We start from the raw sequence: 72,089 nt of genomic DNA, 5'->3' as shown, positions 1-72,089 counted from the left end.
CTTCCAAGTTACAATAACATTTTCTTCCTATTACGTTGATTTGAAAATCTGTAAATGGAAATTTTTTTCTCATGAACACGAAATAACTCAAGTTTTTTAGACTTGATTTTGTGTTAGACATTAACTTTTCAAAATATAGAAAATTTTTATTTACCCTCTAACAGGACTAAATTTCAAATTCTTACAAGACAGGAAATACCAATATAACTAAATACAAGAATATTACATTTTAGAAAAGGGAATTAAAGTAAATACAAACTGTATTTAGTAAAATGCTAAAGGCAGTAGTTAAAAAGATAATTACCCTACAAGATGACTGGAGACTGTTACAAAAATAAATGAATGAAAACAGCTTTTAATAGGAACCAATGGGTGTTGAGCACTGTACTAAAGAGTTGGGAGTCAATTATTCAGTGGTATTTACCAAATGCCTACTGTGTGTCATGTACTGTACATTTCGAAGAGTTCAATTCAACAGAGTTTGTAGATACATCCCCTGCCCACAAAGAAGGGAAAATACAATAAAGGAAAAGACAAGGTCCTTGCCTTTAAGGAGCTGCAAATTAAAGGCAAGCTGTGAGACCCAAATTATTTAGAGTTACTGAAAGTAATCTAAAGATACAATGTGAAAGCAAAATTTAAAAAAAGATTAAAAGGAAAAAAACTAGTGAATTAATGAGTGTAGTACATATATATATGTATATATATATACACATAAATATAAGCGTTCTAAGAATACCTTTATATTTGTGATAAAGTGCTAATGTATATGTTGGTACAAAGAGACAAGAACAAAAACAACTGAATAAAGATGGCCATTACAGTCCTCTGGGAGACTGTCAAACAATGTGATGGCACTTTGGTATCTGACTCGAGATAAAACTAAAAGTCTACAGATCTGTAGTTTTGTCCAACAATTTCTACAGCTGTAAAGCCTGGACTCCATGCCAACACCACCTTCAGCTCCTTGAGCAGTTCAATTAATGATATTTACTAACTACATTCAAATTCAAATGGCAATACAAAATCACAAAGAATGAACTTTTCTGAAATGTAGACAGAATCGTATCATCAAAGCTATGCTCACCTCAACACAACTAAGACTGGGTGAGACACTTGAGGAGACTAAAGGGCAGCAGGATATCCAAACAACTGCTACATGGAGATCTATAACTGGAAATCTGAAAGCAAGTTGAGTAGAGGAAATGTTTTAATGGCACAGTAAATTAAAGCATCGGGAAATGCTACACCTGAGCTGAAATCACTCAATCAATCCACGGAATTTATTGACTGCTTACTATTTGCAGAACCCTGTTGAAAGTGTTTAGGAAAGTACAATACCATAGAATTAGCAGACATGTTACCTGCCCATAACAAGTTTACAGTCTGGAGACGGATACAGACATTAATACAATTCCTTCTGCCTTCAAACAGGCCCACGTCTCCCCTATCCTAAAAAAACCCTCTCTTGACCTCACCTCACCTTCTAGTTTTTGCCCCATCTCCCTCTTACCATTCCTTTCCAAACTCCTTGAATGAGTCGTCTACACCCGCTGCCTCGAATTCCTCAACGCCAACTCTCTCCTCGACCCCCTCCAGTCTGGCTTCCGTCCCCTACATTCCACCGAAACTGCCCTCTCAAAGGTCACCAATGACCTCCTGCTTGCCAAATCCAACGGCTCCTACTCTATCCTAATCCTCCTCGATCTCTCAGCTGCCTTTCAACACTGTGGACTACCACCTTCTCCTCATCATGCTATCCAACCTTGGCTTCACAGACTCTGTCCTCTCCTGGTTCTCCTCTTATCTGTCCAGCCATTCATTCTCAGTCTCTTTTGCGGGCTCCTCCTCCTCCTCCCATCCCCTTACTGTAGGGGTTCTTCAAGGGTCAGTTCTTGGTCCCCTTCTGTTCCCTATCTACACTCACTGCCTTGGTGAACTCATTCACACCCATGGCTTCAACTATCATCTCTACGCTGATGACACCCAAATCTACATCTCTGCCCCTGCTCTCTCTCCCTCCCTTCAGGCTCGTGTCTCCTCCTGCCTTCAAGACATCTCCATCTGGATGCCTGCCCACCATCTAAAACTCAATATGTCCAAGACTGAACTACTTATCTTCCCTCCCAAACCCTACCCTCTCCCTGACTTTCCCATCGCTGTTGACGGCACTGCCATCCTTCCCGTCTCACGAGCCTGCAACCTTGGTGTCATCCTCGACTGTGCTCTCTCGTTCATCCCTCACATCCAATCCATCACCAAAACCTGCCAGTCTCACTTCCACAACATTGCCAAGATCTGCCCTTTCCTCTCCATCCAAACTGCTACCCTGCTGGTTCAATCTCTCATCCTATCCTGACTGGATTACTACATCAGCCTCCTCTCTGATCTCCCATCTTCCTGTCTCTCCCCACTTCAATCTTCACACTGCTGCCCGGATCATCTTTGTGCAGAAATGCTTTGGGCATGTTACTCCCGTCCTCAAAAATCTCCAGTGGCTACCAATCAACCTACATATCAAGCAAAAACTCCTCACTCTCAGCTTCAAGGCCATGGAGACATCACCTCGCCCCCTCCTACCTCACCTCCCTTCTTTCCTTCTACAGCCCAGCCCGCACCCTCCACTCCTCTGCTGCTAACCTCCTCACTGTGCCTCATTCTCACCTGTCCCACCATCGACCCCTGGCCCATGTCCTCTCCCTGGCCTGGAATGTCATCCCTCCGCACATCTGCCAATCTAGCTCTCTTCCTCCCTTCAAAGCCCTATTGAGAGCTCACCTCCTCCTGGAGGCCTTCCCAGACTGAGCCCCCTCCTTCCTCTCCCCTTCCTCCCCGTCCCCATCCCCCCGCCCTACCTCCTTCCCCTCCTCACAGCACCTGCATATATGTTTGTACATATTTATTACTCTATTTATTTTACTTGTTTATTTGCTATTCTATTTATTTTATTTTGTGAATATGTTTTGTTTTGTTGTCTGTCTCCCCCTTCTAGACTGTGTGCCTGCTGTTGGGTAGGGACCATCTGTATATGTTGCCAACTTGTACTTCCCAAGCGCTTAGTACAGTGCTCTGCACACAGTAAGCACTCAATAAATATGATTGAATGAATAAATGAATATATACTTTAAAAACATGTGCAGAGGTGCTGTGGGGTTGAGGGTGGGGTGAATATCATATGACCAAAGGTCACAGATCCAAGTGTGTAGATGATGCAGAAGAGAAAGCCGGGGAAGAGAGGGCTTAATCAGGGGATTACCTCTTGGAGGAGATGAGACCTCAGTAATGCTTTGTAAGTGATGCATTTGGAGGGTGAGAGAGTTAATGACCAGGGGTAGGATGTGGGAAAATGGTTGGTGATGAGATAGATTTGAGGCTTAGTGAGTAAGCTGGCACTAGAGAAGCAGAGTGTGTGGGCTGGGATGTAGCAGGAGATCAGTGAGGTGAGGTAGGACAGAGAGAACTGAAAACTGGCATTCTACTGCTGAGGACTGACCAGCACAGCATATTAATATTAAGAAAGGAGAGGCTGCTGGTGAGCAAAAGCTTCGTAAGGAACTAGACAAGGGATGAAAGATAAAAAACATTAAACAAAGCAATACAACAAGGAATAGCTTTTTTTGAATGTACAACGTGACCACTGTTATGGGTCCCACATTGACCTTTTAAACACAAAGGAAATTACCACCAGTGAGAGCAGAAACCAAATTTTCCAGTTTTGAACTATTGAAGATTGGAGTTGTCAATCAATCAATGGTATGTATTGAGCACTTACTGTGTGCAGAGCACTGTTCTATGTACTTGGGAGAGCTTTCAGGTTAAAGGGAGACAAATTTATAGAATATATTTGTGGAACCTGTTGCTAACTTGGCTGTATTGAATTCTCCCAAGTGCTTAGTCCAGTGCTCTGCACATAGTAAACGTTCAATAAATGCCATTGATTGATCGAGTACTGCTTTTGGTCATATACCTTTTTGATGTGATTTTCTACATCTTCATACGTCTGTTCATTACTACATACTACATTGCCTATGTAGCAGAATGCAGATGCCAATGAAATATTTGATTTTCATAAAATTTTCCTGTTGCAAGACTTCAGACTTCTTCAAAATTATCAATTTTTGGAGCTGTGCTGACTCTATTAGCAGTTCATAGTCAATGGAGTATACTTTTGTGGATGCACCTTAGAGCATAGTTCCAGGGGTATATGATAGTTTTGAATATCAGCTTTAAGGATCTAATGGTAGGGAACTGTAGCTTCCCTGTGCTAGTTTAGTTGTTTTAATTGTACCATCCAAATACACCATACACAAATTAAATTTATCACTAGCATAACAATACAAATTTTCACTTGCATTACATACTGTAGTCTTTTAAAAGGTCATAGGTTGATTTATATTTTAGCTTGATGTGATTATTAAACATCTAATTAGAAAAATTTCCCAGGATAAAATAAAATAAAATCTTGCATATTAGGTTAAAGATATACTGAGTCCTTGTGTCCATGTCTTCAAGTAATGTATTTCTCAAAATAACTCATTTTTATTTATAGGGCATTCCATGCCTGAAGGCCTCTAGACCACTTAAAATACAGTACTTAAATGAAACAAAACCAAAGGAAACATGATAATGCACAAGGATGACAATACCTTCGCATTATGTGCTAGGAGTTTTTGTGTGATTTTGTTGCAGAAACAGCATGTTGGAACATTAAAAATTTATTTAAAAAGATAAGATCTCTTGAAATATTCTAGTAAATGCTGTTTAAAATGTCAACATAATAACATTTATATAATATAAAAAGTTAAAAAAATTAAAAATGCAAAACATTTAATTCCTGCAAAACTTTGAATTACATTTGGAATTCTGTCAAGAATCAGTTTTGTTTTAACCTTCTTTATGATCCAACTTACATAAACAACTCTCCTAAATAGAATGGAGAACTCATGAAAGCTATTTCATGGTTAGAGACCCAATTTACATGACTATGAGTTAAGGAAGGTTACAGAAAGAAGTTTTCCTGGAAAACCATTGCATCCTTTTCCCTGGATTGGAAACACTACAAGTTGTGGCTTGCTAAACTATGACCCCCTCTATATTATAAAAGGATTCTGGGAAAACTTTTTTGTTCATATTCCTCCCGTTAAAAACTTTGCTTTACCAGCTGCCTCTTTCTCCCTTTCTCTTTTCATCTGATTGGATCATCCAAGATGGTTCTGATTGGTCTGATTAATATGCCCATTAAGTAGCCTCCTCATTCTGACTGGTGAGATAATTTGCTTGTTGAATGATCATCATCCTCTTCACTTTTTTTTTAATTGGATTTGGTAAGTACTTTCTATGTGCTAGACCCTATACTAAGCACTAGGGAAAATGCAAGCCAGTCAGATTGGACACAGTCCATGTCCCATGTGGAGCTCACAGTCTTATTTTCCATTTGACAGATCAGGTAAAGGAGGCGGTTCAGTGACTTGGCCAGGAAACACAGCACACAAGTGGCGGAGCAGGGATTAGACCCCAAGTCCTTTGACTCATTCATTCATTCATTCATTCATTCATTCATTCAATTGTATTTATTGAGCACTTACTGTGTGCAGAGCACTGTACTGAATACTTGGGAAGTACAAGTTGGCAACATATAGAGACGGTCCCTACTCAACAGTGGGCTCACAGTCTAGACCCCCACACTCATGCTCTTTCCACTCAGCTACATTGTTTCTTTCTCTGATCCACTACATCTGCAATTTCCCTCATTCCTCCTCCTATTGGATGCAACAGCTGATTGCAAGGCTAAATGCATCTATTAAGTGCTCACCAAATTTGATTGGCCAGTGATGTAGCACCCTTAGCAACAAGGGATGAGGCAAGGGAATGATGAAGACTGGATTGAGAGGACCATGTTGAGCAATGCTGCAATTCCTCCAGCCCAGATACACTGAAAAATGTGAAGTCTTTCTGCTCTGGAGGTGGTGGCAGAGCAGATGTAATGCAGGCAACATTGGTGGGAGGACAAACATTGGGATCAGGACTGATAAGAGGAAGTGCGTGGAGGACAGATGGGGTGTGGTACCTAATCACCCCTGCCACAACCTAGAATGGGTCCACTGTAATTGGGAACACTCTTATTAGACCCAATAAAGGAAGGAGGAAGATCCAGGAAAATGCTTTGTGCTGGAGATGACATCCCTTTTGGGAAAGACTGTATATATGTTTGTACATATTTGTTATTCTAGTTATTTTACTTGTACATATCTATTCTATTTATTTTATTCTGTTAGTATGTTTGGTTTTGTTCTCTGTCTCCCCCTTTTAGACTGTGAGCCCACTGTTGGGTAGGGACTGTCTCTATATGTTGCCAACTTGTACTTCCCAAGTGCTTAGTACAGTGCTCTGCACACAGTAAGCGCTCAATAAATACGATTGATTGATTGAAAGACTGTTAAATTGCAGCCAGCTTGCTTTGTTGTTTCTTTCTTTCTCATAATGGGCCAACTTGTTTCCCTCCCACCCCAACTCTTCCACTTCCATTTTCGTGCATAGATTCTACGGGGGACTAATGAAGACAATTCACAACAGGCTTCTATGATAGGCTGCTTCATGGGATTATAATGAATAATGGACAAAGCATTCTGAGTTCCACTCAGAACTGAGTTTAGTTCCTTATTAAAAATATTAAATAAGAATATTTTGGTACAATCAATCCATCAGTGGTATTTACTGATGGTATTAATGGTATTTGTGCAAAGCACTGTTCAAAGTGCTTGAGAGGGTACAGTACAACAGAGTTATAAAACACAACACAATAAACTCCCAGAAGGAGTTTAAAGTCTAGTCATTGCACTTGGGTTAGAATCGGAGTCATGGCCTCTGTAACTATTCATCTTAGCTATGAAAAATTGGCTCAGAACTTATCCTTGTGTTTATCTTTTATATTTTTGTTAAATCTTTCTTTATGTGTCTGTAATATCCTAACCCCCTTATATTATAGGGCCTTTAGGTGTCAGAGACTGTGTCTATATCTCCTCTATTTCTGTGCTTATTTCAGTGTTATGCACACAGTGGGCACTTAATAAACAACCCTTTCTATAATTTAAGAACAAAAACATAAGACAGGTATCTCCTATAGTTGGGATTGCATTCTTGATTAACCCCTACATAAGGTACATTAAGGAAAATGCAAATTTTACTATTCAGCCTGTGCAAAACTGTATGTAGACTCATTCAATAATACTTCTAAACTAAGTCATGTTCTACTGCAGCAGTCTGTTTCAAGAATAGTTCTATTTCTGCCATCATTTTCTGTCCAAGAAGCATAGTAAAAATATGTATAAAGGCAGAAGATGCTGTATGTATTTGATCATTTTCTAGCAGTAAGTGCATTCTGTACATTAACTGGCCAACTCTAAAATACTTCTCCTATTTTTCATTTAATGATATTTGCTTTTCCTGAACTATAAGAGTTGGTCTGTAATAAATAATATCAGTGCCAATTAACTTAGAAATGAGTTAAATAACACATCCCCAGTGATTCAAATGGCTGCTAATATTTTGGTAATTGCGCTAGCTAACACTTCAATCAATCAATCGATGGCATTTATTAGTCACTTACTGTGTGCAGAATAGTGTACTAATCACTTGGAGAATACAATAGAACTGATAGACATGATCCCTGCTGACAAACAGTTTCCAGTCTTAAGGGTGAGGTAGATATTAAAATAAATTACTGATAGGAAATGCCAGGGAAAAATGCTATAAGTTCTTTAGGGATGGGGATAGGGTGAATATCAAGTGCACGAATGACACAAAAATGAGGGTGAGAAGAGGAAATGACAACATAGCTGGTGAAGGCCTCTTACAGGAGTGGTGATTTTAGGATGGCTTTGAAGACTGGGACATGGATGGACTATTGCGTATGAAGTTAGGGAGCTTCAGGCCAGAGTGTGGATGTGGCCATTGGGTTGACAACCAGATGAGATCAAAGTACAGTAGGTTTGCATTGGAAGAATGAAGTGAGTGAGCTGGGTGGTAATTATAGGAAATCAATGGGGAAAAGTAGGAGCAGATGAAGCGATTGTTGCCGGCAGAGGAGAAGGCAGAGTTAAATCAGGACATGATCAGTTTATGATAGATGTGGTAGACCTGGTTTCTACCATCTGCACTCCTCACCGTGAGCACAAGAGCAGAGGAGGCACATGATGTGAGTGATCCTGGACTGCCAGTAGTTAATTTGAAACTTTGATCCCCACTCTCAAGTTTATAATCTAATAACCTCAAAGTATCAATATTAACCATGTGCTCTTAGGATTGTAATAAGGATTCAGACTCTTTGCACAGTCAATATAATATTTAAGGGACATCAGATATAGAGAGATAAATTCAAATACAGATTTATCAATCATACAGCAGTATGATTACAGTATTGTAATCTATGGAAAATTTCAAAGGGAGTAGTAACCATTGTTCCCTTCTGAAGGATTTTGCAATCTAATGTGTAGACAAAGTCTGTTAAACAATCCATACATAATAAACATACATGGTAAAATATAAAACTTGCACAAATAGCTTATTAAATTTCTGTAATTGATAAGGTGAGTTTTTTGTCATAGGCAGGCATCACTCCATGTGAAAAACCTATAGCTATACTGGCTATACATTTTACTCCATACTAGTGGATATGGGGCTCATTACCAGCTGCCTTTTCTTGTTCATTGATTCTCTCTTCCCAGTACACCCATTTATTCATTTAATAGTATTTCTTGAATGGCTACTGTTTTTCAAGTACTGTAGTAAGCACTAAAAAAGAAAAAAAATGGAACAATGGGAATTAGGCATGGTCCCTAACCTCTAGGCCTTCATTATATAAGAATAAGGAGAGATTTCCAAAGGAAACAGAACACAGGAAAAAAATAAAATGAACATATAAAATTAAGAACAATGCTGATGAATAAAAGAGGTACATAATATTGTTACTAAATAGAAGAGTTTCAGGCTCTTTACTGGCTGAGACAGGGCTGTTGAGCCTCCTTCTCCTCCCCTCTCCATCGCCGTCCCCCCTGCCCTATCCCCTTCCCCTCTCCCCAGCACTTGTGTATGTTTGTACATATTTATTACTCTATTTATTTTATTAATGTGTGTATAGCTATAATTCTATTTATTCTGATCAATCAATCAATTGTATTTATTGAGCACTTACTGTGTTCAGACCACTGTACTAAGCGCTTGGGAAGTCCAAGTTGGTAACATATAGAGATGGTCCCTACCCAACAGTGGGCTCACAGTCTAGAAGGGGGAGACAGAGAACAAAACAAAACGTATTAACAAAATAAAATAAATAGAATAGATATGTACAAGTAAAATAAATAGAGTAATAAATATGTACAATCATATATACAGGAGCTGCGGGGAAGGGAAGGAGGCAAAACGGGGGATGGAGAGGGGGAGGAGGGGAGAGGAAGGAGGGGGCTCTGTCTGGGAAGGCCTCCTGGAGGAGGTGAGCTCTCAGTAGGGCCTTGATGGTATTCTGATGGTATTGACACCTGTCTACTCGTTATGTTTTGCTGTCTGTCTTCCCCTTCTAGACTGTGAGCCCGTTGTTGGGTAGGGACCATCTCTATATGTTGCCAATATGTACTTCCCAAGCACTTAGTACAGTGCTCTGCACACAGCAAGCGCTCAATAAATACTCGATCAATAATGAATGAATGAGTGAACAGTCCTAACAGCCACTGCCACTCCAATATTCTAGAAATAGAGATTGCACACTTTACCACCACAGAGGCAAGGCAAGATGGGAAGCCTAGATGTTGTGTGGGTCGGGTTGCAGAGACATGTCTTCAGTGGGGTAGGGCAGCTTCTCACTGAAAGTCACTAAACCATACACTTTCCCACCTCTAAAGCCCTCCTACCAATTTACCATCTTCAAGAAGAATTTCCACACTGATTTTCCTCCTTCTGGTTAGGTCTTCCTAATAACCACCTTTCCATACATGAATATTTATTATTCATTCATTTGTAAATCCATTCATGTATTTATTTTAAAATATGTCTGCCTACTTTTGCTTTATTTTCTCTATTCACGCTCTTATATGTTTGCAGTTAGGGTAATCTTATCATCCCTCATATTGATAGCCTAGAACAGTGCTTTGCACATAGTAAGTGCTTAAAAAATGCCATTATTATTATTATTATTATTATTATTATTATTATTATTATTATTATTATTATAGCTGGTACTGGAGAAACAGCATGGCCTAGTGTCAAGAGCACGGTCTTGGGAGTCAGAGGTCATGGGTTCTAATTCCAGCTCCACCTCCTGTCTGGCCTGTGACCTTGGGCAAGTCACTTAACTTCTCTGTACCTCAGTTACCTCATCTGTAAAATGGAGATTGAGACTGTGAGCCTCATCTGGACTCACAGTCCTTGGATTGTGTCCAACCTGATTGCCTTGTATCTACCCCAGCCTTTAGAACATGCTTTGCACATAGTAAGCACCTAACAAATATCATTATTATTTTTGTTATTATTATTATTCAACAACTATTATATGGTTCTAAGAGATGCAGAGTTTTTAAGAAGAGTCTTAAAGAGAGAAGACTATGACTTAGTGGATAGAGCACTGGCTTGGGGATAAAATGCTTCTCCTTCCTACTTAGACTGTGAACCCCATTTGCAGGGGATAGGGTTCTGTCTCATCTAGCTATCTTTCATCTATTCCAGGGCTTAGTAGGAACCCAATTTGGGACTGGGACTGTGCCCAGTCTGATAATAATAATAATGACAATTAATATTATTATTATCGTACTTGTTAAGCACTTACTATGTGCAAAGCACTGTTCTAAGTACTGGGATAGATACAAATTAATCAGGCTGGACACAGTCCCTGTCCCACATGGGGCTCACAGTCTTATCCCCATTTTACAGATGAAGTAACAGGCACAGAGAAGATAAATCACTTACCCTGGTCACACAGCAATCATGTGACAGAGTTGGGATTAGAACCCAGGTCCTTCTTACTCTGAGGTTTATGCTTTAACTACTAAACTATGTTGCTGATTGTTTTGTGTCTATCCCAGAGCTTAGTACAACGACCTGTAACCTAGTAATTGTTCAACAGTGATTATTATGAAGTCTAAAAATCTTTAATCACCATTCAAAATTCCGGAAATATTTTTCAAAGTACAAGCTCAATCCAATAGGAAAAAATGATTTGTTTTGAAAAATGCAAAGACTGTAAGGCATATTCATGATATATTTTAATTGCCTCAGAGGTCAAGGCTAGAGTTCAGTTATTCAGGGTGCTTTACAGTAGAATAAACTTGTAGTAGGAATAAAATGACAAGGGATTGATCACCCTGGGGAGTAGTTTCTAATGTTATACCCACACTCTGCAGTTTTCTCCTGTTTCACTGGAGTAAGAGAGCAAATAAAATACAGAAGGGAAGGGACTAGTTACAATTACTCATACAAAAGCAAAAAAAGAGTAAATATAAGACAACTTTGGTGTGTCTGTAAATCATTCAAATTATTTCTAACAATTCACAAAAGTTCTCATTTTTTATCAGATTGTCTTAATTTCCTTTTTCCTGGTCTCAGAAATCAATCATGTTTTCAGGGTTCAAGGAATGTTTTACAAGTAAACATCCTCCTTATTTCAAATAGGCACAAGTTCTGCATGGTCATGCGTTGATTTTAATGCCTTTTAGAATGAATGCCTTAAAAGTAAAGACCAAGATTACTTACTGATCAGCTCTTTTCATTTGGGATCTGTCTTCTCTTAAAGAAAAGTGAAATCCTTTACTGCATATTGTAGAACCCCAGAAATAGATTGTAAAGATGAAATGAGGATTTTAAATTATAGTTGTAAGTGTGTATTTAGTAGAAATACATCTTGTAACTATTTTGTGTAATAAAGTTAATATATGTACATGCCACACATATATCCAAAATTAATGTTTGCAAATAAATTAAGAAAAATAAATTTCAAGCCTCTACCTGGAAAGTAGTTGAGAAAATAAATAACCTACAAGGGCCAGCTAAAGAGCTGGTAATGAAACCTACAACATTATTTCTTCAAAAGGAATCAAGGGACTGAGTCCTAACTACTTGGAATTATTTTTTTCTGCTCCCAAAGAGAATATGACTTTCCTATGCAAAACATTCAAGTTTGTAGCTTGTGTCCTGTGCTCTCAGCCCTTCAAATTGTTTAAGACTTTAAAATTTAATCAAGGGATTTCTTAATGGAAGCTAGAAAGAGCAACATCAGAAATACATTTGACAAAAGGGTAACAAATTTCTACTTAATTATTTACAATGGCCCTCTACTGCTACTTAGAGACAGAAATGTAGACAGACTCCTGAGCATCATATCCCGCAGTCTGGAAAGACAAGGGCATCAATTCGTCCTCACACCGTGCAAACAGTTTTAAGATTACATCTTGTTGATCTTGATGAAATAACGAATCTAGGATCTGATGCTTCCTGCCAGGAATTTCTGGCCATTGGTCAGTCTGAACTGAAGGTTTTCAGGTCATATCTTGCCTCCTTGTCATTTGCATGTAACTCAATTTATCACATAAAAGATGTTTTCCCTCATGCCTTTGGGAAAGCATTTGACAGTACTAGAGTTTGTAACAAGACAAATGCAAAATGCTTTTGAAAGTAATTAGCCTAATAGACTCAGATCATCTTTGTGCTTTTTTGCCATGTACCATCATAATCTTTCATTTGGTCACCATAGAATCAATTCAATTTTATGAAATGGTTCTTTTGGTGTATACAATAATAGTAAATGATCTTTTTTCTGCACTAAGGATTACACTTTTGTCTATATATATATAGACATATATATCAATGTATAGACATGTATATGTATAGACATATATATCAATTTTATCATAGTTCATTACTGTTTAGGAGATAGTGGTAAACTTTCAGACTTTTTATGCCAGCCAAAAATATGACTTGTCTTCTGTTCACCCAAATTTAAAGTCACAGAAGTCTTAAATCTAACAAATGTTATCAGAGTACTTAAAAAGTAAATTTATATACTCAAATGTCAACCTAATCGAGACAGAATTTCCAGGATTTTTCTCACATGCTGCCTGAGAATTCCCTATAATAGGCTATAGAATATACTGTATTGTTGATTCTTGCCTACTATGTATGGAGGAGATGCTATAACATGGAAAAAGTATTGTAATAGTTTAGTATTCAGATTACTGATTATGAAATAAAGGTTTGAATTAAGGGAGAAACAAATCAACTGATTGTAGTTCAACATATCCAAAGTAATACAAATAACCCAGAGAACCTAACCAGAGCCTTGATAAACAAATTATACACATGCAATTCTATGTAGTTTTAACCTTTAATTAGGTATGCTTCTTTCTAAGAGCTGGTGATTACAGCTGTATTAGTAGATGGTATCTTTTAGCCAGAGGATATACAGATTAAAATTTCTGAGTCAAGAAAATAACACAACCTAGACTTATATTTAATCTTGAACTTAGACCCCTTTGAATACCATAGAGAAGACTGAGCCAAAGCAATGGATGCCCAAAGCTACTTAAAGGGCCCTTCATTTCTTGGCTAGCTAGATACCAAGAATCTCAATGGTCATAACCCATGCCACTTATAACTCACTGCCTTATGTCTAAGGTAGAAACAAGAGAGCAGCAAGAGAGAAAGAGAGCTTTACCAACTTGAACTTAGATGCCTCTGAAAGTGTCAATACTACTTTACTAGGTCCTACTACCTCTGCAGACTCATCTCAAGCAATAGTAATAGTAGTAGTAGCATTTATTGAACACCCATTTGGGTGGTGTTTCGGGAGTGCCCACATTAAAAGTACAGTCAATTATCCTAATATAGAGGATTTGTTGCAGGCAGGGAATGTGATTGATTGGATTCTTGAAAAATCTCCCATAAAGGACAAATTGCTTTTCAGTATATGTGGCTTGGTCTAATGTCATGGGGGTGTTTGCATGTTCTCTTCAGACTTACACGTACTGTCAGAAAATGTTCCTTATATCTTATCAGTGTTCTATCCAGAACACATAATGAAAATATGCATACAACAGCACTGATTTTAATAGCTTATACAATTTTAAAAGAAATCAGTCATTAGCTTGTGGAAGGGTTTAATCTTCTCTTTTTTTCCCTACTCTCTTTCCTTTGTTTCTCCTTATTTCTTCCCTTCCTCCTTTCTTTCTTGTTAATCATCGCTTTGATAATGAACAGGACAGCAGTATTGGAAGGAGATATTCCATATAGGCGGCACTTTTTAATTATTCATAACTATGGACAAAAAGGACACTAAAAATCCTTGGAGTCTCAACTGCATCATCTGACAATCTAAAGACTATTCTAGACTGTAGATCTTTGTGGGCAGAGAACTTGTCTTCAAACTCTGTTTTACTGTACTCTAACACTTAGTACAGTTCTTTACACCTGGTGAATACTCAGTAAATATTATTGATTGATTAATTAATTTAAAAATATTCTCAGACATTAAAAGTAATTTTGAAAAGATTTAGTTTTTTTCTTACCTTGGACTCAATGACTACAAGTTATAATAAGGTGTCAGGAACTACTCCTTCTCTAGTAAACTGCCTTTGCGAGTCTACTGCTCTTGACCATGATTTTAGTAATTGAGTTCCTTCTATCTTGTTTTATGTCTCCATTTCACAAATGCCTCTAAAGCTGTGTGATTTCAAACCTTCCAACCAGATGTCTGGTTGAAAATTGGCAGGGAATTAAATGACGGAAGGGAGAAAATCTCATGATCCAGAAAGCAAAGGGACTGATTTTACTTACATTTCTCACTAGCCATTAGGGTTTCTTGGTTAAGTGTAACTTTGGTATCAAGGTTTGAAGGGTACCTTCACCTCTAGGGCAGAGTTAAAACATTATAAGAAGTTAAAAAATTCCAAAACCTTTCTCTGCTGCTGACTGCTTTGCACCCTCTGAATTTACAGGCAAAGATTCACCTTGCTTTGCCCACAGTCTGACCTAAAGACATTTAGTAAGTTTTTCCCTTTTTAATCCTATTTTAAAACACAATCCTCAGAGTTACTTACTTGCTCTTGTATTCTTTCTCTATGCTCAGTACAGTAATCTATCCATAGTAAGCACTTAATATATTCTATTTCTACGACTACTACTTACCCTCAGGGCCCTATCTTGCTCTTGCTTTTGTTCTGAGATCTGGCCCCAAGGCTACGTAGTAGTAGTAATAGAATATACTAAGTGTTTACTATGGTGGATTACTGTACTAAGCACCAAGAAAGAATACATAGATGGATATTAGGTGAAGTTCCTTTCCCCCAGTATGAACATGAGAAAGGAGGAAGAGGGTCTGGTGACAGACACATAAAATGTGATGAAACAAAACATTAAGACAACATAAGAACAGAAACAATGATCAGTGGTTACAGGATCAGTGGCTAGGGGAACAGAATTTCTGACTCCTCTCAGGTCAGAGTGCACAATCATGGCCACAGTGACCACTATGACAGCAGCAGGGACCACAACCTTCCCAAGGTTTTTTGGGATGGCACCATGTTGAGGATGCCTTTTTAATGTTTTAATGCAGACTAGGATAAAGGTGTCTCATTGACATGGAAAGCAGGAGCAGGATTCAGAAAGGCAGCTTGGTAGTCCAGTAGAGAAAGATATTGAGAGCCAAGGATGCTGTGGTGGCAGGAATGGTGGAGAAAGACTGGGGAGGTCCCTGGGAAAGCAGTTGTCTGAAGGAGTGAGAGGCCCATTTAACATTGAATTCTGCATTCCAATTTGGGGACTAAGAGTAGGATTGAAAGGAGGCTGGCTTCATCCAAGGACAAGGTCACTATCATCACCTTGACTCTTGTATTAACAACTAGATATGGATGAGCTCACTGTCCTCACCTGGGGTTGTTCACATGCAAGGCAGCAGTACAGGCTCATAATCACCAGACCTACAGAACCATACCCTGTTCAACGTTCTTTTGTTTAGCCGTATTTTCAAAGAACCCAGTAAATGTGCTAAAAGAGATGTTGTCACTACTGTCACCCCTTAGTTTTCTGTTCCCTAGCCTAAGTCCAATTTTATGTTCATTTTTGTCACTTTTTCTAGAATTTCTATTTGATGATTACCTATCCATCTGAGTTAGGATTTATAATAGTATCTATTAAAATGGCTAGTATGAGCAAAGCACTTTACTAAGTATTGGGAAAGAAGTGATTGGATGAGATAAAGACACTGTCCCTAGTCTAGGAATAAAAGAGAGAGGGGTGGGAGACAGATTAATATGGAAGAATGAAACAAAAATATAAAAGAAGAGGAGGAAGATACATTCAACAGCAGCAAGAGGAATTAAGGTTCCTTAAGGCTCAGACTTTCAGTCACAGAAGTCACGTTTTTAAACATGGCTCTTGGCCATCTCAATATTCTCTATTTGAGGTGTCACACTGCCCCTGTTTGACTCCTTCTCAGACTGGGCCAGAGGCCAGTGGAACAGTGGCTTGGGGATGGGACAGCTTCCCCTCTTGACTCTGCTCCCCACTCTGACCCCGGCTCCAATCTGGCTTTGGTCCCCTTCACTCCACAGAAACTACCCTCTCAAAGGTCACCATTGAGCACCTTCTTGCCAAATGCAACAGCCTCTGCTCCATCCTAATCCTCCTCAACCTTTCAGCTGCCTTCGACACTGTCGGCCACCCAATTACCTAAAAGCATTATCCAATCTTGGCTTCTCTGACACTGTCCTTTCCTGGATCTCAACTTATCTTTGGCCATTCATTCTCAGGCTCTTTTGCGGGTTCTTCCTATGACTCCACCCACTAACTGCGGGGGTACCTCAAGGTTCAGTTCCGGGTCCCCTTCTGTTCTACATCTACACCCACTCCCTTGGAGAACTCATGGCTTCAAGGCTTCAATTACCACCTCTATGCAGATGATTTCAGTTCCAGGTTCCCTTCTATTCTACATCTACACCCACTCCCTTGGAGAACTCCCTTGGAGTTCATGGCTTCAATTACCACCTCTATGCAGATGATACCTATGGTAAACAGGAATCATTTTACAAGTGACCGTCATTTGACGCTGTGAACAACATAGAAGGAGGAATTTGGGGAGGAACCGATAACATAGAAGGAGGACCTTGAGGAGTCACTGAACTGTCTTGTCATCAGATGAAGGAAGACTGCTAGAGATACATGAAATTAGCTACCTTGCAAAAGCATGCCATGGAGTGGGCACGGGCAGAAGGGGTAGCCATCTCTCCTGGATTTACCCAGTAATGGGCTTAGACAGTAGACAAGTCAAAGCTGTGAGTCAGGACCTACCACGACCCCTCTGAAACAACCAAAATAGGAGGTGGGGGTTACAGACTGAGAAGAGAAAAAGAGAACAAGGACAGCAAGCATGCACCAAACAAGGGGCCCAAACAACTGAAGCAGGATGTCAAAAGAATCCAATCCCAGGCAGTGGCAAAGACCACCTGAGCCAAGACGCCTACGACATGGCCACCAAGAGCCACCTAAAGTCCTGCACCAGGACGACATGCTGAAAGCAGCCAGACTCTTCGAACTCCTCCGACATGGGACTATCTGCATGAACCTGGGGAAAATAGTTGAACAGGATAGCTGTGTGTGTGTGTGTGTAAGCATTTACCCCTTCAATTATATTGATAATTTAATAATTATATAACAATAATATAATATTAATATATAATATAATATAACAATAATAATAATAACAGCTCATCCAGATTCCTGGCCATCTTCACAAGCTCAATATATCCAAAATTAAACTTTCCCTCCAAAATCTTCTTCCCCACTGAACTTTTTTATTACATTTGACTACTCTCTGCCCCATATGACAAGTACATTTTACCCTTTTCCTTCTCTTTCAAACCCCATATTTAGCCTGTTTCCAAATCCTGCTTTGTTCTTAATTCTACCGCAATTCCAGAGTATACCTCTCATCCTTGATCCAAATAGCCAGTGGGCCAGTACATCAATCTTCTCTGACTGTCTTTTCTCCTCTCCAGCCCATACCTGAGGCTTATCCTTCAGTGATCTCATTTTTTTAAAAGATAATTTTGCACATGTCTGCAAAAAACCTCCAAAAGCTCCCAAATTTGCCCATTCCTTTCCATATAACACAGAAACCCTTATGATTGGCTTTAAGGCACTCAACCAGATTTCTTTCCCTACTTATAATTATTCTTCTGCCACTATAACCCTCCATATACCTTTTCTTTTCTCAAGTCTGTCGCAAGCTCCCCTGGCTCGTACCAACCAGGACCTTCCTGGACTGGGACAGCATCGGTGACATGTACTACAGTCAAACCACACCTCAGATCACCAAGGTTACTGTGGAAAGCTTTTATTTAGTTTTTACCAACGTTCAAGGGAGTGATGCCTACATACTCACTCACTCCACTTCACCAAGGGTCTAATACCAGTCTGCTGGTCAAGTGAGCCCATTCTTCCAAAGCTTCTTCTTTCTGTTTCCAAGGGCTACTGCCTTCTGCTGCTTCCAAGGGCTGCTCTCCTGCTGCTTCTGCTACCCCAGGTGCTTCCCTCTGCACCTCCTGTGTGCCTCAGTGAGCCTCCTTATGATTCAAAACGAGTGTCTTTTATGTGCCTTAGGTGTCGCAGCTGTGGCTTTACATGACAGTCATTGACTGGTCCAGGCCCGTTATCAGGTAGAACAGGGAGAGAAGGCCAAGCCTCCCTCCATGCTCTGTCCCCACCGGCAATCACCTTTCTCAGGTAGAGCCCAACAGTGCCTTTGCAAGTCTCTTCCTTCTTGTTGACCACGGGATCACAAACAGTCACTAATAAGGCAGCTTGTTGTGGACTCGCCATAAAGACAATCTGCCCAGTTTTGTTCATTCTTGTTCCATTATCTTTCCTGCAAGGACCTTCCTTCCCCTTCAAATCCAGATTGTTGCTTTCAAGGAACTTCTTTCCCCTTCATATCCACATCATTGCTTTCCCATTATTAAGCCCTTCTGAAATCACATGGTCTCCAAGAGGCCTTCAATCAATCAATCATATTTATTGAGCACTTGGAATGCTCTCCTTCTTCATGTCCACCAGAGGAATATTTTCCCCACCTAAAAAGTCTTACTGAAGACACATCTCAACCAAGAGGTCTTCCCTGACTAAGCCCTCATTTTCTCTTCTCCTACTCCCATCTGCATCACCCTTGCACTTGGATTTGCAAGCGCTTAGTACAGTGCTCTGCACACAGTAAGCACTCAATAAATATGACTGAATGAATTTGCACCCTTTGTTTACCCATCCCTCAGTCCCACAGCACCTACGTACATATCTGCGAAACTCCTCATCCTGGGCTTCAAGGCTGTCCATCACCTCGCCCCCTCCCACCTCACCTCCCTTTTCTCCTTCTACAGCCCAACCCACACCCTCCACTCCTCTGCTGCTAATCTCCTCACCGTGCCTCATTCTCACCTGTCCCGCTGTCGATCCCCAGCCCACATCATCCCCCTGGCCTGGAATGCCCTCCCTCCCAACATCCGCCAAGCTAGCTGTCTTCCTCCCTTCAAGGCCCTAGTGAGAGCTCATCTCCTCCAGGAGACCTTCCCAGACTGAGCCCCCTCCTTCCTCTCCCCCTCGTCCCCCTCTCCATTCCCCCGTCTTACCTCCTTCCCTTCCCCACAGCACCTGTATATATGTATATGTGTTTGTACATATTTATTACTCTATTTATTTATTTATTTTACTTGTACATATCTATTCTATTTATTTTATTTTGTCAATGTTTGGTTTTGTTCTCTGTCTCCCCCTTCTAGACTGTGAGCTCACTGTTGGGTAGGGACCATCTCTATATGTTGCCAACTTGTACTTCCCAAGCGCTTAGTACAGTGTTCTGCACACAGTAAGCACTCAATAAATACGATTGATTGATTGATTGATTGATCTGCGGAACGTTCCATTCTCGAGCTGCCGCAGCTGATTTTCTTCTCCTTCCCCCTTTCCCTGTGCGCAGATCAGAGTGTGGCTGACTAACCCTCAGGTGACAAATATCCAGGTTCATTTATTTTATTTATTTGTATTGATGTTTTTCTCCCCTGCTGTAGGCTGTGATCTCATTGTGGGCAGGAACTATCACTTTTTGTATTGTACTTTCCCAAGCACTTAGTAGAGTACTGTGCACACTGTAAGCACTTAATAAATAAATAAATAAATAAATAAGGAATGAATGAATCCGTATTTTATTTATTTACATTGATGTCTGTCTCCCTGTCTAGACTGTAAACTCAATGTGAGCAGAAAACATATTTACCAACTCTGTTATTTTGTATTATCACAAGTCTGCATGCAGTAAGGGCTCAATAAATATGACTGATGGTTTGGCATTTATTGAGCCCATACTGTATGCAAAGTGTGTGTACTGCATTTACATTTATATTATTAAAATTATATATAATAAGAATTTATTTAAATTAATGACTGTCTCCTCCTCTAGACTTTGAGCTTGTTGTGGGCAGGACATGTGCCTGCCAACACTGTTGTATTGTACTCTCCCAAGCACATAGTACAGAGTTCTGCACATAGTAAGCACTAAATAATGCTATTCATGATGATCAATCATATTTACTGAGTACTTACTCATTGATAGGCTGAGTGTTCCCCTTGTCCTCCTCAGGCTTGGGCTCAGTGGCAGAGAGGTGAGTCTTGGGCTGCATCTACCATGGCAGCCAGCACATAGTCTCTGATGCAACAGGGTGTCCCTGGGGCTGCCAAGGCGATTTTTCCCCACTCTGATCCTTTCCCTCTCCAGCTATGAACCTCAGTTTGTGTTTAGCTCCATGGTGTATGATGAAAGATTCAAGCTGCATTGCCATCCATGTGGTCTGAGGTGTCACTGCAGCACAGAAAGGATTCCTCAAACTATCATCGACCTAGATCTGGTGCTACCCCTCTCCTCCTTCTGTCCCCTCTCATGTGTGGTACATTCCAAGCCCCTGAGCTGGCACAGCTTCAGAGCACCTACGTGTTGTTCAGCATGTGTCTCTCTGTCCGCATTCCGCATCCCCCTCCTTCCACCTACCATTCCTGGGGCCCAGCTCCACCGCTGAACTTGCTCCAGTGGACCAGAACTACCTCCACTTTCCCCCACACACTCCAATGCCAAAGTACCATGGCACATCCCCCAACCACAGCCCTGGGATGCTGCCCGTAATGGTTTCTAGATCCACTGTCACTGTAGGACATCTCCAACACCTGCCCTATCACAGCTTGGGACTGACACTAGCACTTATGCTTCCCCAGTACCATGGTATTTTGCGGGTGTACTCTGGCTCCAGGATGGCAGACCAGGCCATGAAGTGGAGAGCAAAGAACCACTGGAAGAGGGTATCAACAAAATGTTCAGTTTATGTCTTCCCCTCTTTCCAAGAACCTCCAATGGCTGTCCATCCACTCCACATCAAACAGACTCTCCTTAAAATCACTCAATCAGCTGGCCCTATCCTTCAAGTCAGTAATCGTCTACTCCAACCCAACCAGCACACTCCACTCCTTCAGTGCCAGCTTACTCACCATGCCCTGATCTCACCGATCTCACCATCCCTTTTCCACATCCTCTCACTAGCCTGGAGCTCCCTCCTCCTCCGTATAGGCCAGAACATCATGCTCTCCACCTTCAAAGCATTACTAAAGTCACATCTCTTGTAAGAGGCCTTCCACAGATAAGCTCTCTTCAGCTTGCTGGCCCTTCTGTTTCATCTATGCACTTTGATCTGTGATCTTTGGACATTTATATTCTCCTCACCCCCAAACCCACAGCACTTATGTACACATCTTTTAATTATGTTATGAATTACTTATTTATTAATATTTATATCTGTCTCCCCTTATAGACTGTAAGCTCATTAATGGCCGGGAACATGTCTGCTTAATTCTATTGGATTGTACTCTCCCTAGTACAAATACAATTTATTAATTGAGGAGGGACTAAGAGCTATGAATGGGTATCACTGGGGACCAAGGGATGCCAACTTCCTGCTCAACTTCCAATGAGAAGAACATGGAACCCGACCGACAGCATGGGGACTAAAGATGGTTGGCACCTGTGGAAGTATCTTTGGAAAGGCCAAGGGCAGTTATCTTTGTCAGCTTTGGATGGGTTTAGGAAGATAAATTAATTTGTTAAAACCCCACCCGTTTAAGTGTCCCACCTTCAGTACCTGGCCCAGAGACTATGTGCCTGGAACTCTGGGGAGGGAGTGGTATTAAAGGTGCCTGGCTTGAAGCGAATATTTTTCTCTATGTTATTTATGCTACTCCCCTAAGGGAACAGTAGCACTAAGCACTACAGAGAGCACAATGCAACAGAGTTGGTAAGCACATTCCCTGCCTACAAAGAGCCTACACTCTAGGAGGGGAAATTAATGTACACATCTATTCTCTCATTTCCTCCTATTTGTAACTGCTTTTTTGTGTTTCACCAGGTAGAATGTAGGCTCCATAAGCAGCGTGGATCCATAAGCACGGGCTTGGGAGTCAGAGGTCATGGGTTCTAATCCCAGCTCTCCCACATCTGCTGTGTGATCTTGGGCAAGTCACAACTTCTCTGAGCCTCAGTTACCCCGCGTGATCACCTTCTATACCCCCAGTGCTTAGAACAGTGCTTTGCACATAGTAAGCACTTAACAAATGCCATCATTAATTAATTAGGGATTATTTCTCTCTCCCAGACAGTATGATTCATACTATCAATTGATTGATGGAATAAATCTCATTGCTTTGTTGGCTTCTGTAAAAATGGCACTGCATTATGTATTCTTATTGATCTGAGGTCAAGTTACGACTCTTGTACTTTTTAATGTGCAGTTTTGTACCTCACTAGTCTTTTCACATCTACTAATTGTATAATCTCACCTATGAATTGACACCTTATTAAGGCAGGAGCGTTTGTTTATGCTGATGAAGCTTAGCGCTATAACACCGAGGAATTCTCTCTCATCAGGGTTATCCACAGTGAAAGGTCTAAACTGAAGCATCAGACAAAGTTGATTCACCTTTGCTGGACAGAAGCAGCATGGAAAAGAATCAAAGACAGATGATCAAGTGATGAAAACGTTCATCTAAGACAACAGCAGAGACTCAAGTTTTTACTGCGTGGAAGAAGACAGTGGTATGCCACTTCCTTATTTTTACCAAGGAAACTCTATGGCTAAAATTACCAGAATGACTTTATGGCAGAAGATGGGACATTCTGGAGAGGGTGTGGCCATGGATTCACTATATTTCGGGAATGACTCAAAAACATTTGAAAAACTGTATAATTGCTTTTATTGCTTGAGGATAGTGACTACTTTCATTACCTCTTTTAATTTTCCTCAGAGCTTACTATAGTGCTCAGTACACTGTAGACTATCAATAAAAACTAATGATTAATATATCCTTAAATGTGTGAATCTTTCTCTGTTTCTATAATGATGATTATAATACTTCTGGTATTTGTTAAATGCTTACAGTGAAACAAAACCTGCACTAAGCACTGGGGGAGATTCAGGATGAGAGAGAGACAGAGAGAGAAAGAGAACAGGCTTTACTATGCTGACTTTTTGGTTACCTTGTTATAAATAGCAGTTATTAGTTATAGCTCTTCCCCAGTAGTTTACTGAGTGCCCTCTGACCTGAGGGGCTCATCTTTTAACACTGTATCTGTAGTTGTTCTGGTATGTGTAGCCATAGAGTGTTCTTGGTAAAAATTCAGAATTGGTTTACCATTACCTCCTTCAACGCAGTGAAAATTTGAGTCTCTGCTGTTGTTTTCGATCAACATTTTGATCATTTAATCATCCACCTTTGACTCTTTCCCATACCGCTGCTGCCCAGCACAGGTGAATCAACTTTGTCTGATGCTTCTGTTTAGACCTTTCATTATGGGAACCCTAAGAGAATCTCTCTCAATGGCATAGCTTTAAGCTTCACTGTAATATGCAAACTCTGCTGCTATAGTAAAGCATTGATCCGTAGGAGAGATATGTATGGATCTGAAAGCTGAACAGTTAAAAAACAGGATAGAAAGAACATCAATTTTTTTAAAATGTTTTTTCAGCTCTGTGATTTGTATTTTTCTCTTTTATTTCTAGATTAAATCTCTTTTAATGTTTCTATTTCCATTTTTTCCCTTCAAGGTCCTACTGAGAGCTCACCTCTTCCAGGAGGCCTTCCCAGACTGAGCCCCCTCCTTCCTCTAACCCTCGTCCCCCTCTCCATCCCCACCGTCTTACCTCCTTCCCTTCCGGACAGCACCTGTATATATGTATATATGTTTGTACATATTTATTACTCTATTTATTTATTTATTTGACTTGTACATATCTATTCTATTTATTTTATTTTGTTAATATGTTTGGTTTTGTTCTCTGTCTCCCTCTTCTAGACTGTGAGCCCACTGTTGGGTAGGGACTGTCTCTATATGTTGCCAACTTGTACTTCCCAAGCGCTTAGTACAGTGCTCTGCACACAGTAAGCACTCAATATGATTGATTGATTGATTATGCTTGTTTTCTCTTGGTTTTTCTTCAAATGCATTCCAGACATTTTTGTTTCCTTCTATATTTTTGTACCTTTCTTCAGTAGTGCTCTTATTATCCCAAACTCATTTTTAGATTTGCCCTTTCACCTTTCTAGTATCTTAATTTTTTTGCTAAACTTGTCAGATAAAATGAAGGCTTTTATCAATAAGAATATTCAAAGAGAAAGTTATGTTTGTCTAGAATGGTGCTCTTGGGATCCTCAGTTACTCTTGTCCTTTCCTTGATTTTTCTCTGTCCCTTGTCGCCATCTTTAACTGACTTTTCCATTCAATCTATGCATGTCCCTTTGTATTTTCCACTTTTCCCCATTACCCACTTCGCCACTCCCTTTCCGTAGTTGGCCTTCCTCTAAATTCAAGCAGGAACATTAGCTATGGGGAATGAAGAACGGGTGGTATAATTTCAACAGTTCCTCTAAGATAAGTGAGCAAGCTGACACAAGCCCTCACTACTTTATTCATTGTGTAGGTGGTTTTAATTATGTTAGTACTGGCCTAGTGATAAGGTGGTGGAACCAGGGAAGAGGGAAATGGAACAGTCCGTGATCCCAAAGTGGCTTTTCGTTATTTTCTCCAGAATTTGACAGAAAAAATTGTGTTATATAGAAAATAAAAATTGTTGGCCTCCCTCTGGCCTGGACTCCCTCTTCTTTATATCTGAAAGACCTGCCATCTCCCTGGCTTCAAAATCCTACTAAAGTCATATCTTCAAGAGACCTTTCCTGACTAAGCCCTCATTTCCCATATCTGTTCACCCTCCTGAATCACCAGGCATTTGTCGGATATGAAGCTAAGGCCATGTGGAACTGGGAATTTGTGGGGTAAGGGAAAGACACTATTTGTTATGATCCAGGTCTAATAATTTTTTTCCCCCAGTATCTAGTACAGTGAGAGCTCCAAGCATAGTCAGTACTCAGGAAATACAGTTTTTACCAATAAAAACTGCTTTTTCCAAGTCGTCACATTTCCAGCCTGGGCTAGCAGCATGTTGGCCAATGCACTGGGGATCAAACAGGTTGCTTGGAGTAATTTTAGCCTCCAATAGTTCTCCAAGGCCACAACAAAGCCACCTGTAGGTAATATGATATATGTGCCCTAATAGAAATAGCACCTGGATTCTAAGCCAGGTGCTGCTGCGTGACTGATGTGCGTGACCTTGGGCAAGTCACTTAATTTTTCTGTGTCTCAGTTATTTCACTGAGCTTAAAATGTAAAATGGAGATTAAATTATACTCCCTCCTACTTGTACTGTGAACTTCATGTGGGACAGGGATTGTATCCAACCTGATTAATTTGCAATACCCCAATGCTTAGATTAGAACTTTGCATATAGTTAGCCTTAACAAATATGATAATAGTGATGATTATAAAAACAGTAATAATAATAGTAATAATAATTGACAATTTTCTTATCTCTTAAATTTCATATTGTGTTATTCTGAGCCAGGGAAAGTAGCCATTGTGCGATATTAAAAATCTTGAATTCCTTCCCTGATGATCTCGGAAGACATCCCCTCCCTGATAACTTTAGGAGCCTCTTCTCATTATAGGCAAAAAAAGTGTCTACCAACTCTGTTATATCATACCCTTTCAAATCTTTAGTAAAGTGCTCTGCATGCCACAAAAACCACTGATGATGATAAAATAACCATTAGGCAAAATAGTTCCAAAATGTCCCTGTTGCCTCTTCACCTTCAGTACTTCCTAATGTTCTCAGTCCCAGGTGTCTCACAAGGCTGGGTGCAGTGTGTGTGGGGGGGTCTCTAATCTACTCTCTAACCCTAACCCCTCTCCCTATGTCTCTGACTCCATTCCTTTTCACAGGCTTGGGAGTCATAGATTTGGGCTCTAATTCCAAATCCACCCCTCTCTGTGACCTGTGGCAAGTACCATAACTTCTCTGCCTCTTTTGTTTTTGGCATTTGTTAAACTCCCACAGTGTGCCAAGCCCTGTAATAAACACTGCAGTAGAAAAAGTAGTTAATTTAGACACAGTTGTTGTCAGACATGGTGTTTATAGTCTAATTGGAAAGGAGAAGAGGAATTTAACCCCATTCATGTATGTGTACAAAGAGGCATAGATCCCTTAAGTGACTTCCCCAAGGTTACGAGAAAGCCAGTAGTGGAGGTGGGAGTGGAACCCAGGTTTTCTGACTCCAAGTCTTGAGTCCTTTCCATGGGTCCCTCTGCCTTTTAGTATGAACTGGGGATTATCTACCTGTTCTTTCTCCCACTGAGACTATGAGTCTCATGTGAGAAGCAGCATGGCTCAGTGGAAAGAGTACAGGCTTTGGAGTCAGAGGTCATGGGTTCAAATCCCTGCTCTGCCAATTGTCAGCTGTGTGACTTTGGGCAAGTCACTTCACTTCTCTGTGCCTCAGTTCCCTCATTTGTAAAATGAGAATGAAGACTGTGAGCCCCACGTGGGACAACCTGATCACCGTGTAACCTCCCCAGCACTTAGAATAGTGCTTTGAACATAAGAAGCACTTAATAAATGCCATTATTATTATGTGAGATCAGGATGGTATCCCACTATTGCTTCTAATGGTTCTTACCAACCAGGACGTTCCTGGACCAGGGAAGCCTCAGTGACACGTAGTAAAGTTAAGCCACATCTCTGATTACCCAGGTTACTGTGGAAAGTTTTTTACTTAGTTTTACCAACGAATAAGGGAGTGACACATGCACACACTCACTCCACTCCTCCAAGGATTCATTACCAATCTGTGGCCAAAGGAGCCCATTCTGGCAAACCTTCTTTCTGCTTCTGAGTGCTTCTCTCCTTCTGCTTGCTTCTTTTAATTATTGCTTCTCTCTGTTGCTTCTGCTTCAGGTGCTTTTCTCTGTGTGCCTCTCTGCATGCCCCCTGACAATTCAAAGTGACCACCTTTTTTCTGCCTTAGGCATCACAGCTGTGCCTTTCCATAGCAGTCATTGATTGGTCCAGGCCCATTACCAGGTAGAACAGGGAGAAATCGCCATGTCCCCCTCCATACTCCACCCCCACAAACAAGAAATTACCTGTCTCAGGTAGAGCTATCAATGCCTTTGCAAGTCTCTTCCTTCTTGTTGTTCGTGGTATCACAAACAGTCACTAAAGAATGCAGCTTGTTGTGGGCTCACTATATCTCCACCTACCACATGCCTCCAAGGGATTGTCCAGTGTGGATTTCTTGGGAAGGTGGTAAGGATGTATGGAAAGATATGAATACAATTAGTGCAGATAAGTGAAAGGGTAAGTTCACTGTTCATCTGACCCAATTATCTTGTATCTACCCCACACTTAATCACAGTGCTTAGCACATTGTAAGCATAAAAACAAATATTGCAATCATTATCTGTGACTGCCTAATCTCAAATGGCTCCTTTACCTCTGATTCAAATGTGTTCATGCCTTCCCCCTCCAGCTGCATAGTCCCATCTTTCCAGTAGTAGTAGAGATCAATGGGTTTCATGCACTCAACAGATGCCTAAGAAAGTACAACACAAGCACATGGCATATCCCTGCCTACAAGGAGCTTATATTCTATTAGGAAAGACATCCTTAGGATTATGTACAAATACATTCATTCGTTCATTCATTCAATCGTATTCATTGAACACTTACTGTGTGCAGAGCACTGTACTAAGTGCTTGGGAAGTACAAGTTGGCAACATATAGAGACAGCCCCTACCCAACAACGGGCTCACAGTCTAGAAGGGGGAGACAGACAACAAAACAAAACATGTAGACAGGTGTCAAGTCCTCAGAACAAATAGAATTAAAGCTAAATGCACATCATTAACAAAATAAACGGAATAGTAAATATGTACAAGTAAAATAAATAGAGTGATAAATCTGTAAAAAACATATATACAGGTGCTGTGGAGAGGGGAACGAGGTAGGGCGTGGGGATGGGGAGGAGGAGAGGAAAAAGGGTGCTCAGTCTGGGAAGGCCTCTTGGAGGAGGTGAGCTCTCAGTAGGGCTTTGAAGGGAGGAAGAGAGCTAGCTTGGCAGATGTGCGGAGGGAGGGCATTCCAGGCCAGGGGTCGACAGTGGGACAGGTGAGAACAAAGTACAGTGAGTAGGTTAGCAGCATAGGAGCAGAGGGTGTGGGCTGGGCTGTAGAAGGAGAGAAGGGAGATGAGGTAGGAGTGGGCGGGGTGATGGAGAGCCTTGAAGCCGAGAGTGAGGAGTTTTTGCTTGATGCGTAGGTTGACAGGCAGCCACTGGAGATTTTTGAGGAGGGGAGTAACATGCCCAGAGCGTTTCTGCACAAAGATGATCTGGGCAGCAGAGTGAAGTACAGACTGAAGTGGGGAGAGACAGGAGGATGGGAGATCAGAGAAGAGGCTGATGCAGTAATCCAGTCGGGATAGGATGAGAGACTGAACCAGCAAGGTAGCAGTTTGGATGGAGAGGAAAGGGTGGGTCTTGGCACATTGTGGAGGTGAGACCGGCAAGTTTTGGTGATGGATTGGATGTGTGGGATGAACAAGAGAGCAGAGTCGAGGATGACACCAAGGCTGAGGGGTTGTGAGATGGGAAGGATGGTAGTGCTGTCTACAGTGGCAGGAAAGTCAGAGAGAGGGCAGGGTATGGGAGGGAAGATAAGGAGTTCAGTCTTGAACATACTGAGTTTTAGATTGCAGACAGACATCCAGATGGAGATGTCCTGAAGGCAGGAGGGGACACGAGCCTGAAGAAATTGAGAGAGAGCAGGGGCAGAGATGTAGATTTGGGTGTCATCAGCGTAGAGATGATAGTTGAAGCCATTTTCTCTGCTCCCATTCCTTCCCAGTTTCCCAACTGGATAATTTGAGCCCAGTGGTTATCCAAATCCTATGGCACTAGTTAGGGTCAGGGGCCAATTTTCTGTTGAGGCCTAAAATGCTGACAGATGGAGAGGGAGCCTGCTGGATTGGCATATGTTTAAAATTAAACTGTTTTCAAAACATGAAAATTGCAAGAGGAGGGCTGGTGTAATTCTTTCAATGAAATGCTTGGGGCCATAAAACACCAACCATCTGGCCATTGCTTAATACCTCTAAGCATGAGGACTGGCTCACAGAAATCATGAGGTCTTGTAATCCACTGAGAAGGTACCAGAAATTTGAAAGTGGGGAGACCTTTCTCACTGGATATGAAGCAAGACAAAGGGAAAGTATATCCTTGAGAAGGAACACCGTTGAACACCTAGACAGACTGTCCTTCACTGTGAAATACCAAGCACCAGAGCCTCTTTGGTGCAGTGGAGGAAGTGGAGGAGGCTGCCACTGCATAAGAAAATCAAATCTGAAGAAGATGTGTTTGGGGCACTGAAGGGAAGGCATATTTTCTTGATATTTGTTTTAATTAGATTGCTCTATTTACAACTGTATTAATGTTCTTTCTCTGATTTACTTACTTTCTGGCAATTTAGGTTTTTGAGGGCATTGAATGTATGTGTTACAGAAATTCTCTCACTACATTTTCTGAGGTGATTTGGGGTGGGTTTTTTCATCAACATCGTCCTGAGGTGCAGATAAAGGCACCCCTGTGCATGTTTGTTTGTGGTAGGGCAGACTGCAAGCATGAATGAACCAGAGTTCCTTTCCCTTTTTCCCTGGATCAGAATTAATACACTGTCTCTTTCCCTTCATTCAGTACCTCCTCTGCCCTGCAAATAAAATTCACAAATTCATATTGTTTAAAAAAATTCAAGGTCCTGTCCTATGAAAAAAAAATAGAATTCCCCCACTAGTTTGTAAAGTAAATGGAATCAGATCAATCGAAAAATAAATTGATGGTATTTATTTATCGCATACTGTATTCAGACCACTGCACTAAGGACTTGGGAAAGTAAAATGCAGTTAGTAAATATAACTTCTAAACAACAAGGAGTTTACAATTTAGTCTGAGAGACAGACAAAATAAATTACAGATGTGGGAAGCCAAAGTGCTAGAGATTATGAATCCAAGTTCTTAGGTTACACAGAAAGGAAAATAGGTTGCAGAAATGAAAGGTTAGAGGCATAAGGCTTCCTGAAGATTTGATTTTAGTAGGGCTTTCAAGATAAGGGACTGCAACTCCCAGGTAGATTTTACCTGTGCCTCAAAAAGAATCCAGGAGTTCATTCATTCATTCAATCATATTTATTGAGCGCTTATTGTGTGCAGAACACTGTACCAAGTGCTTGGGAAGTACAAGTTGGCAAAATATAGAGATGGTCCCTACCCAATAAAGGGCTCACAGTCTAGAAACAATGGGCTCAGGAGATCTGATGGGAGATGGAGAAAGAGAGAGCAAGAGAAGACAGAGACATAGACACAGTTTATATTTTACAGTGGGACACAGAGATGAAAGAATGAGACAGAAAATGCTTTTGAAATGTTTCAAATTCAATCTCTTTCCCCACGCATGGAGCAGACCAGTCACCACCATCACTGCTGCTGCTGCTGTAGCTGAACTATATTTGCCAGCGTGGCTTAGGATAAAGAGTGGCTTGGTAGTCAGAGGTTGTGGGTTCTAATTCCAGCTCTGTCACTTTTCAGCTGTGTGACTTTGGGAAAGTCACTTAACTTCTCTATGCCTCAGTTACCTCATCTGTAAAATAGGGATTAAGACTGTGAGACCCAGGTGGAACAACCTAATTACCTTGTATCTACTCCAATGCTTACAACAGGGCTTGGCACATAGTAAGTGATTAACAAATAACATCATTATTATTATTATTATTATCTGCCACCATGAACAGGGAGAAGGAGTCTTTTCCATAAGCCCAATGGCAGACCTGTCTTTATCAGTCTGCTCCATCTTCAGGTCTGTTTCTGCATATTTACATCAGTTCTGTATCTTACCTGCTTCAGAAAATTGGCAGATATTCCACTCAATCAGATCCTGTCTACAGGAACCAATCAGAGGATGCAGCTCAAGAGCGTGTGGTAAATCAACTCCTCCAGTTGGATGGAGAACAATCAGAGAAGAGGTTTTAGGGATGGCCATAATCCAATCAAACATAGCTTGGCCATGTACACCTATAGCATATATTCGTGATGGTTATCCTTCCACTTTCTCTTTAGTGCTGGCTTAATTGCTTTTCCTCATTCATCCTCCCTATCACCTTTCTCATTTCATTCCCTCCTTGCTTCTGTGACTTAGCCCTACAGAACTTTTTCCACTCATTTCCTTTCAGGTGCAAGGAGCTAGGCCTGGTGAGAAGGTAGGCAAGGTTGGCAACTTGAACGTGGTTCACTCCCCTTTCTTCTCACCTCTTGTTGGTTCCCCATCTCTTTGATCTGATTTACTAGGGTATGAATGCAAGTATGCATCGATCAGCCATTTCTCTGCCTCTTCACCTAGGTACTGCTCTATTAGTAATTAGTAATTAGTAAGGGATTTCAGAAATATTTTTCAGTCGATTTATTCTGTTTGTATTTTTGTAATGCTTCTTCTTACTTTCATCCTGATTGAGATTGAATAACTGCCTTTTGTGCACTGAGAGAGATGAGGTATATGCAATTCTTTCACCAGGGACAGCCCAACAAATTCCACTTGTTGTCACTTTGGCTACAAAGAAAGGAAATCTGTTAAATCTCAATTGCCGAGGTCAAACTTGCCAATCAATTTAAGTTCTTACTAAAAACTTGTTAATAGCTCCTTAAACAGCTTTTCCCTTTTTTTGCTCCACCTTTATTCCTGACTCAGCTCCACCCACCCCAGCCTTCCTTAATTAAGTGATTAATTCATTCTTTCCTTTCTGTTTCATGAATAGAGGTATAGTGTACCTTGTAATTAGTGAAGACTGAACTATATTAATCAATCAATCAATTGTATTTATTGAGCACTTACTGTGTGCAGAGCACTGTACTAAGCGCTTGAGAAGTACAAGTCGGCAACATATAGAGACAGTTTCTACCCAACAGCGGGCTCACAGTCTGGTTTTTGGAGATGTTTGGGGAGAAATGTGGCCAAGTGGAAAGCAGGGGCTCAGGGATTCTGGGTTCTAAAATCATTTCTGCCATACCTGCTGTGAGACCTTGGGCAGGTAACTTAACTTCTGTGTGCCTCAGTACCCTAACCTGAAAAATGGGGATTTAATGTCTGTTCTCCCTCCTACTTAACCTGTGAGCCCCTTGTAGGAAATGATTTATCTTAAATCTACCCCAGTGCTCAGTATAGAGTTTGCTTGGCACATAGTAAGCACTTAAATACCAAAATTACTATTGTTTTCATTATTAAAGAGTTGGGTGCAGGGAGCAGCCCAAGTTGGGGAGGGACAGCTAGGGGTTCTCTCTGCTGGCTGGCCTCCATCTACCACATGTCTCCAAGGGGTTGTCCAGTGTGGATTTGTTGGGAAGGTGGTAAGGAGGTATGGAAAGATATGAATATGATTAGTGCAGATAAAGGTAAGGGTATGTTCACTGTTCATCTGGCTCCCCACAACTTTCCCACTGCTCCTATGCTATATTCCTCGGATATGGAGGGTAAGAGCATGTGGGGTGCAGAGCAGCTAGGAGATGATCCAAAATCCCATCAGTGAGAGAGAAGCATGACGTAGTGAGTAGAGCACAGAACTGGGAGTCAGAAGGTCATGGGTTCTAATCCTGACTCTGTCACTTGTCTGTTGTGTGACCTTGGGCAAGTCACTTAACTACTCTATGTTTCAGTTATCTCATCTGTAAAATGGGGATCAAGACTGCGAGCCCCACTAGGGACAGGGACTGTGTTTAACCTGATTTGCTTGTGTGTGTATCGTGGGCCCCCCCCTCCTCATCCCAACCAGGACCTTCCTGGACAGGGGTAGCCTCAATTCATTCATCATCATCATCATCATCAATTGTATTTATTGAGCGCTTACTATGTGCAGAGCACTGTACTAAGCGCTTGGGAAGTACAAATTGGCAACATATAGAGTCATTCATTCAATCGTATTGATTGAGTGTTTCCTGTGTGCAGAACACTGTATTAAGCACTTGGAAAGTACAATTTGGCAATGAACAGAAATAATCCCTACCCAGCAGACTTACAGTCTAGAAGGGGGAGACAGACAATAAAACAAAACAAAGCAACTGGACAGGCATCAGTACCATCAATATGAATAAATGGAATTATAGATATATACACATCATTAAGTAAATAAATAGAATAATGAATATACACATATATACACAAGTGCTGTAGGGTGGGGAGGGAGGGTTAGAGCAGGGTGGGGGTTGGAGCATGGGGAGGGGAGGAGGCGCAGAGGGAAAGGGGGGCTCAGTCAGGGAAGGCCTCCTGGAGGAGGCAAGCTCTCAGTAGGGTTTTGGTACTAGCCTGGCAGACGTGGGCCAGGGGGTCGAAGGCGGGACAGACGAGAATGAGGCACCATGAGGAGGCTAGCAGCAGAGGAGAGGAGTGTGGGGACTGGGCTGCAGAAGGAAAGAAGGGAGATAAGTCTGGCAGGGGGCAAGGTGATGAAGAGCTTTGAAGCCGATAGTGAGGAGTTTTTGCTTCATACAAAGGTTGATAGGCAACCACTGGAGATTTTTGAGGATGGGGTGACATGCCATACATCCTGTTCCAATGAGAGAAGATTTTTTTGTAATTAGGGAACCAATTCCTAAGTGCATTTCTCTTAGGCCGTGCTAGAGGAAACATCCCCATGGTCAAATTCACTCCCATAAATAGGGAAGGTTCCAGGTTAACTCTTCAAGAGATGGTAGACAGATGATGGAAAGTGTTTCCACTCAGCTTGAAAGGAAAAATCTAAGTGGCTACATCTATAAAGAAAGATGCTCTTTGGTTAGAATTGATTATGCTGATTGTGTGATTGTAAGGTTGAAAACTCTCTTCAACCCTTGCATGCTGTGCCCATGAAAATAAAGTATTGCCCTCTCTTTGTCCCCTTGCTATTTAAGATCAGCATCTCTCAATCAATACATCAGTGGTATTCATTGGGCATTTAACTGTATGCAGAGCACTGTATAAAGCTCTTGGGCGAGTAAACAGAGTTGGCAGACACGTTTACTGCCCACAAGAAGCTCACAGTCCAGAGGGGAGACAGACATTAATATAAATAATTTATGATCTATAATTTATAGATATGCACACAAGTGCTGTGGGGCTGAGGGTGGGGTAAATGTCAAATGCACAAAGGTCACAGATCCAAGTGCATTGATGATGCCCATGGGGGAGGGGAGTGTGAGGAGGGGAAGGGAAAAGAGGAGTTAAAAGAGGGTTTAAATTGGGAAATAATAATAATGATAATGGCATTTGTTAAGTGCTTACTATGTGCAAAGCACTGTTCTAAGCGCTGGGGGGGATACAATGAGATCAAGTTGTCCCACGTGGGGCTCACAATCTTAATCCCCATTTTTACAGATGAGGGAACTGAGGCTCAGAGAAGTTAAGTGACTTGCCCAAGGTCACACAGCAGACTTGTGGTGGAGGTGGGATTCAAACCCACGACCTCTGACTTTAAAGCCCAGGCTCTTTCCACTGAGATGCTTCAAATGTGGGGAGAGGGATCGTCTGGCATTACAGAGGAAGAGGGTGTTCAAGGTCAGAGGGAGGATGTGAGAAAGGGGTTGGTGACGATTTAGATGAGATCAGACACAATAAGTAAGCTGGCACTAGAGATTGGAAGTGTCTGTGTTGAGGCGGGGTCGGGGTGATTGAGTGTTTTAAAGCCAGTGGTAAGGAGTTTCTGTTTGATGGGCAACCACTGGGGGTTCTTGAGGAGTGTGGAAACAAGGGCTGAATGGTCATGACATGTAGTAGAGTCAAACCACACCACTGATCACCAACGTTACTGTGGGAAAGTTTGATTTAGTTTTTACCAATGTGCAAGGAAGTGACACATGCACACACTCACTCCACTCTACCATAGGTCCAACACCAGTCTGCTGGTCAAGGGAGCCCATGCTGCCAATGCTTCTTCTTTATGCTTCCAAATGCTGCTGCCTTCTGCTGCTTCAGTGTGTGATTCTGCTTCAGGTGATTCCCTCTACTTCTCTGTGTGCCCGTTGCTTTCTGTGTCATTCAAAACAACCGCCTTTTATCTGCATCAGATGTCACAGCTGTGGCCCTACATGGCCATCATTGATTGGTCCAGCCCATTACTAGGTAGAACAAGAAGAGAAGGCCGCACCTTCCTCTATGCTCCGCCCCCGCAGGCCAGCAGTCACCTGTCTCAGGTAAAGCCCATCAGTAGCTTTGCCAGTCTCTTCTTTGTTCTTCATTGTTCACAGGATTGCAAACAGCCACTAGTAAAGGAGCTTGCTGTGGGCTCACCACAGTATCCACCCCAGCGTACAGTGCCTGGCACATGGTAAGCGCTTAACAAATACCATCATTGTTATTATTATAACGATGGTATTTGTTAAGTGCTTACTATGGGCCAAGCACTGTTCTAAGTACTGGGGTAGATACAAGGTAATCAGGTTGTCCCATGTGGAGCTCAGAGTCTTAATCCCCATTTTACAGATGAGGTAACAGGCACAGAAAAGTTAAGCGACTTGCCCAAAGTCACACAGCTGACAAATGGTGGAGTTGGGATTAGAACCCATGACCTCTGACTTCCAAGCCCGTGCTCTTTCCATTAAGCCACGCTGCAGTCTGTTCTGACCTGACCCAGGTCATCCCTACTCCAATCTTTGGAAAACCACCGGAATGACAGACAGAGCCAGAGGGTCAGGGAAAAGGGCAAAGTTGGAAATGGCATGAGATTTTCTCCCACGGCTTTTGAGGCAGGAAAGGGAGCCAGAGCTTTCTGCCCATTGAGCAAAAAAGGGGCCAAGGGGATAACTAAGATGGTGACCCTACTGCTTGCCCTCTGCGGGCAGGATGAGGTTTCCATGCTGCGGGATCTGTGGGGTTTCCATCATCTACACCAGGCTGCAGGGAGAGTCTGAGTTATTCCCCTTCTACCCCAACCCTGGCTCTCTTGAGAGATATACAACAAGGATGAGACAGCAGGTAAAGGGGCAAGGCAGAGCTGAGGAGGAGAGAGGGAGATTTCATAAAGATCTCACCTAATGGTTTCAATTTTGTACAAAATAGATGGTCAGGTCACCAAGGGTGAGTGGGGAGTAGGGGACATGAGGGTTTCAAGGGGGATCTTAAATTCTACAATAGGTGAGAAAAATTGATTTAGGCATCAATAAGAGAAGTAATGTTGCTGAGTGGAGAAGAAGGCATTGTTATAGTAGGTGAGACTGAGTCAGTCCTGGATTTCCATCTAGAGTGAAACATATTATGCTGATAATAATAGTAGTAGTAGCTGTAGTCATTATAGTAGTAGTAGCATTGATAGCAGTAGTAGTAGTCGTAGTAGTAGTATTGGGTACCCACTTAATTGTGTAAGAACAGAATTTAAAAATGACATGTTCTCTACCCATAAGGAATTTCCACTCAAACGGAGGAGACAAACATAAAATAATTTACAAGAATAGTTTCAATAAATAATTGAGTGTGCGACTGCATAGACAGTTACAGGGATACTGAGGAAGGGTATAAATAAATTCATAAATGCTAAAATTGGTTAATAGTTTTATACAATATACATAGCATTCTGGAAAATTAATCCAGGGCTAGGGATTGGTGGTATGGGTTTGATGGAGGGACAGAGGGACAAGGAAGTTGAGTTTGACTGGGAGGGTGATGTTGAGGATGTCTATTTGTGTATCAGAAAGGACAGTTTGGTAGGCAGTGCTAAATGGGGCATGATGGCTTGGAGTAGATCAAGAGAATGCAGGTTACTATGAGGGGAGAAGGATTGTGGCAGACAAAGCAGGGAAGAGGTTGTGGTTTGAGAGAGGAATTTTAAGGTGGTGATGTTAAGGTTTATACAATGACTGGTAATGACAAAATCCAATGCATGTTCAAATGAATGCTTGTAGGGACATGAAGCAGAAGATTGCCGGAGTTAAGGAGTAAGAGGAAGAGGATGAATGTGAGATCATGAGGACCATCCAAATGAACGTTAGGACTTCATGTCTGCCCAATCATTGTTTTGAAACATATTTAGGAGACGATTTGGCATAAGTATGGGGACTGGGATATGAGTTTGGTGGGTTTGATGTCACCAGAATCATAGACAAAGAAAAGTCAGTTTTTCCATTGATTTTGGAAATTGATTGGAGAATAGATCATTTCAGAGTTAAAGGTGTTTTCAGGGAAAACACGGTATCATTAAAAGCACTGTCTGTCTCTGTTACCTTTCACTTTCTTACTGGTTAATCAACACTTATGTAACTGGAAATCACCTGAAAAAAACCACATAAAAATCTGGCAAGGAGTGATAATGAGTCAGCCCCCACCAGTCATCTGATAAAAAGAAAACACCACTGACATGGGACCCTTTCATAAAAGTTGTACCTGTAAACACTGTGACATAGTTTACTTTGCTCTGCCTTGCCACAACAAGTGTATTCATTTGGATTATCTAGTTTTTCTTTTTTACCCAAATTTGAAAATTTTCTAAGTCACATTATGTAGAGGAAACAGATAATGTTTGCAATGGATATGGCACTTAAGTGCTTACTATGTGCCAAGCACTGTTCTGAGCACTGGGTTAGATAGAACTTAATCAGGTTGGATGGTCCCTCTCCTACATGGGGCTTACACTCATATCCCCCTTCTAGACTGTGGGCCAGTTGTTGGGTAAGGACCGTCTCTATTTGTTACCAACTTGTACTTCCCAAGCGCTTAGTACAGTACTCTGTACACAGTAAGTGCTCAATAAATATGATTGAATGAATGAATGAATGAATGAATTAAAGACTGAAAGGTACGCAGTGTTTCAGAAGACATATGGTGGGAAAAAACAGTTAGATCCATTAAAAAAGAGTCAAATAAAAAAGAATATCTTTAAATCTAAGTATGACAGTTAATACTGAAGAAACAGAATTCAAGGAAATCTCCCAGAGAACAAAAGGGAGCATCTACTGCATAGTTGTGTACCATGAAAATCATGACGGATTTAACTTGCCCCTGTCCTTTCTGAAAAAAAAAAGACTAATTTTATATAAAAATAAATTTACCTGTAGGTGTTGGTAGCCTTGTTGTAGCTGGGCCATATATCTGTTTTATAGACTACTAAATTATTTACTACTGAATTTTAAAATAAGAATATGCAGCAAAACTCCATTAATATTTTATGAAGTCCTTTTGAATTTCATGAAATCATAACACATGTGCTACAGCTTTGTGGATAGCACTGCTGATCATTTATGAACAGACTTTCCTTTTCTAGGACATTTGGCCATCCAGTTTTGTCCTCCTAGCAATACACAATACACATTATGCTTTAAATTATAGGACATTGTAGAGGTTGAGTTGTTTTGGCTGCTAATTCTTTCTCTTCATGATGTAGCTACTCTGTCACAGATTATCATTACTGTATTTCCAACATCTACAAACTTGATATGAATATGAAATGTTCAATAGAAATGACAATTCCTAAGCTATGATTTAAATTCTAAAATATACACAACCACCACTCTGAAGCCCCTCTGAGGTTCACACCTGGAGAGTTTCCATTCATTCATTCCTTCAATCGTATTTATTGAGTGCTTACTGTGTACAGAGCACTGTACTTAGCGCTTCAAAAGTATAATTCAGCAACAGATAGAGACAATCCCTACCCAACAATGGACTCAGTCTAGAAGAGGGAGACAGAACAACAAAACAAAACAAGTAGACAGGCATCAATAGTATCAAAATAGATAAATAGAATTATAGATATATACACATCATTAATAAAATAAATAGAATAATAAATATGTGCAAACTCTACCAGTCTTGACTATGGGATGGAAAGTCAAGCAGAGGCATACCCATTCCATTCCTAGGTTGGCCAGTGGTTCCCATATAGAAAGCAGTCTGCTACAGGTCAAAACTCACCTGTGTTGGGTGATTTACTTCACATAAGGAGGCAATGTTAAACCACTTCCATATTTTTAACAAGAGAACTCTATGGATAAACTACTAGAACAATTGCAGATGGAGGTGGGAAATTTTAGGAGTGTTGTGTCCATGATGTTCCTATTGGTCAGAGATGACTTGACAGTATACGATAAAACAAGACCATTCTTAATGAGTTACTTGCTTTCATCTCAAAATCTCGAGGGAAACTGAAATTTTCCTGAAAATGCATGGATTCCTGTGGCCTGGCTTACTACCTAGGCCCAGATGTTAGGTCTGCCACAGATTCCTTCATCAGTGTTTTATATCAGTTAGTTTTTGGTAGGCTGCAGTTTTCAAGCTGAACATTTTGAAACTCTGATTAAAAAGATGGGAAATGAATTGATTTTTTTCCTCATATGTACTACTAATAATAATAAAACTGAGGGTATGTTTTTCTCCTCTATAAGTACTAGTACACTGATCTAACTACATGCTGATGAAATCATCCCTTTTGTAGTCACAATTGGAACAACCTATGGATTTACAATTTGTCTGAAGCATTGGTGTTTTTTCAGTGGAAAGAATATGGCTTTGGGAAACTTGAGATCTAGGTTCTGATCCTGGTTCTGTAAGCTGGAATGTCTCCTGAAGATGTGCCATTAGTAGTGAAGGTTGCCTATGGTAGTGATGTTACGATAAAGCCACTAGAGTAACTAAGAACATTCTGGAAGGTAAGCAGGCCTACCAAAAGTCCTGGAATTAGCGGACTGATGTAGAAACCAAATATGAAGCAGCTTCCTAAATAACTGCCTGTTGGGTTAGAACACTAAACCTATTATTGGTACTCTTCTGTGTTTAGCATTCTGTGTCCCTATCTGTCTAGTTGATTGTTACACTCTGTGCCTCAACAGGAATGTGACTTACAGAAAAAGAGAGATCCTCTACCCAAACTATTTTCACTATCTATTCCTTTGCACGAGTTACTGGTCCCAAAGCCATAGAATCCAGGAGGATTCATTTATTTGCTCTTAAAGGGACTTTATCATCATCATCATAATCAGCATCATCATCTTAGTCATCATTCTGAAGAAGATGGAGGTTCCCTGGAAAGTCAAAACTATGCCAACAATTGGAAGTTGAGTTCTGTCACTGAATTCTGAAATTCAAAGAAAAGGAGGGAGATTGAAAAACAAATCAGGAAAGCTTGTGTTTTCATTGGAAGGTGCATAGACGATTACATCACCAGTATTTATCAAAATTGAGATGAGAAGCAGTGTTGCCTAATGGTTAGAGCTGGAGCCTGGGAGTCAGAAGGACCTGGTTCTAATCCTGGCTCCACCATTCGTCTGCTGTGTGGGCTAGGGCAAGTTACTTCACTTCTTTGTGCCTCAGTTACCTCATTTGTAAAATGAGGATTAAGAATGGGAGCCCCATGTGGGAGGTGGACTGTGCCCAACCTTGTGTCTACCCCATTGCTTAATTCAGTACCAGGCACTTAGTAAGCACTTACTAAGACAATAAAAGACAATAAAAATAGATGAAACTGAAAGTGTAAGAGAAATTTTAAAGCCTAACTTCCATATGAGACATCGTCTTATCAGAAATGCCACATTTAACTTTTAGAGCAGTTCCAACAATACCATTTATGCATAATACTTCATATTATGTGACAGGACAGGATTACAAGTAAAAAGGTCCTGGGATTCATTCAGGCCACCAAATTCATTCTCAAAGCAGGCCTGTTTTGGGAGGACTGAAAGGATGTAAGACTTTTAGACTGTGAGCCCCTTTTAGACTGTCTCTATATGTCGCCAACTTGTACTTCCCAAGTGCTTAGTACAGTGTTCTGCACACAGTAAGCGCTCAATAAATACAATTGATTGATTGATTGATGTAAGAGAGGGCATAAAAGCACACTTCTTATGAGAAGCAGCATGGCTTCGTGGAAAGAGCCTGGGCTTGGGAGTCAGAAACCGTGGATTCTAATCCTGTTTCTGCCACTTGTCTCCTGTGTGACCTTGGACAAATCACTTCACTTCTCTGTGCTTCAGTTTCCTCATCAGTAAAATGGGGATTAAGACTGTGAGCCCCATATGGGACAATCTGATTACCATATACCTGCCCCAGTGCTTAGAACAGTACTTGGCACTTAGTAAGCACTTAACAATTGTTATGGAGAAGCAGCACAGCTTAGTGGAAAAAGCATGGGCTTGGGAATCAGAGGTCATGGGTTCTAATCCTGGCTCTTTCATTTGTCAGCTGTGTGACTTTTGTGCAAGTCACTTAAGTTCTCTTTGCCTCAGTTACCTCATCTGTAAATTGGGGATTAAGACTGTGAGCCCCACATGGGACAACCTGATTACCTTGTATCTACCCCAGTGCTTAGAACAGTACTTAGTACATAGTAAGCACTTACCAAATACCATTATTATTATTATTGTTCCAGTCCTTAACTCACAAGACTAAACAGAGGTGTTGCTCTCTGTTTCTCCCCAAATATTATCATAGGGGAATCTCATCTTCCGACACTCTTTGCTACAAAAGCACGCACAGTAAATGCCATTGATTGATTGACAATATGGCAAAAAAAGTTCTAGTTGTTTCAGATCAGATTAATTTAGTAATGAAATAGTGCAGGAATGCTTATCAAGCAGGCCCTACCAAAAATGTATCTTGGTTAAATTTCCAGTACTCACAGGGTCAAGTTATATGAAATATATATATAATCCATTGCATTTGTAGCAACATAGTGTCATGTCCTACTTCCTTCTACTTAGACTGTGAGTCCTATGTAGAACGAGACAGTGTCCGATCTCATTATCTTTCAATTACCCCGTTGCTTAGAACAGTGTTTGGCATATAGTAAGCATATAACAAGTACCATAATTAATTATAATTTCAGTGACACATTGCTTAAAAGAGAAGCTCTTGTACATTACTTTCCTTCTACCTAAAATTAACTTCCATCCATATAAGCTATGTGCTCTGACAGTGTAGTTGCCTGAGGAAATACAATGCCCTAGAGAGTACAAGAAAAAAGAGAACAGTAATTTACACTGAATATACTATTTTGTGTTCAATGTTAATGCAAAAAAAAAAAACTTTTCACCTCCTAAAACAGCTCCAAGAGTGGAAGATTCCTTCGTTTACTTAGATGGAATTCCTTTTCTGTTAGAATGTTAAACAGAAATAAACATAAAGACAGAGGGAAAAGAACGATTTTTACATTAATTTTTAAAATCTGACCACCATAAATGTGTTTTTAAAATAATTCTAAAACAATCTTTTGAAAAAAATAAATATTTCAAGACTGTTTGTGCCTATTCTCAATTACCCAAACTACTTTTATTCTTAAAATAATTTTAATTTATTAACAATAAGCCTGAAATGTTATTTTCCTATTAAATATGTCTGGAGAAATATTTGCAATTACATATAGCATTTTTTAAAAAGTCAGCACCTGTTTCTTGATATTTCAGGAGAAAATATGTATAACCATATGAGAAATCATATATGTTATTCCTTAGTCCAAGTTTCTTTCCTGCTGTAAATTGGTTTTAGGAAACCAATGGACTCTTGTGGGACAGTAGGGTATACTCTTGAACACTAAAGTGGAAGTGATATCCCACCCCAGCATAATGTGTTAAAATACACCCTAATGGCCCCAGTTTCTCCCAAAGAAAATCATTAATTTTCAGATTATGATTTTTGCATTGGGGATATATGCTTAGTATGAAATGAGTTCTGTATCTAAAATGAGGTTCTCCCGTATTTTATCTCAATTGTCTGATCAGCAAAGGAGACATTTTGCTGTAAAATTAATTGCACTATAAACAGACATTTAAGATACATTTTTGTCATTGCAATAATTAAGTTTATATTAATCCAATGTAATAGAAATAAAAATGAGCTAAAGGTGAACCCACACAGGTTGAAAGAATTAAATTATATATAATCTGAAATACGACACCAAATTAGACACTGATGAAAACTCAGAGAAAATCTAAAAGGTACATAAGTTCTCAGGAATGACAGTGAACCTGTCCTTTGTGAACAACTGTCATGCCTGGAGGGGGGAACTTATTAAACATTGGCACCTATTGGTAGTTTAAATAAAAACCTAAGATTATTCTCCTATCATGAGACATAACATGCCAGATGCTACAAGCTAATACATTACAACAGCTTAATGAGGAATATAACACATCTCATCACTGCCTGCTTACATAGCAAAAAAGTAAGAGCTCCATTATATAAATTGCTTGTACTTCATTGAATTTTTTTCTTCTGTGCTCTTCAAAAAGGCCGTTCATTTTGAACAGAAAACAGAATGTTTTTAAATATAGTAATTTCAGAAGTAGTGCATTTGGGATCGCGAATAATATTTGTTCTCAGTCTCTACAGAGCAAGAGAAGCAGCATAGCTCAGTGGAAAGAGCATGGGCTTGGGAATCAGAGGTCATGGGTTTGAATCCCAGCTCTGCTACTTGTTAGCTGTGTGACATTAGGCAAGCCACTTATCTTCTCTGTGCCTCAGTTACCTTATCTTTAAAATGGGGATTAAGACTGTGAGCCCCATGTTGGACAGCCTGATCACCTTGTATCCCCCCCAGCGCTTAAAACAGTGCTTGGTACATAGCAACTGCTTAACAAATACCGTCATTACCATTACAGTCCATGGATTTTAACAAAGAACCCACAGGAAAATGTAGCACATCATCTTGTTTAGTTTTTAAAACTCTCATTTAATGGACATATTTAATTTTCTGAGATGGTGGTGGTAGAAGGTGGGAAAAGGATGTCATTTGTATTAGTTTCCAAATTGTAACAAAGTAAAATTTCAATTTCTGAGATTAAATATAATTCAAATACAAGGCTATTTACTCTTTTCAGATGTGGAACAAACAGCAAATGTACATGCTGTCCTAGAAATAGTGACAAATTAAACACTCCAATTTGGAGTGGCATGAGGAACTAGGTGCTTTTATCCTTCATGAATCTTGGACACAATTTTTATCTTCACAAGAGTATTGAAAATGATAGGAAAGGCAGTAAGTAGAGAGGAGAGAATGCAAAGGCTCTCTTAGTGGTCCTTATGGTCATATGTGCAAGAAAAACTAAACGTAGTCTACCAGATGCATGTCTTTGCTCCGGCAAGGAAACAACATATCTTTGCGTTCCCCAAAGAAGTGCAACTGAACAGCAGTAAAGGTTGTTCGGCACGCCATTCTTCCTAACAGACCAGAGAGGGCAACGTATCTTTGGTCCAAATGGTTACATCTTTTTCCCTATTCAGAGGAGCCACAAAGCAAGCATATGGAATGGAATCAATTTGAAATAAATAATGATCTTCCCCATGAAGACAGAGGCCTGCCTAAGCCTGAGGTCAGTGTTTGTGAATTTGGGAGACTACAGAATGGTCTGATGGGCCTGTAAAATAGAGGAGTAAATAGTACTAAAAAAGCAATACATAAATGTGTTCATTAAGCACTTACCATATGCTGAACGCTGTACCAAGTGCTAGGGAGAGTACAATAATTGGTAGACACAATCTCCACCCACAAGAAGCTACTACTCATTATCATAACTGATAAGGATCAGTTGAATTCAGGGTATTTTCACTGTGATGTCTTCATTAGTAGTGGAAAAATAAAATTTTAAAACAAAAGGTAGAGTCATAAGAATAAAGAAGGGAAGTGAAGAATACGGGGAGACTGGTAGAAGGTTCAGAGGCATGCTCTACAGGAAAAGCTATTTTTTGGAAATAAAGAAATGGTGTACCTTCTTTCAGTGAAACCTTGTCCCTAAATGATTTAGAAATGGGAAGGTTCAATGAATTCTTCATGAAGATTAAGTCAGTATAAGAACATCAATTGCAACTGATTTTTATGACATCAAGTCAAGTATATTTCAATGAATTAGTAACTAGCTTCTAGTACCGACATAGCTGTGAAAGTTTTAAAATAGGCATTCAATAATGGAAGAGATTTATGTTCCTAATTTCATTTGAAACCAAATTCTAAAATTGATGTTGCAGTTTTAATTTAATGTCTGTCCTTTTCAGGGCTGTTGTTACCTTCATGAGACACAATTTTGCTTCCCCAGATTACAATTCTCTTTCCCATCCTTTCCTGCATGATCCAGGAAATAAAACCCATTCTACTCTTGTGTTTTGTTTCAAGTGAGTGGAATCTATTTTTTTTAATAACCCTCCCAAAACCTATATTCATGGCATTACTCAACCAGTCTAGGAGGGATTTCTAACTTTATAAAATTAATTCTCTACATTAACTTTTTTGAATTACATGTTTGCAGTGCTCACTTTGGGCAGAACACAGTATATGTGCAGAGAAAAGGTACATATATATTACTGTTGACACAGTGGATGGCCGACAAGGGATTAAAGGGGAGGAGTGATAAACTAACCGCAGACATACCAAAAAAAAAATGATTAACTAAAGCAAAACCAATACACTTACCAAAAAGTGACAGCAACACAAATGATGATTCTGGAGTACATTACTGTGGATGTAATTGTTTTCAGAATTGTTCATTGATTCAGAAGGGCCACCTCTGATTCAACAGCCACAAGTTTTTTAACGTTCTGGCAGTTGTTGACAAGCTACAGGCCCACCTTCTGTCTACCTGACTCCTGCAGGATTGGTCTTTGCACCATCAATGTTAGGCAGAGGTAGGGATGTCATTCAAGGACTCCATTGGAAAAGGATCATGGGGAGCTGTGGTCGGAGGTTCGGCCTCCACGGAAGCATATGGCCAGGAATAAGAGGATCTGGGTTCTAATACCAGCTTTGCTGTAAGACTCTGGACAAGTCACTACACCTCTCTGTGCCTCAGTTTCCTCATCTGTAAAATGGGGGTTAAATCATGTTCCTACTTAGAATGTGTAACCCCATGTGGGACATGGACTGTGTTCAACTTGATCATTTTACATTTACTCCAGAGCTCAGTATATGCTCTGCTCACAGTAAGCGCTCAATAAATATCATTGATTGAGTCCTCACCAGACATAGATGAAAGACTAGGGTAGGTGTGCAGAGAAAACTACAGTGCTTTAATAAAACAAATATCACATTCAAAGCCCTCTAGAGATATCATCTCCTAGAGATGTTCCCTGGTTAATTTTCTATTTTCCAGGTCCTGTCCTCTCATCTACCACCTCAGCGCCTGTTACTCACGGTTACTTCTGACATATACATATCGATTAACTCATATTGATATTTAAACACTTATTTATTTCCTTTTCCCTATTTCCAATCCCTTGTGACAACGTTTTATCTCTCTTTTTCCCCACTAGACTGAATCTTGAGCTTTATCTCCAATCTACTCTTCCAAGTATTTTGCACAATGCTTGGCCTTCCACAGGTGATTCATCAGTGCAATTGATTGATTGAGTCTCCTCATTTATTTTATTAATATTTTCCAAGAATTTTGTGCATTAATATATGTTCTCTACAGAGACACATTTTCCTATTCTTCCCCATGCCACACTTTCCCATCCTGAAAAGAGAGGTCCTGCTCATTTAAGAACTTAGATTCTCCTCTTATAATTCTACATTATGAATCAGCTATTTGATAGCTTAATATACAATTTACTTGTCCATAACTTTCCTGCCTCCTTCATCATAACATGCTCCCATACTCCTTTAATTATTTGAACTTCCATCCCATAGATCTTCTGTTTTGTCTTTCCTACTAGGTCATGGGTTCAAATCCTGCCTCCACCAATTGTCAGCTGTGTGACTTTGGACAAGTCACTTTGGGCAAGTGACTTTGGGCAAGTCATTTAACATCTCTGTGCCTCAGTTACCTCATCTGTAAAATGGGGATTGACTGTAAGCCCCATGTGGGACAACCTGATCATCTTGTATCCCCCCCAGCACTTAGAACAGTGCATCGCACATAGTAAGCACTTAACAAATGCTATTATTATTATTATTATTACTAGGCCTCATAGCCCCAAACCTTTCTGTCTTTTCTCATGACTCTTTCACAGTCTCTAAAAATGTCTCACAGTGTCTGATGCTCTCCTTCTCTGCAGCATAGCTCTCTTGTACATTCTTACCTAGGATCCCCAAACCTGCAGAGCAGTGGGGCTCAAAGCAGATAGGGTAAGATACCTGGATTCCTTCTGTAAGGGAAATGCATTAAAGACAGGGGTAGTTGGGGCAAGGCAAGTAGGACAGATTGGTATTAATGGGGCATGGAGTCAGCCCATAAGTTGGATGTGTGAGCCGGGGGGGCGGGGGGTGCAGGTGGTCCATATTGGAGCCAGAGGGACTGAGGAGTGAGTTTAAAGTTTTGATATCAGATACTGCCAAAGGGGAAAGGCAGTGATGGGACAGCTAGGCTGACGGACGATAAAGGATTAAAGAAAGGTAAGGCAAGTGGAAATAAGTGAGGGTAGATAGTAGGGGATGAAGAAAGGGCTAAGCAAAAAAGAAAAATAAATGAATAGCTTTATGAGCCACAGGTGGCAGTGATGTGATTATTACTTTTTTTACTTATCTTTGCCAGGTGTCACAGAATGTTCTCTGAATCTTCTATATCATTCACCCCAAGACCATTCCTCCCTACTATATATTGATCTCCAATAAAAGACTTGTTAGGAAAAATAGGGAGCAAAGGGAAGGTTGGAGGACTGTATTTATTATTCTGCTCAAACTATTTGAAAGAGATGTGCCTTGACTGCAGTAAATTTATGGGTGATCATATAGCTCATAAGAAAACAACAGGGTTTTACAGGTTTTGAAAGGGAAAAGAGAACCTATCAGGAGGAAACATAGATAAGGGAACGGCAATTTTAGAGAGATGGGGAGAAGTGTGGCCTAGTACACAGAGCATGGGTTTGGGAGTCAGAAGGTGGGTTAAGGTTGCAGCTCTGCTACTTGTATGCTGTATGACCTTGGGTAGGTCATTTAACTTCTCTGTACCTCAGCTACCTCATCTGTACCATGGGAATTAAGACTTTGAGTCTCATGTGAGACATGGACTTTGTTCAGTCTGATTATCTCATATCTACCCCAGTGCTCAGTACAGTGCCTGCCACATAGTAAGTGCTAAGGAAATACCACTAAAAAACAAACAAAAACCTGATTCCAAATTTGTTTTTCTTAGTGTGCCTCCTTCTCTCTCTCCTTCAGGGACCATTTCTTTATTTCAAATTCAGTTCTCTACTGAAATACCCAGCATGACTCAATGGAAAGAGCATGGGCTTGGGAGTCAGAGGTCATGGGTTCTAATCCCGGCTCTGCCACATGTCTGCTGTGTGACCTTGGGCAAGTCGCTTAACTTCTCTGAGCCTCAGTTACCTCATCTGTAAAATGGGGATTAAGACTGTGAGTTTCACGTGGGACAACCTGATCACCTTGTATCTCCCCCAGTGCTTAGAACAGTGTTTTGCACATAGTGGGCACTTAACAAATGCCATTATCATTATTATTATTATTTTGTCCCCCATTTTCAATCTGTATATAGGGATCAAATTGGCTATGGCTTCAAGTGAGTAAACCATTTCAAAGAGTACATTTTCCCAAACATTCTTATTATGGCAGGCCAATTTCAATGTTAATAATCCAACACTCTGGCTTGAACAGAGCTATTTTTCCTAAAAACCCATTTAGACTCAAATTGAAGACAGAATGGTCCAGTTGAAAGAACATGAGGCAAGGATTCAGATTCCTCACCTCCCTCTAATGACTTCCAGTTTCTCAATGTCTTTCAGTGCTAACATTCAGTCCCCCCTAAAATCCTGTTGGTTCTTCCTACACAATGTTTCCTAAATCTTCCCATTCTTTTCCATTAACATAGCATTCCCCCTAGTCAAAGCTTTTGCTAGATCATGGCTAAACCTACTCACTTCTTCCTTGGCTGTTAGTCCTTCTTCCTTCCAATCTATACTAAGGACTGCTACACAGAACAGTTTCTTGAATCTCCCCAGTATATCTACCTCCTCTTCTGAAAAACCTCTAATGATTTCATATTATTATTATTATTTGTTCATTATAACTACTAATAACAATAACAGCAATAAATTCTGGTACTTGTTAAGCACTCTACTAATTGCTGGGATAGGTACAAGGCAATCTAATCAGACACAGCCCCTATCCCAGCCGAGGTTTATAGGCTAAGGTGTAATGAGAACAGATATTTAAACCACCATTTTACAGATGAGGAAACTGAGGCACAAAGGAGATAAATGACTTCCCCAAGGTCACAGAGCAGGCAATTGGTAAATATGGTATTAGAACTCAGGGTCTCTGATTCCCAGGCCTGAGCTTTCTCCATTAGGACATGTTCCTTCATTATTTTGTACATCAAGTAACCATCTCCTCCTAATTAGTCTACAGCTTGTTCCCTTTGTTCCTTCCATGCCAACTTTCTAACTAACTTGCTCTCAACTTTTTTTTTTCAACTTCTATCGTCTTGCTCAATTTTTTCCCTCAGCTTGGTCCTCCCTCTTTCCCCAAAAGCAACAGCCTTCCCCATTTCAGAACCCAACTCCTATGCCATTAATTCCCTGCTTTCCAAGTTGTATCAACTTACCAGTCTAGCACTTATTTACTCACATATACCCATCTCAGCACTCATAATAATAATAACAATAATAATAATAATGATGGTATTTGGTAAGCACTTACTATGTGCCAAGCACTGTTCTAAGTGCTGGGGTAGATACAGGGTTAACAGTTGTTCCATGTGGGGTTCACAGTCTTCATCTCCATTTTACAGATGCAGTAGCTGAGGCCCAGAGAAGTTAAGTGACTTGCTCAAAGTCACACAGCTGTCAAGTGGAGCCAGGATTCGAACCCATGATGTCTGACTCCCAAGCCTGTGCTCTTTCCAACAAACCACACTGCTTCTCATATATATTCATATATATTTGTTATTCAAGTATATATTCATTAATTCTGACTAGTCTATATGAACATGTATCAATACCTGTATCCATCCCTAGAGTTTACTCTACAGTAACTCTTCTTTCTGTTGTACTTTCATCAAATGCTTAGTGATAACAATTGTCTGTTTGGAGACCTTAGGCAAGTCATTTAAGTTCTCTCTGCCTCAGTTGCTTCGTCTGTAAAATGGAGATAAATACTGTGGGCCCCTTGGAGGACATGACTGGTTCTAATATGATTGAAGTGAATCTACCACAGCTCTTTCATTCATTCATTCAATTGTATTTACTGAGTACTTACTATGTGCAGAGCACTGTACTAAGCACCTGGGAACTACAAGTCAGCAACATATAGAGATGGTCCCTACCCAATAACAGGCTCACAGTCTAGAAGGGGGAGACAGACAACAAAACAAAACATGTAGACAGGTGTCAAAATCATAATAACAAATGGAATTTAAGCTATATGCACATCATTAACATGGTATAGTGCCTGGAACATTGTAAATGTTTAACAAATACCATAAAAAAATGGCATTTCCAGTCAGGAATAACAGGTTAACCTCTGTCCTGGTAGGAGGAAAATGTAGTAATAACTGGAGGGAGCTGGAGTCAAGGGAGTCTTTGTTTGGTTTTGCTTTAGGATGGGGAGATATGAGCATGTTTGAAAGCAGTTGGAAGAACTCATTGTAGAGTGCACAGTTGAAGACGGTAGTCAGAACGGGAAGAAGGGAAGAGGCAAGAGTTTTGATAAGGTACAAAGGGATAAGGTGGGAGGCACATGTAGAGAAGATAGATTCTGAGAGACAATAGCTAATCTCCTCTTGAGATACTGCTGGAAAAGCTGGGAAATTTGAGGAAGGCACAGGGAGAAAGAAAAACTGGAGAGGAGCAGGGAAGATTAAAGGGTGATTATGCCTGATGCTTTCAATTTTCTAAATAAAAGTACATTGCCATGTCATTAGGGATATAAGATCTGAAGGCAAGGAGACAAATGTTTTAGGAGGGAGTTAGACATCTGAAACAACTGGAGAGCAATGAACATGGGAGTCAAAAATGATGTAGAGGAGAAGAAAAGGCACAGGTAGAGCAGACAAGGGTGAATTCCAGGTGGACCAGGTTGGGCTGATATCTGGATTTCTGCCAGTAGAGCTCTGTGCTCATGCATAGGAGTGATGATATGGAATTGGGAGGTGATCCAGGGCTGTGGGTTAATTGGTGATGGGATAAGGGAGTGAGTGAGTTAATTTCAGTAGAGAAGGTGGAGTTGAGGGTGTCAATTTGGTTATCAAGGGAATGGACTTTGGGAATGGAGAATAAATGGGGCATTATGACTTGAGAAAATTGGATGGGGTCAAAAGATCAGAGGCCTCTAGGGGAACAGGGCAGATTTACAAGGAGGAGGTGTTTGGGGGAGAAAGCAGGTGAGGAGGTTGTGGTCAGATGGAGCAATTTGACAGTAGGTGACAGTAGAGATTTTACAGTGACTAGAGATGATGAGATTGAGAATCAAAGTTGACGAATGTGTGGGGTGGAGTGGAGCAGGAGGTCAGAGGAATTGAGGAGTAATAGAAAGTGGGCAGGGAAAGAGTCATCAGAAACATCCACATGCATACTGAAGCTTTCAAGGATGGAACAAGAAAGGAATGTGAGAAAGGGATCAAAATCCTTCCAAACAAGATTATCAAGTGCCACACAGACTCACCACTGATACTGCAAGGGTGAAATTGTGACTTCCAAAAGCATAGAGTTCATGCAGAAGTCAACTTAACAACAGTGAGAATTTGGGAGAGACTTTGAAGGCTTGTCAGATGGCACTGCCTGAAGTGATGAGGAGTCTAAGGACACTCCCTCCAATTGCAATGAACTTTCTTTTTACTCCTAGTGATTTTGAAATGCTGATTAAGTTATTTTAAAATTCTGGTTAAATTTTTCAGGTGTATTTTCCCCGCATCCTTTAAATTGGGAGCATTTTTGGACAAGGATCTGGCTATTAGTCAATTTCTAGGCATTTTCTTCAGCACTAATATAGTGCTTCAGATGTTGTCAGTGATTAATACTTTATTGATTAATTGCTTCCTAACTCTGGGTGGTAATTGTGGAAGAGCATTTTGAATCCAATAATGAGACAAATACTGTAGAATAAATCAACTCTTATTCTCCAAATTTTCCCTGTTACCTAATCCTCAGATGCCAGCACAACTTTAACCTACTCCCCAAATTTGTGGATCTGGCTCAGAAGAAGACATGAAGAACCTCTCTAATCTAATACATCTGCAGTGGTCTGGAGGATTAGTTGCAGGCTCAGGTCATACACAATCTATAAGATCCCCTAATAAACCAGGTAGTTCCAGAGCTTAATTGAGACAGTTCAAAGACCTGATTCTGTTTGGGACCACTGGGCCACGTGAGTATCTTTCAGAACAAGTTTTGTCCTGTCTCCTGTCTAGTATCAATCCAGCATGAGACACATTTCAGCGTGGTATTTTACCTTAAGCATGCACGCTCCCTCTGCCTCAACTCCTGATGCCAAGTTCCATTGCTGAGATGCTGCCCATTCTTAGGAATCAGGAAAAGAACTTAATAGCTCTAGAGTAAGACACATGGAAAACACTCTAGGGCTGAGAGAGTTCACATATCAATAACAGTATGTGTGGGACATCACTCCCTTCTGCTGCATTGTAGGCATAACACTTGAGACATCACGTGCATCTCAATATCCAGCATTCCAGTGTGCCATCTTCATCCATTCTAGTTACTGAGCCTAGGGACTACAGGAAATACATAACTCTAACCATGTATTGGAGAGCCCGCTGTTGGGTAGAGACCGTCTCTATATGTTGCCAACTTGTACTTCCCAAGCGCTTAGTACAGTGCTCTGAACACAGTAAGCGCTCAATAAATAAGATTGAATGAATGAATGAGAGATACATAGAAGAGCATAAAGCATTCAAGCTCCACCATGATGGATTGAAGTAGCTGTTGACTTCAACATGTGTGCAGGGAAACCATTTTTCTCTTTGCAGCCCTAAGGTTGCTAATCATCTGGAACCATAGCCTGAAGAATCAGTCTGTCTATCTTTAACAAAATAATTTTGTCCATCACATATTCTGACAATATGAATTCAGCTTCACTTATTCATTCATTCAGTCAGTCATATGGAGCACACACTTTGTTGCAAAGCACTGTACTAAGCACTTGGGAGAGTATAATATAATAACAAACACATTCCTGCCCACAATGAGTTCACAGTCTAGAGGGGGAAACAGACATTAATATAAATAAATAAATAAATTACAGATATATACACATATGCTATGGAAATGGGAGGGAGGATGAACGAAGGAGCAAGTAAGAGCAGCACAGAAGTGAGTGGCAGAAGATGAGAAGAGAGGGCTTAGTCAAGGGAAGCTTCTTGGAAAAGATGAGCCTTCAATCAGGTTTTGAAGTAGGGGAGAGCAATTATCTGTCTGATAGGAAGAAGGAGAGCATTCCAGGCCAGAGGTAGGATGTGGGCGAGAAGTCAGGGGCAAGACAGATGAGACTGAGGTACAGTGAGAAGGTTAGGTTTACCTAGGGTTATTTTAAGGATCAATTTGCAACACGCTTAAGCCAAAATAGTTACTGGCTAGATGGCTATCATTCCACACATCAAAGTATTTTAGTTACAGTACTGCTGGAAAATGCTGATCATATATATTTCTTTACTTTCAATTAAATAACTGTAGTAGTGGGTGCAAATGAGGTAACAGCTCTATTGAGAAATTATGAAAGTGTAATAAATTAACCATCTTAAAGACTTTCGCCAAATCTCCGTGCTTATAATTTTCCCTTACCTGAGATTATAATGGGTATTAAAGGAAAAGCTGTGATTGTCTAACAGACCATTTTTCTCACCCCATCTCCTTTTCATGCCTTTTGTTGAGATGATTCCTTACTAGTAAATCTTCAGAAGAATAAGAACAACATTCTCTCTCAGTTATTGTTGGATAGTATAAACATTCACTTCCCTATTCTTTAGAAGAATATTTTTAACATAATACATTTTGAAAACTTCTTCCCTTGTTTTATGAGTACCAATTTCTCCCAAAGTTTCCTGGACCAGATTGCCTCATTTCTTAAAAAAAGAAATCACCTGATCAGTGAGTGTTTTATGCTATGTACCGCTTGCCTTACTGACATTCTTAAGTTTAAAACTGGTTCCCTCTTCAGCTGCTTGTTCTTCCTGGTTTCATGCATCTTCCACCATATCTTACCTAGCAAAACAGTTTCAGCAACTTTCACATCTTTCACCAGTAAATCGACTGTGGCTCAAACTCTCCTAGGGCAAATATATTTAAATTTAATTTAAATACATTTTTGATGCATTTGATATAACAAAATAAAAGCTGCCAAATATGACAACTCAGTTTTGTCCACGTACATTAGTTCTATTGTAAAGTAGGCACTTCTGCTCATTTGTAAATATTTAGTACCACAGTAGAGTAGTAGTACTACTACTACTGATAGTAGTGTGGAAACAACATGGCATAGTGGATAGAGCATGGGCCTGACAGTCAGAAGGTCATATGTTCTAATCCCAACTTTGCCACTTGTCTGCTGTGTGAACTTGTTAAGTCCCTTAACATCTCTGTGCCTCAGTTACCTTATCAGTAAAATGGGGATTGAGACTGTGAGTCCCACATGGGACAGGAACCCAATTTGCTTGTATCCACCCAGTGCTTAGTATAGTGGGTCATTAGTAAGTGCTTTACAAAAACCACAATTATTATTAGTAGTAGCCGCAGCAGTAGTAGTAGTACTAGACGCCTGGGACTCCGTTCCCGAGAGGCCCGCCCGCCATCACACCGCGAGGCCTTGCTGCTCCCGGAGGGATCCTCTCCTCAGAGCGCCGCCATAGACGCCCGGGACTCCGTTCCCGAGAGGCCCGGCCGCCCACCCTCCCGCCATCTCAGCGCCCCCACGGACGCCCCCCCTGCTTCCACCGCCCCACTTCGGAGGCCTTCCGTAAAGTGCCCCTCATCCCCCCCCCCCCCCTTCCCGGTCCGGTCCTGACTGACTCTCCCCCGCCCCCAGGTAAAAAGCCCTTGTTAGCACCTTGTTAGCACCATGTTAGCACCATGTTACATGTTACATTAACGACAACCTCATTCCCACCTCCTCAGCCCTCCCATGCTAGTTGACTGTTCGCTCCCCTCCCCAGGTATCTCTGCTCCCTGACCCCCCTTAACTGGCCCACCCTACTCCAGCTCTTAATAGTTTGTATCTGCTCTCTGTGGCATCATTGTCTGCCAATTCTATTATTGCCATAGCATATTGATTGCTCTACTACACCCTGTGATGCCATCGCCTACTTTTATCATTGCTACTGTTTTATTGCTTCTGCATCTCAATTGTTAACCCCCCGCGGTACTGTCACTCGCCCTGCTGACCTCACCATGAACTTTCAGTTCCCTTGCTCCCAACTGCCATTCCCATTCCTCACCTTCCCCTTCCCCTCTCCCACCCAGCTGTTTCCCTCCCTCTCACCCACCAAGACCGCTCCCCCTCAACCCCTACCAAGGATTCCTCTGTACCAGCGCAGGTCCTCCGCTTCTCCCTCCCGGCCCCCCTCCTCCCCTTCTCCCCGCCCCCACCCCATCCCAGTTCTCCTTTCCCATCGCCACCCCCCCTGCCCACTCTCCCCGCCCAGGCCCCCGCCAACTCATCCCAATCCAAACCCTCCCCACCCCTCGCACCCTTCCCCCTCCCTCCCCACCCTCGACAGCTGATGCCAAGTGTGGCCTCTGGAACCCCCGCTCCGTTTTAAGTAAGATTCCTTTCATCCTGGACCTTTTCCTTTCCAGTTCTCTACTCCTCCTCGCCCTAACTGAAACATGGCTGTCGGCGGACGACACGGTCTTTTCTGCTGCTCTCTGCAGTGCAGGCCTCTTCTTCTCCCACTCCCCCAGACTCACTGGAAAAGGAGGAGGTTTTCCTTCTCGCCCCCCAATGTCACTTTCGCACTATCCCTCCTCCCCCTTCCCTTTCCTTCCCTTCCTTTGAAGCCCACATTATTCGCCTCTACCACCCCCTCCAGATTCTTGTAGCCGTCATCTACCGCCCTCCGGGCCCCACTTCCAACTTCTTTAACGACTTTGACCCCTTCCTCACATTCCTTGTCTCCTTCTCCATGCCCACTCTGATCCTCGGAGACTTCAATATCCACATGGATATCCCTAACGACTCCTCTGCCGCCCGCCTTCTATCTCTCCTTGACGCTGCCAACCTCTTCCTCCACCCCACCTCACCCACTCACCAACTTGGTCATACCCTCGACCTCATCATCTCCTACCGCTGCACTGTGTCCACCCTCACCAACTCTGTGATCCCTCTCTCTGATCATAATCTTCTCACCTGCCTCCTCACTCACACTCCTTTCCCCTGTAAATCCGTATTACTCCCTCACAGAGATCTCCGCTCTCTGGACCCCACCCATCTTTCGGAGCGCCTCACACCCCACCTCGCCGCCCTCTCCTCTCTACCCAGTCTTGATGATCAGATTACTGCTCTCAACTCTACCCTTTCTACTCAGCTAGACTCGCTCGCTCCCCTTTCCCTTCGCCGCTCTCGCACCACTAACCCACAGCCCTGGATCACTGCCACTGTCCGCCTCCTTCGCTCTTATGCTCGAGCTGCCGAACGCTGCTGGCGAAAGTCTAAACACCATGCCAACCTCGTTCACTTCAAGTTTATCCTTTCCTGCCTTAACTCAGCCCTCTCTTCTGCCAGACAAAACTATTTCTCCTCCCTTATTGACACCCATGCCCATCACCCCCGCCAGCTCTTCCGTACATTCAACTCCCTTCTCAGGCCCCCGGTTCCTCCCCCTCCTCCTTCCCTCACCCCCAACGATCTGGCCTCCTACTTCATTAACAAAATTAAATCCATCAGGTCCGACCTCCCCAAAGTCTCTTCTCCCCTTTCTCCAACCCCCCGGCTCTCAACATTCTCTGCTACTCTCCCATCCTTCCCAGCGGTATCCTCAGAGGAACTCTCCTCCCTCCTCTCAAGTGCTACTCCGGCCACCTGTGCTTCTGACCCCATTCCCTCTCATCTTATGAAATCTCTCGCTCCATCCCTTCTCCCCTCCTTAACTTCCATCTTCAACCGCTCACTCTCCACTGGTTCCTTCCCCTCTGCCTTCAAACATGCCCATGTCTCTCCCATCCTAAAAAAACCCTCTCTTGACCCCACCTCACCTTCTAGTTATCGTCCCATATCCCTCCTACCATTCCTTTCCAAACTCCTTGAACGAGTTGTCTACACGCGCTGCCTAGAATTCCTCAACAACAACTCTCTCCTCGACCCCCTCCAGTCTGGCTTCCGTCCCCTTCATTCCACGGAAACTGCGCTCTCAAAGGTCACCAATGACCTCCTGCTTGCCAAATCCAACGGCTCATACTCTGTCCTAATCCTCCTCGACCTCTCAGCTGCCTTTGACACTGTGGACCACCCCTTTCTCCTCAACACGTTATCTGACCTTGGCTTCACAGACTCCGTCCTCTCCTGGTTCTCCTCTTATCTCTCCGGTCGTTCTTTCTCAGTCTCTTTTGCAGGCTCCTCCTCCCCCTCCCCCTCCCATCCTCTTACTGTGGGGGTTCTCCAAGGTTCAGTGCTTGGTCCCCTTCTGTTCTCAATATACACTCACTCCCTTGGTGACCTCATTCGCTCCCACGGCTTCAACTATCACCTCTACGCTGATGACACCCAGATCTACATCTCTGCCCCTGCTCTCTCCCCCTCCCTCCAGGCTCGCATCTCCTCCTGCCTTCAGGACATCTCCATCTGGATGTCCGCCCGCCACCTAAAGCTCAACATGTCGAAGACTGAGCTCCTTGTCTTCCCTCCCAAACCTTGTCCTCTCCCTGACTTTCCCATCTCTGTTGACAGCACTACCATCCTTCCCGTCTCACGAGCCCGCAACCTTGGTGTCATCCTCGACTCCGCTCTCTCATTCACCCCTCACATCCAAGCCGTCACCAAAACCTGCCGGTCTCAGCTCCGCAACATTGCCAAGATCCGCCCTTTCCTCTCCATCCAAACCGCTACCCTGCTAATTCAAGCTCTCATCCTATCCCGTCTGGACTACTGCACTAGCCTTCTCTCTGATCTCCCATCCTCGTGTCTCTCTCCACTTCAATCCATACTTCATGCTGCTGCCCGGATTATCTTTGTCCAGAAACGCTCTGGACATATCACTCCCCTCCTCAAAAACCTCCAATGGCTACCAATCAATCTGCGCATCAGGCAGAAACTCCTCACCCTGGGCTTCAAGGCTCTCCATCACCTCGCCCCCTCCTACCTCACCTCCCTTCTCTCCTTCTACTGCCCAGCCCGCACCCTCCGCTCCTCCACCACTAATCTCCTCACTGTACCTCGCTCTCGCCTGTCCCGCCATCGACCCCCGGCCCACGTCATCCCCCGGGCCTGGAATGCCCTCCCTCTGCCCATCCGCCAAGCTAGCTCTCTTCCTCCCTTCAAGGCCCTGCTGAGAGCTCACCTCCTCCAGGAGGCCTTCCCAGACTGAGCCCCTTCTTTCCTGTCCCCCTCGTCCCCCTCTCCATCCCCCCGTCTTACCTCCTTCCCTTCCCCACAGCACCTGTATATATGTATATATGGTTGTACATATTTATTACTCTGTTTATTTATTTATTTATTTATTTTACTTGTACATTTCTATCCTACTTATTTTATTTTGTTGGTATGTTTGGTTCTGTTCTCTGTCTCCCCCTTTTAGACTGTGAGCCCACTGTTGGGTAGGGACTGTCTCTATGTGATGCCAATTTGTACTTCCCAAGCGCTTAGTGCAGTGCTCTGCACATAGTAAGCGCTCAATAAATATGATTGATTGATTGATTGATAGTAGCAGCAGCAGCAGCAGCAGCAGCAGCAGCAGCAGCAGCAGCAGTAGTAGTAGTAGTAGTAGTAGTAGTAGTAGTAGTAGTAGTGGTGGCAATGGTAGTAATAGTGGTAGCAGCAGCAATACTAATAGTAGTTTTGCTCGGTATAGTTCACTGCACTAGTTGCTTGGGAAGTGACATGTTCCATGCCCGCAATCAATCAATCAATCAATCATATTTACTGAGCTCTTACTGTGTGCAGAGCACTGTGCTAAGCGCTTGGGAAGTACAGATTGGCAACATATAGAGACAGTCCCTACCCAACAGTGGGCTTACAGTCTAAAAGGAGGAGACAGAGAACAAAACCAAACATACTAACAAAATAAAATAAATAGAATAGATATGTACTAGTAAAATAAATAAATAAATAAATAGAGTAATAAACATGTACAAACATATGTACATATATACAGGTGCTGTGGGGAAGGGAAGGAGGTAAGATGGGGGGGATGGAGAGGGGGACGAGGGGGAGAGGAAGGAAGGGGCTCAGTCTGGGAAGGCCTCTTGGAGGAGGTGGGGGGACAAGGGGGAGAGGAAGGAAGAGGCTCAGTCTGGGAAGGCCTCCTACTGACTTGACACTATGCAAGTGTTGCTAAGCAGGGTGTGTGTGTGTGAATACATTCAGAAGTTTTGAAGGTAGATTAAAAGATGATATAGCTCAGGATACTGGAAAATTAATTGGAGGAAGCTTGTTGGAGAAGATGGGAGTTTAGATGGGATTTGAATGTGGGGAGAATTGTAGTCTGTCCGAAGTGGGGAGGGAGAATGCTCCAGGCCAGGTGAACATTGTGAGCAAGGGCATGGAAGCATGAGATTTGGAAAGTAGGAAATAGATAGAAGGCTGGTTCAACAGTGGCATTAGGTTGGCTATGAATGATTGAAGAGAGAGACAGGTAAGGTGGGAACAAGTTTCTCCTCAGAAATGCATCTAAATTCACTTTTCCTTTTAATGTCATCACTGCATCAACAGACATACTGCTGACAAGCAGCTCATTCTGACATTTTATTTTATTGAAAGTGGGGTTTTCCTTAAAACAGGTTTCTCCCTTACTAATTTTTTTTAGGTTCATTATCAGTTGCCAACAAGGTTTCTTCTCTGTAAAGATGCATGACTTTTTGTGCATGTGCCCCTGAGAAAACAGAGAATCAAATATATCATTTTCCCTTCTCAATTAATAATGAGAAAAGGAGAACAAGATTACCTGCTAGATGCCAAGTGCATTTATTCAATTCAGATGTTCAAACTTGTATATTATTAACAAAATTCCCCCAAATTGAGACAGACACTTGAGAAAGTGGCTTAGGAAATTGACAAGGTAACAACAAAAACAGAAGTGTCACTGGGATCATTATATGAAACTCTGCATTTGTTAACAACACCAAAATAGCAATGGCAAGTTACTTAACACTGCTTCCCTTTTTATAACATACAGAAAAAGAATCATACGGTATGTTTTCTAGCATCAGTCACTTCCTGAAATGGAAACTCTGAGCATAAGCCATCTCAACAGCTTCTAATTTTTAAAGATCCATGTAGGTGTGCACCAGTAGCCTGTCTGATAAGATATCTGTTTTGTTTTCTTGGGGTAATGATTTGATTTTTCACCAGGTACTTTGAAAAATGTACCACGGATGACAGTACCTACTGTCCTAGTTACTACTGACCTAGAACCTAGAAGTTCATTCATTTATTCAATCGTATTCATTGAGCGCTTACTGTGTGCGGAGCTCTGTATTAAGCTCTTGGAAAGTACAATTCGGCAACAGAAACAATCCCTACCCAACAATGGGCTCAAAGTCTACAATCATAAGAATAATGATGATGGTATTTGTTAAGTGCTTACTGTGCCAAGTACTGTTCTATGTGTTGGGGTAGATACAAGGTAATCAGGTTGTCCCATGTGGGGATCACAGTCTTAATCTCCAATTTACAGATGAGGTAATTTAGGCACAGATAATTTATGTGACTTGCCCAAAGTCACACAGCTGATACAGTAGCACAGCCAGAATTAGAACCCACGACCTCTGACTCCCAAGCCCGTGCTCATTCTACTAAGCCATGCTGGTCTTCCTTCATACGTGATATGTAAATTATCCTCAAAACGATTTTGTGGATGATTTAAAAACCCAATTTAGAGAGAAAATAAATGATAATATTGTGAACACATAATGGAAATGAATTTTGGGGAGAAATGAAAGATTTAACAATTGAAATGCCCCTGGCAGGAAGGTGTTCATTCCTAAGGTAACCAGGCTTTCCAAGGTGACAGTAGTAAAGTCTGTTGTGTGCAAACTTGAGGGTGCCAGGAGGTAACTTGGAGGGAACCACCCTTTGATCCTCTGGTCCTGCTGGAAACACACAAAAAGCCCCACTGAAAAGCAACTGAAAAGCAACTGCAACCTGTGGACTCACCACAATGATTGGTGCAGAAGCAAAGATGATGATGTTTATCAATCAATCGTATTTATTGAGCACTTACTGTGTGCAGAGCACTGTACTAAGCGCTTGGGAAGTACAAGTTGGCAACATATAGAGACAGTCCCTACCCAACAGTGGGCTCACAGTGTAGAAGATATCACAAGAGATTCATTTGCATGGTCATGTTAAACATAATAACATAGATGTGCATACTGGACCTATGCAGTACACTGTGCGGGCATGAAGGGAGGTGACCAACATCACTCTGTGCTCTTGGTGGGGCTCACACAAATGTGAACAGTGAGACTGTAAGCACTGCTGCCCAACAGATGCCTGCGAGGGTTGGGACAATAAACTCAGCTTTTTACACACAGTGGATTTCTCCTGCTGGTGGATAACGTGTGAAGTGTCCACTGGGGCCATGAATGAACTTTATCTGCTTCATGCTGGAAGCAAAACTGCAGGCTTCACTTGCATTTGGGCTACCGGAGGAGGAGTTGCTGGGCTCCTGGCTAGCAATTTAATTCTATCATCTTCATCACATCATCATCATCATTAACATTAACAACATCATAGTCAACATCTTCGATGGTATTTATTTAGTACTTATTGTGTGGAGAGCACTGAACAAAACGCTTTGGAGACTACAGTACAAAAGAGCTGCTAGACACATTCCCTGCCCCAACAAGGAATTTACAGTCAATTCCATTTTTTTTGTCTCTCTCCCCAAAATCTCACATTCCTTATAATTATCACTGGAATATCTTAATAAAATGTGTACCTGATGTGCATACTGAAAAATACTTTTTTTTTAAATCAAGGGCAAGCAATAGATTCAAGAAAGAAAATGTTTGACCCTCATAGTACTTCAGAGAAAGTCCATTACCGAATTAAACTTTGAATTTGGGTTGCATCTTTAGTGTGTTACACTATATATTATTTTTTTTCTTTCACAGAGCTAAATCTCCAATCAATCAATCAATCGTATTTATTGAGCGCTTACTATGTGCAGAGCACTGTACTAAGCGCTTGGGAAGTACAAATTGGCAACACATAGAGACAGTCCCTACCCAACAGTGGGCTCACAGTCTAAAAGGGGGAGACACAGAACAGAACCAAACATACCAACAAAATAAAATAAATAGGATAGAAATGTACAAGTAAAATAAATAAATAAATAAATAAATAGTGTAATAAATATGTACAACCATATATACATATATACAGGTGCTGTGGGGAAGGGAAGGAGGTAAGATGGGGGGATGGAGAAGGGGACAAGGGGGAGAGGAAGGAAGGGGCTCAGTCTGGGAAGGCCTCCTGGAGGAGGTGAGCTCTCAGCAGGGCCTTGAAGGGAGGAAGAGAGCTAGCTTGGCGGAGGAGCAGAGGGAGGGCATTCCAGTCCCGGGGGATGATGTGGGCCGGGGGTCGACAGCGGGACAGGCGAGAACGAGGCACAGTGAGGAGATTAGCGGTGGAGGAGCGGAGGTTGCGGGCTGGGCAGTAGGAGAGAAGGGAGGTGAGGTGGGGGGGGCGAGGTGATGGACAGCCTTGAAGCCCAGGGTGAGGAGTTTCTGCCTGATGCGCAGATTGATTGGTAGCCACTGGAGATTTTTGAGGAGGGGAGTAATATGCCCAGAGCGTTTCTGGACAAAGATAATCCGGGCAGCAGCATGAAGTATGGACTGAAGTGGAGAGAGACACGAGGATGGGAGATCAGACAGAAGGCTGATGCAGTCGTCCAGACGGGATAGGATGAGAGCTTGAATGAGCAGGGTAGCGGTTGGGATGGAGAGGAAAGGGCGGATCTTGGCAATGTTGCGGAGCTGAGACCGGCAGGTTTTGGTGACGGCTTGGATGTGAGGGGTGAATGAGAGAACGGAGTCGAGGATGACACCAAGTTTGCGGGCTTGCGAGACGGGAAGGATGGTAGTGCCGTCAACAGAGATGGGAAAGTCAGGGAGAGGACAAGGTTTGGGAGGGAAGACAAGGAGCTCAGTCTTCGACATGTTGAGCTTTAGGTGGCGGGCGGACATCCAGATGGAGATGTCCTGAAGGCAGGAGGAGATGCGAGCCCGGAGGGAGGGGGAGAGAGCAGGGGCAGAGATGTAGATCTGGGTGTCATCAGCATAGAGATGATACTTGAAGCCGTGGGAGCGAATGAGGTCACCAAGGGAGGGAGTGTAGATTGAGAACAGAAGGGGACCAAGCACTGAACCTTGGGGAACCCCCACAGTAAGAGGATGGGAGGGGGAGGAGGAGCCTGCAAAAGAGACTGAGAAAGAACGACCGGAGAGATAAGAGGAGAACCAGGAGAGGACGGAGTCTGTGAAGCCAAGGTCAGATAGCGTGTTGAGGAGAAGGGGGTGGTCCACAGTGTCAAAGGCAGCTGAGAGGTCGAGGAGGATTAGGACAGAATATGAGCCGTTGGATTTGGCAAGCAGGAGGTCATTGGTGACCTTTGAGAGGGCAGTTTCCGTGGAATGAAGGGGACGGAAGCCAGACTGGAGGGGGTCGAGGAGAGAGTTGTTGTTGAGGAATTCTAGGCAGCGCGTGTAGACAACTCGTTCAAGGAGTTTGGAAAGGAATGGTAGGAGGGATATGGGACGATAACTAGAAGGTGAGGTGGGGTCAAGAGAGGGTTTTTTTAGGATGGGAGAGACATGGGCATGTTTGAAGGCAGAGGGGAAGGAACCAGTGGAGAGTGAGCAGTTGAAGATGGAAGTTAAGGAGGGGAGAAGGGATGGAGCGAGAGATTTCATAAGATGAGAGGGAATGGGGTCAGAAGCACAGGTGGCCGGAGTAGCACTTGAGAGGAGGGAGGAGAGTTCCTCTGAGGATACCGCTGGGAAGGATGGGAGAGTAGCAGAGAGTGTTGAGAGCCGGGGGGATGGAGAAAGGGGGGAAGAGACTTTGGGGAGGTCGGACCTGATGGATTTAATTTTGTTAATGAAGTAGGAGGCCAGATCGTTGAGTAGGAGGCCAGATCCAGATGGAAGGAAGACCCTAAGGTAAACAAGTGAGCATGTATTTCAAAATCATTTCTAAACCTTAAATGTCTTATAACCTGTTCCCCATATGCAGTACTACTAGTCAGCTGTTTGGGATAATTGTGTTTGCTGGTAATAGAATCTGCTGTATGACATTACTGAAAGATTAGTTTCAGAGAAACATTTTGAAAATATCAGTTATATTTAAAAAGGAATTATCCCACTAAATCAATAGAGCATACCTCATTTGAGAATAGAACTCACCCTCTTTAAACAATCCTAATTACCATCTCATATTTTAGCATCGAAAAAGTAACCCATTTCAGATCAATTTTTCATGACAGATCCCTTTAAAGATTGCTGTCCATAGGACATAGCTTTTATTTGTTAAGCTGACATAGAAAATTAGCTCTGCTTTTCTCCTACAATTCTCTCATGTGTATGGACCAGATGGCAGTGAAAATAGGATAAAAGAATAATAAAGTTAGTGGGAGATATTGAGATTGTTTAAAGCAATGCACCATTTTAAAGATTTAAAAAAAGATTAAGCAACTGCTTGCCTTTCGCTGCTAGGTATGAGAAGCCTAAAACACACAGACACACACACACACAGACACACAGACACACACACACACACACACACACACACAGACACACACACACACATATCCATTAAACTAAACCAAGGAAAATGCAGTGGAGATGAGTCTTCATTCAGGAAACTAATAAGCATGGTAAGGCATGAGCACTAGAGAAGATGAGCTGTAGTTTTTCACTTTTCTGACACACCTGGGAGGTATTAAACAATTTTTCCTCTAAAGGGGACTCCTTTGCCTGTCCAAAGGAAATACTCTTCTTACATGGTGTCTAAATAATGAGGCACTTTAAGCTAACTCTAAGTAGACAGACTTGGGAAGCCAGAGTGCATCACAGGATGTTTATAGTTAGAAGCACAGGATTATTACTTTGATGTACAAAATGATGCCACAACTCAAAACCAGGTACAGCTTGATGTAGCTTAGAATGAATGTGGTAGGTGAGTAACTGAAGAATAAAGGAATTTTGCTATACTGCTGCTGTATATCTTGGTCCCTCAAGAAATACTTGCATGAATCTTGATGTATTAGTGTGAGATATCTCCATGCGGGGAATAATAAATGTGCTTTTATTGCAAGAGAGGTTATCCATAATAGGGCATTAAACATCCTTAATGGGAGTTTTATTCTTAGCTTTGACTTGATTGAGGTTTGGGAAACAGATTAAAAGGAGTAATGGGGTCTTATTTTAAAAAGACACTGAGAGTTTTAGAACTCTATAAGGGTAAACAATATATGATTTTACACCGTTCCTAATCAGTGGCTTCAAATTAATCAACTGCTTTTGCAATTATAGAAATGGAAACAAAAATTGTTTAAGCTGTTGAGTGACTTACACAGTATATTTAAGAGTTTTAAGACTGCCATAAAACAAAGCCTGAGACATTGCTGTATCCCAACTGTAAACTGGTAGTCAACAGCTGAGGATAAACCTGCCTGGTGTACTGCTATCATGTATTTAATAATAATAATAATGGCATTTATTAAGCACTTACTATGTGCAAAGCACTGTTCTTAGCACTGGGGAGGTTACAAGGTGATCAGGTTGTCCCACGGGGGGCTCACAGTCTTAATCCCCATTTTACAGATGAGGTCACTGAGGCACAGAGAAGTTAAGTGACTTGCCCAAAGTCACACAGCTGACAATTGATGGAGCCGGGATTTGAACCCATGACCTCTGGTTCCAGTGCCCGTGCTCTTTCCACTAAGCCATGCTGCTTCTCTCACATGGGAAAGGATGCACACAGTTAGCATTCAATAAATACAATTGATTGATTGATTGATTAATTGATCGATGGAGGAACCCATAATATATTTTCACATACAGATAATTGACTCCAAACTTCCCCTACCAGTGCTCTCCATGGTGCTATTTTAATCTATTTTGATGTGTTACTACACAAAATAAGTCAGCACTGGTTGAGTCATGGAGAGACCTTGGGACACAGACATCACAAAATGGCTGTATTTAGGAATGGAGAGATGCAGTCAGTTCCTCCCTGCCTCAACCACTGCTCCTGCTTCCAGGATTTAATAACCAATTAATCTATCAATTAATCAATGCTATTTATTGAGTGCTCACTGTGTGCAGAGCACTGTACCAAGTGCTTGGGGAAGAGCCTACCCATCAGGACCTTAAAATCTAGAGGGTGATGTAAATAATAAATAAAAATAATTTATTATGTTTCTAAATGATAATTTGTGGTATTTGTTAAATGAATGCCCATGTGCTAAACAATGCATATAGAATGCACCGGGATAGATTTCTGTCAGGAAGCAGTCGCCTAGTGGAAAAAGCATGGGCCTTTGGGTCAGAGGTCTGAGCTTTAATCCCAGCTCCACCACTTGTATGCTGTGTCTCATGGGCACGTCTCTTAATTTATCTGAGCCTCAGTTACCTCATTTGTAAAATGGGGATTAAGAAGTGAGCCATATGTGGTACATGGGCTGTGTCATCATCATCATCATCCACTGTATTTATTGAGTGCTTACTAGGTGCAGAGCACTGTGCTGATTGCTTGGGAGAGTGCAATACAACAGAGTTAATTAGCAGACATGATTCCTGCCCACAACATGTCTGCTTACTTTGTTGTACTCTCCCAAGTGCTTGGTACAGTACTGTGCACATGATAAGTGTTCAATATAAACAGAGAGATATGTATTTATATGCCCCATTGCTGTCATTTCTGTAAGCACTTTACGCCTGCTGGGGAGTAATATGCTCAGGATAGTAATAATAATAATAATGATGATGTTTATTAAGTGCTTACTATGTGCAAAGCACTGCTCTAAGCACCGGGCTTTGGGACTTTGTACACCCTTTTTTTCCTCAAACAATAGAGGACACTATTCAACCCTGAAGGCATAGCAACTGCTGCCTATAAAATTCTTCCCAAATCCTCTAGCCTTGAAAGAGCTCATGACCAGAGCCCTAATCTTGTCTCACATTGCCCAGATGGAATAACCTATTCAGCACTACATAAGCTATTTATGATCAGCTCATACTTAATCTAAGAGGCTGCATCATGATATATTTTATTTATAAGAATAGAAATTAAACATCATTTATTAGCTAGTAAAGTGTTTTCCTCTTTTAGGTCTCAGTGTTCCATCCACACACAAGAAAACCTTCTTGATGGTATTTAAATGATCTGGACTTTATGTCTATACTTTCAAATTCACTTGATATTTTCCTTCACTTTGTCACTGTAAGCCTTATGTCAAAGAAGACCTTTTTACACAATCAAAGAGAAATTAGATTACACTTTTGAATTCTAGGCAGATCTAGGTTGAGCTCCTGGTAGGTAAGTTTAAGGCAGAGTAAATACCGTTGTTTCCCCACTACCAAAGTTCTCCCTTTCCCACCCTGATCTTCTCATCCTGAAATCACATTTTCTAGGCCCAAGATAGAAGTCATGGGAGGGTTATCAAGTGACCATAATGAATCCCCTAATGGATATGATAGTGGACTCCCTATCTTCCCTCCCAAACTCTGCCTTCTCCCTGACTTTTCTGTCACTGGCACTACCACCCTTCCCATCTCACAAGCCCACAACCTTGGTGTCATCCTCAACTCCGCTCTCTCATTGAACCCCACACAACCAATCCATCACCAAAAGCTGCCGGTCTCACCTTCACAACATCGCCAAGATCTGCCCTTTCCTCTCCAACCAAACCGCTACCTTGCTGGTTCAATCTCTCATCCTATCCCGACTGGATTACTGCATCAGCCTCCTCTCTGGTCTCCCATCCTCCTGTCTCTCCCCACTTCAGTCTATACTTCACTCTGCTGCCCAGTTTATCTTTGTACAGAAATGCTCTGGGCATGTTACTCCCCTCCTCAAAAATCTCCAGTAGCTGCCTGTCAACCTATGAATCAAGCAAACACTTCTCACTCTCGGCTTCAAGGCTCTCCATCACCTCACCCCCTCCTACTTAGCCTACCTTCTCTCCTTCTCCAGCCCAGCCCGCACCCTCCATTCCTCTGCTGCTAAACCCCTCACTGTGCCTCATTCTCACCTGTCCTGGACCCGGCCCACATCCTCCCCCTGGCCTGGAATGCCCTCCCTCCACACACCCGCCTAGCTAGCTCTCTTCCTCCCTTCAAAGCCCTACTGAGAGCTCACCTCTTCCAGGAGGCCCTCCCAGACTGAAGCCCCGTTTTCCTCTCCTACTCCCCATCCCCCCGCCCTACCTCCTTCCCCTCCCCACAGCACTTGTATATAGTTGTACAGATCTATTACTCTATTTATTTTACTTGTATGTATTTACTATTCTATTTATTTTGTTAATGATGTGCATATAGCTATAATCTATTTGTTCTAACGATTTTGACACCTGTCTACATGTTTTGTTTTGTTGTCTGTCTCCACCTTCTAGACTGTGAGCCTGTTGATGGGTAGGGACCGTCTCTATATGTTGCCGACTTGTACTTCCCAAGAGCTTAGTATAGTGCTCTGCACACAGTAAGCACTCAATAAATACGATTGAATGAATGAATGAATGAATAGAGCACCAAATCTACCTCTTCAGTCCTGCCATCTTTCACTTCCTCCTACCTTCAGGGCATCTCTACTTGGATGTCACACCAACACCTCAAACTGAATATATACAAAACAGAAATCCTCAGTTTCTCACCCAAACACAGTCTTCTGCCCCTCACCATACACAACACCACTTCTTCCATAATTATCTTTGAATCATCTTTCAATTTCAATCCACACCTTCAGCTTTCAAGCAAATCCTATCAGTTGCATCTCCACAACATCTCTAGAATCTGCCACTTTATTGCCATCCCAATTGTTACCATGGTTAAAGCAGCACTTATCATATCCTGCCCTGACTACTATGCCATTATACTCACTGACTTTCCTGCCTCCTGCCTCTCCCCTATCCAGTTCATACTTCATTCAGAAGCCCAGATCATTGTTCTAAAACAAGTTCAGTCTAGTTCTCCATTCACCTTAAAAACCTGCGAAGAATTTCCATATATTTCCACATGAAATAAAAACATTGTCTTTAAGGCATTCAGTCTGCTTCCTACCTACCTTTCCTCATTAATTTCCTACTATGACCCAACCAGAGCACTTCACTCATCTAATACCTATCTACTTACTGTACTTAGATCTTGTCTGTATCACCACCAACCCCTAGTCCACTCCCTCCCTTTGGCCTGAAGCTCCCGCTTTTTTTGTATCCAACAGACTACCACTTTTCTTACCCTCTAAACCCTACTAATCTCCTCCAAGAGTCCTTTCCTGAGTAACCAGTCATTTCTCCACTCCCTCTGCCCTTACCTCTGGATTGTCTATGCTCTTGAATGTGAACCCCTTAAGCATTTTGATGTTCACTGCTCCGTAGCCCCACAGTTATGTACATATCCTTACACTCTGCTATTTCCCCTATCTGTAATTTATTTTCTCTTGGTGGATAGGGATCATATCTACCAACTCTATTGTATTGTAGTCTCTCAAGCACTTAGTACAATGCTCTGCACCAATAAGAACTCCATAAATATGATTGATTGTTTTTTATATTACTGCTACTGCTACTGCCCCCACTCCAGACCATTCTTCACTCTGCTGCTGGGATCATTTTTTCTATCAAAATGTTCTGGACACATCACTCCACTTCTCATAAAACTCCAGTGGTTACCCATCCACCTCCGTATCAAACAAAAACTCCTCTCCATTGGCTTTAAAGCACTCCATCCACCTTGCCCTCTCCTACCTCACCTCTCTTCTCTCCTTCTACAACCCAGCCAACACACTTCATTCCTCTAGTGCTAAAATTCTGATTGTGCCTCAGTCTCACCTGTCTTGATGCTGATCCCTAGTCCACATCCTGTCTCTGACCTGGAATGCCCTCCCTCCTCTTTGTTCTACAGAAAACCACTCTCCCCTTTTTTCAAAGCCTTATTGAAAGCACATCTTCAGGAGGCCTTCCCAGACTAAGCCCCACTTTTTCTCATCTTCTATTCCCTTCTGCATTGCCTTGACTTGCTCCCTTTTCTCTTCCTCCCCATCCCAGCCCCACAGCATTTTTGTACATATCTGTAATTTTATTTATCTCTTTGTTCTTCTCATTTATTCATTCAATCATATTTATTGAGCACTTACTGTGTGCAGAGCACTGTACTAAGCACTTGGGAAGTGCAAGTCGGCAACATATAGAGACGGTCCTTACCCAACAACGGGCTCACAGTCAAGAAGGGGGAGACAGACAACAAAACAAAACATGTAGACATGTGTCAAAATTGTCAGAACAAATAGAATTAAAGCCCAAAAGCATTTATGTACATGTCTGTAATTTTATTTATTTGTATTGTTGTTGGTCTCCCCCACTCTAGACTGTGGGCACTTTGTGGGCAGGGAATGTCAGTATTGTTGTATTGTACTTTCCCAAGCGCCTAATACAGTGCTTTGCAAACAGTAAGTGCTCAATAAATACAATTGACTGAATGAATACTGTGCTTGGAGTAGAGTTCTAGTCTGCACACAGGTAATTCTTTCTTAATGGATACTGCAGATACTGATCCCATCAGTTCAATAATGTAAGGGTTATTTTCTTAAAAGACCTCACACTGAGAAAAACCAAGTTAAAATAAGCATGCCATGCCTGACACTGTACACATATGCATAACTGTTTTTTCCATTACTGGGTAGTGTAATATTTATAGACATGCATAGTGGATAGATCTTTCCTAATTTTCAAACGAGCGCTATCCAAAATGTGCGATGAAAACACTCGTTAGAATTCATTAGGACAGTATCTATCAGTTATTATCTCTCTCAGGGATGATATGAAGGTAATTGAGGTTGGAAATATTTCGAGTAACTAACAGGAAAGGTGCAATTCAAATCCAGGGAATCATCTTGGAGAAATTGTTAGACCATGTCAGGCCACTCCAGAATAATATTATGTAAAATCTTTCCCCATGCCTGTATTAAATAATTTTTGAATGCCTTCAATAAGATGCTATTATAATTATTCTAAATATATAGAATTTTTTTCCTTTATTCTTCCTCTTTTGTTCTACTGTTTTTTTAATAGGAATCAAAGATGTCACTGTTAATTTGCAGCAGCATAACTATGGGCTTGATTATTTTTACTGTCAGTCCTCATAGATTGCTTTTAAGTTGGACATTAATAAGGTTAATTCTCAGTTTCCAACTAATTAATCTGAAACTGCAAAACACCCACACAAATTAAAACCTTGTTTTCATCGTGAGTCACTCACTTAAGATGAAGAGCTGTTGTGTAAAGCATTGATTAATTACCTATCCAAAGACGAGTCCAGGGATGTTTAAACT

This window comes from Tachyglossus aculeatus, chromosome 2, assembly GCF_015852505.1.
Source record: "Tachyglossus aculeatus isolate mTacAcu1 chromosome 2, mTacAcu1.pri, whole genome shotgun sequence".
Taxonomy (NCBI): domain Eukaryota; kingdom Metazoa; phylum Chordata; class Mammalia; order Monotremata; family Tachyglossidae; genus Tachyglossus; species Tachyglossus aculeatus.
The sequence above is the reverse complement of the archived record's forward strand: the minus strand, read 5'-3'. Positions refer to the sequence as shown.